This window comes from Schistocerca cancellata, chromosome 3 (genome assembly GCF_023864275.1).
Source record: "Schistocerca cancellata isolate TAMUIC-IGC-003103 chromosome 3, iqSchCanc2.1, whole genome shotgun sequence".
In the NCBI taxonomy this organism is placed as follows: Eukaryota; Metazoa; Arthropoda; class Insecta; order Orthoptera; family Acrididae; genus Schistocerca; species Schistocerca cancellata.
The window spans coordinates 754,010,909-754,082,997 of NC_064628.1; positions in this window are offsets into that span (position 1 = coordinate 754,010,909).

The following is a 72,089-nucleotide window of genomic DNA, read 5'->3' on the forward strand; positions in this document are numbered from 1 at the left end:
ATCCACGTACAGCTTCCCGCGGAGTGCGTCCTTCTCTGGGTCAAACAGGTGAAAGTCGGAAAGTGCGAGATCAGGGCCTTAAGGTGGACGAGAAACAATAGATCAATGAAGTTTTGTGATCTTCTCTTGGGATGCGCTGACTTGTCCGAGGCCTTGTGTTGTCTAGGAGCGGGAGAAGTTCGTTTGCATTTTTGTGGCCGCGTTCGAAAATTGCAGGAGTCACAACTGTGTGCGTCCGGCCGGCATGCTGGAGATCTGACAGGTTTGAGCGACCGTGCTGCGATGATGACAGGCGTTTCGCCCAACGACTCACCGTGCTTTTGTTCATAGCCACGTTTCCGTATTCTGCAAGTGCCTATAAACAAATACGATGCTCTGGTTTCCCGCCAAAAGAAACTCAACGACAACTGATCGGAACACCCCACTGTTACATGCGCCATTTTCAATGCTACATGTAATGCTGCCACCTGCCGGAACCTCATGAAACTATAGGGAATGAAGTGGTAATATTCTCCGATGTACAACAATAAATTCTACATTTTTAACGGAAGGTGGTCGAGAGAAAAAGTACTGCATTAGTTATACAGGCACTCGTATTTTCCGTAGCTTAATACAGTACGTTGCTAAAAGTAGAGTCGTGTTTCATTGTTTCTTGGGAGCTCCCGAAGGGCAGCTTCATCTGCCCAACTGAAAAGGTTTTTCTCTCCTTCGCCCACAATGACACCTTCCCTCTGAGAAGTGTGAGAGTTGTGTGAGTAGTATGGTGTCGTTTGCGGTGGGTGATGATGAGGGAAGGGAGAGAGCGAAATCTGGTGGCGGCACATAAATTAATAGTCTAGAATAGCACCAAGGATAAGAGAATGCACTGAATCTCTGTCCCCTCCCCCGCCCTATTCGACAAGGCCGTTGGCAAAATGAGGGTGATTTGCCGGAAGTCTTCGACAGCCAACGTTGATCATTAATAAAAATTGAAGCAGTGGCAGGTTCCTAACCCGGGGCCAAGGAAGTTTTGATTACTAACCAAAGATACTACCCCTACACCACGGGTTCAGCTTCGTTTATTTGTTTGTAAATTTAGAAATGCGAGCCTTTTTCATTCAGATGCCATTTTATACAACGAACCTCACTCTTGATCATTGGTTTTGCCACACACTTTAAAATCACACAAATAAACAGTAAACGACTGTACACACTCACTGTAAATGTCATAAGGCGCAAATGGTCAGAGAGTTCTATGATACAGCGACAGGGATGGAGGGTATGTGGTGTCACCGCCAGACACCACACTTGCTAGGTTGTAGCCTTTAAATCGGCCGCGGTCCGTTAGTATACGTCGGACCCGCGTGTCGCCACTATCAGTGATTGCAGACCCAGCGCCGCCACACGGCAGGTCTAGAGAGACTTCCTAGCACTCGCCCCAGTGGTACAACCGACTTTGCTAGCGATGGTTCACTGACAAAATACGCTCTCATTTGCCGAGACGATAGTTAGCATAGCCCCAGCTACGTCATTTGCTACGACCTAGCAAGGCGCCATTGCCAGTTACTATTGATACTGAGTCATGTACAGTCAAGAGCGACGCTCATAATTAATGGATTAAAGTTAAGTATTCCACCAGCTACGTCCGTTTTTCTAAAGTCTAAATTCCTTGTCCTGTTCCAGACCTCACGCCAGCCTGCTTGAGCTAAAACGCGTGCCTTTCGGCTTCCTCTAGTACCCGGTGTTGGCTGTCCTGCCAACCCACAACAGGGTAAGTTGTGCGACTCGTTAAATCGAAAGACTCCTTTGGGATACCCCTGAAATGAGCTATACATCTGTCGATTTATCGCACGCGCTCGTCCCAGTTTTCTTCCTCGTTTTCTGGCAGGTAACAGTGACACCTTGCCTTTTCCGAGGCAGCATCGTTTAGCAGATTTAGAATATCGCTCTTTCACTGTAATCATGTAATAAGTGCCTACCTGTCAGCCCTTGCTATATTTTCATGTAGGGAACGTCCCCTGCAGGACATGATGTCATGTGCTGAATCCACCACAGTCGGAGTCGGTCGTTGCCCTCCTACTAATTTTGTTAATGCTGAGCTGTGCGAGTGTTACAGTCGATTTCTGCTGCTAATGCAACTTCCCTGCTGATCTTTCCCAAGTGACGGGTGGTTCTGCATCTCGAGAGATGACGCTGAGTATCTCGCAGAGTTCACTTAATCGCATGCACACTCCTCCCTACAGTGGAATGTTTGTCTGTTGTTTGTGGTACTGGCTGGGGTCGCACGCCGATGACTGAGGTTGGATTCGTCGTATTATCGGTGGCTGTGGAAACGATGTGCATACGATAATTGAAGAGTTATTACTAGCTTCTGCCTTCGTGGTTGCGGATCCGCCAAGTTTCTCGTTTTTGGGTGTCTTAGCTGTGGATGCCATGGTTGCAGTAGTTACTTGCAACCAAGGATTTGTGCACAGTGGAAAGTGTGTGCATACGAGGGTTGAAGAATTATTGATTGCCTCTGTCTCCATGGTCGCGAGTTTGCTTCTTGGAAATCGGCACGTTTCTGCTGCCTTGGCTGAACGCTGTGGTGTCGGTATTTACTTACAGAGAAACACAGGCGTACCAAGGAAACGGTGAACACCGTAAGTCAGGAGTAACTAAAGGGCTGATAGGACTATTGGCATTTGCGAAATCCCTGTTCGTTGAGCGATATTCGGTTTGGGTTCTATCATATAACGCTGCGAAATTTAGGGCCGTGACAATTATAATTGTCCTAGACTAACATCAGACCAGATCAGCATAGTGTTAACAGTCTATCCACAAGTTATTTTAAGTCACCTGTTTAAAGCAAACAGAATTTGTAATTTAATGTTGATTGCTCTTTGGAAGTCTCATTTCTGCAGTTATTCGTTTACAAGAAATTATTAACTGATGAGGAGGTATTGAATAGAATAGGGGAGAAGAGTTTGTGGCACAACTTGACAAGAAGAAGGGACCGGATGGTAGGGCATATCCTGAGGCATCAAGGGATCACAAATTTACCTTTGGAGAGCAGCGTGGAGGGTAAAAATCGTATAGGGAGACCAAGAGACGAATACATTAAGCAGATTCAGAAGGATGTAGGTTGCAGTAAGTACTGGGAGATGAAGCAGCTTGCACAGGATAGAGTAGCATGGAGAGCTGCGTCAAACCAGTCTCAGGACTGAAGACCACAACAAGAAATTACTTTTTAATCAAATGAAACTATATCGTTCCAGAGAGGACTGCAAGTCTAAAAACACTATGATGTAGTATATGTAGACTGAAGCGACGAATGAAAATTTTTAGGAAGATCAGGAATCGAACCCAGGTCTCGAGAACATTAGACAGATGAGCTAACCATTACCTTGTTCTGCCACAGTAGCTTGGCACAACTGCACGGAATCCCCTTGCACACCTCCCACCTCAGTCCGAATTACCATTCATTCATCAACCCGCTTGGAACCCCCCCCCCCCCCCTAAATTCTAAAAGCATAGCAGAGGCTCTCCAGCTGTATTGGAACAGACCTCAACATAGAATGAAATAGGGGATTCTGCCTGAAACGGAAGCAGAGGTGTTTGAATCAAACTCCAAAACAATTGAATAGCCTCTGTAATTCTGTTCGAGTTTAGGGGGAGTAGCAAGTGGGTTGATGAATGAATGGGAATTTGGATTCAGGCTGGAGGCATGCCACGGTAGTCGGTGCAGTTGTGCAAAGCCACTGTATCTGGGTGGCGCAATAGTTAGCACATCTACTACTATGCAAGAGACCCCAGTTCAGCCGTGCTGCGGTTAGCGTTGGTGCTGTTTGTAGGTTTCCGCACTCTGTTGGAGGCCAGACGGTATCGTTTAGTTGGCATGGTTGCGGTTGTTTGTCTTCTTCTCGTGTTGACTAGCGCCACCCGGTTTCGCAAGCGTTGCCTGTCCGCTAGTGGCAGCAGCGGCGGTTATCGATATGTAGTAACTGTTGCCCTATCTTTGGGGCGACGTCGTTGTTTTTCCGGGTCATGTGAGTGGGCCATTTCGGTTGGGGACTCAGGAAGAGCCAGGTCCGTGCAGTGCCAGGACACGCCGGGACCGCTGGCGGTCACGAGGGTGCACGACCTCGTCGTAAACCGGATCCAGCAAGCCTTAAGATGAGTGCATTTCAATCCAAGTCGAGAAACCTCCACGACTGTGATATCAGGCGATTCTCCAATGACTTGGGTTCATGTTGCTGCTCCTCGTGTTGCCGAGGCGAAGAGCAGCGAGTGGAGTGCTTTCTATTCTTGTGGTAGTGGTTCCTTTCTCGTTCCGGGCGCTCTAAACACAGTATTCTGGGGACGTAGTGCAGACCGCCGATTCCAGCTTTGGCGTATTGTTCCATCGTTGCATACGGTTTATCGAACGTCAGGTAGCTTCTGCAAGATTATCATTAGTCATTCGTTAGACTGACACTAGTCTGAGTTACCATTTTGTGAAGTGAATGCAACTCTTGGTTGCCTATCTCCTCGCTCGCGAATGTATTTGTTTACGGACCTTCTTAGAGGTCGATTCCTGGAGCACCGTCTGTGGCCCCTTGTGTTACAAATTTTACCATCATCTTATTTCTCCCATTTGGTGATCAGTTGCTGGTTTTTTAATTAACCTTTGCTACTGTATTTTCTGTTTTACAGCAGGTTTCTGAATTTTTTTTTATATTACTGCCATTCCTGGCGTGTAAGGCCGTCTGCCCAGACCACAGTGGCCTGTTTTTAAAGCATTATCTGTTGTATCTGGATTTAATAGTAATTTGCTAAATTGTAGCTCACTGAAAACACTATTATTTATACAGTTGTTTATTCCTTCATTAATAACGTGGGGTATTTTAATTATTGTTGAGTCTGGAATCACTAGTTTATAATAAATTGTGTGTAACTGTAAAAGGCAACCAATATTAACTGATTATGGCCCCGTCCACAATCGTAACCCAATCCTACCTTCCCTTGACTATCAGATCTCAATGTCCATATCACAATTTTTAAGTTATGTGCTTTTGTTTGAGGGCCCTTGTGTTATAACAGGCAATCATTTTGCATTGTTAGTTTTCCTTAAAATTGCTGTGCCGAAGAACGCAAGCTTGTACTGTTTTTCTGAAGTCTGTAAAAGCTCTGTATAATGTTCTCGTGTGCGTGTGTATTATGTCATTTTAATGTTTACTCAGTGTGTATGTTTTAGATCTGAAGAGACAGACCCATGTCTGAGCCAGCTGGTAGCCTTGTGTTTTCAGCTCTTTTATCAGTTATTGTTCGGAGACTTATAAACTACTTAACATTGATTCTCATACGGTTTATCGCATCTGAAAGTCATGTGTATAAGCTTTAAAGTTTTTGATAAATATAGTCATTTTCTTTATTGGAATTACCTACGATTCTATAGTGGCTGTTACAGGAAGGTAACGAAACTCATGGGACTGCGATATGCACATACACAGATGACGTCAGCGTCGCCTACACAGAGTATAAAAGGGCAGTGCATTGAAAATGGCTCTGAGCACTATGGGACTTAACATCTTAGGTCATCAGTCCCCTGAAACTCAGAACTGCTTAAACCTAACTAACATAAGGACATCATACTCATCCATGCCCGAGGCAGGATTCGAACCTGCGACCGTCGCGGTCGCGCGGTTCCAGACTGAAGCGCCTAGAACCGCTCGGCCACAGAGGCCGGCGGGAATGCATTGGGGGAGGTGTTATTTGTACTTAAGTGATTCTTGTGGAAATATTTCCGACCTGATTAAGGCTGCACCACGGGAATTAACAGACTCTGAATGAGGAATGGTAGAGCTAGACGCATGGGACAACCCAATTCGGAAATATTTAGGGAATTCAATACTGTGCGATCCACAGTGTCAAGAGTGTGCGGAGAGTAGATATTTTCGGCATTACCTCCCATCTTGCGCAATGTAGTGGAGACGGCCTTCATTTAACTACCGAGAGCAACGGCATTCGCGTACAGCTGTCATTGCCAACGGTCAAGGAACTTCAGAAATCACTGTCTGACGTACGACGAACGTATCCGTTAGGACAGTGCGGTGAAATGTGGCGTTAATGGGCTGTGGTAGCAGACGACCGGCGCAAGTGCCTTTGCTAACAGTACGACGTTGCCTGCAGCTCCTCTCCTTCGCTCGTGACCACATCTATTGTACGCAAGACGACTGGAAGAGCTTGGCTTGGTCAGAATAGTCCATATTTCAGTTGATGAGAGCTGATGGTAGGGTTCGAGTGCAGTCCAGGCACCAAGAACCCATGAATTCAACAAAGCACTGTCCAAGCTGTTGGTGGATCCAGATTGGTGTGGGCTGTCCTCGGGCCCATCTGAACTGACCGTTGACTAGTAATGGTTATGTTCGGCTACTTGGAGACCATCTGCAGCCATTCGTGGCCTTTATGTTCCCAAACAATGGTGGAGTGTTTATAGAGACAGTACACCATGTCACCATGCCACAGTTGTTCGCGACTGAAGAACATTCTGGACATTTTGAGCGAATGATTTGGTCTCCCGGATCGCTCGACGTTAATCGCATCGAACATTTATGGTAAGTAACCGGGGGGTCAGTTCGTGCACAGCATATTATAATTTAGGTGACACTCACTAAGAGACCTGACGACCAACCTATTTGCCTGAAAAGAATCAAAATATTTCTCAATAAACCGAATACGTGACCAATTGTTGACTAAAAAATGGATCAGTATAATCAATGCTATTCGTTCGGTCAGCCCATCTACGCAACCGAATATTGAATGACAAAGACGAGTCATTACAATTGGAAACCTTTCGGTCCACGGAGGTGCGCAAAAAGCAATTATATCTTTATGGTGATACAAATATCGGCAAGTCTGCATTAGTTGAAAAAATTCTTTCGCGCAAGCAACATGTGTATCTACCGTTTTGTTCAGAATTTGGCTTTGGTGTATACGATGCACGTGTGCATAATGTAATTGTTTTTGAGGAATTCGAATGGTCGAGGTGGAGGCAATATGCGTCGACCTTGAAGCGTATAGTTGAAGGACGCCCTGTCACTGTTAATGTAAAGAATAAACCAGGGATGGTTATTAAACATCGTGGCCTAGTGATATTTGTATCAAATGAATTTTCAATGGTGTTTTCGATGTTCAGAACTGTAGGAGTCGAAAATCTGCACTAATTTACATTACTAAATATGACTCTCTTCCAATTTCCAATTGTAATGACTCGTCTTTGTCATTCAATGTTCGGTTGCGTAGATGGGCTGACCGAACGAATGCCATTGATTATACTGATCCATTTTTAGTCAACAATTGGTCACGTATTCGGTTTATTGAGAAATATTTTGATTCTGGCAACAAATTCGCAATTATGGACGGCTATGAAGGCAGCGTGGCTCAGTGTTCCTGCAGGAGACTTCCAGTGACTTGCTGAGTCCACGCCACGTCGAATTGCTACGCGACACCGGATAAAAGGGAGTCCGACACAATATTACGAGGTGTCTCATGACTTCCGCCACTTCAGTGCATATCGCTTCTTGCAAATTGCTTTTTGTCAATGTCAAAATGCCACTGAGGCAAAAAAATATTTTACCACTCCCAAGATCCAAGCTGCCAACCATTTCATGTACATGTAGGGTTTGGTAAAGCTAGATAATACTGTGTTTTAACACCACAACGCTTTAGTAGGCGTGATCCTTCAAAATGGTTCAAACGGCTCTGAGCACTATGCGACTTAATATCTGAGGTCACCGAGCGAGGTGGCGCAGTGGTTAGCACACTGGACTCTCATTTGGCAGGACGACGGTTCAATTCCACGTCCGGCCATCCTGATTTAGGTTTTCCGCGATTTTCCTGAATCGCTCTAGGCAAATGCCGAGTTGGTTCCTTTGAAAGTGCACGGCCGACTTCCTTCCCTAATCCGATGAGACCGATGACCTCGCTGTTTGGTCTCTTCCCCCAAACAACCCAACCCAACCCATCCGAGGTTATCAGTCCCCTAGAACTTAGAATTACTTAAACCTAACTAACCTAAGGACAGCACACACTTCCATGTCCGAGGCAGGATTCTAACCTGCGACCGTAGCGGTCGCGCGGTTCCAGACTGAAGTGCCTACAACCGCTCGGTCACAGCGGCCGGCTGGATCTCCGTCGCACAAAGTGACATCTGGCATCTGTACAAAACAATGCATACATTAACCCGTGATCTTGCAATGTTAGTCATTGAATATGCTACCTAGACCAATGTATCCCCGAAATTTCATTACTCTACATTAATTATTTTTTGTTGTTGCCTTTTCTTCAGGCTACGTGTTTCTGGGTCGTGTTATGTAGTACCACTAATGGAACGGGGACGTAAATAAGACAAAAGAAATAGTGAAATAGTGAAATAAGATTCGTGAGAGATAAGTAATATTTTGCAGTGAACACATAGTGCGTAGTGGGGCAATCACTCTATTGTAGAAATAATTCAAAAGCCAAGATAGCTTAAATACTGTTTACAGGATAACCGGTTTCAACACACTAAATGTACCGTCATCGGATCTGAATGTAGCTTAACATTTATAAACCATTTGGATATAACGATACTAAGCCGTGCTAAAAATTAATGTTTTGAAGAGCGCGGTGCAGCGCGTAGTGTGGAGCAGTCGCCCTCCGTTTCTGGCGGTGGCGCCGCTGTGGCAATCGCAGCCTTGATGTCTCCCTCTGGTGGGAAAGGGGAAAGGTTGCCTGTTCACGTGCATTTAAGGGGAGCTATGAGCTCGCCAGTTTGTCAGTCTGGGTCAGTCTCTCGTCCCCAGCTTGCTAGCCTGTCTCTCGTTCGCATATGTCTGTCGTTCGGATCAACCTTTAAAGCTGGCAAAATGAGAGTCTTTCCACTCCGTCAGTAAGAGAACTCAGCGAGTGGTCGCCCGGTCGGGGCTTAGTTCCTGCATCTGAGTCTGCACGTTAGGCCGCCAGTCTGCTCGAGTTTGCTCAGGCAATGGTCATCGATCGGTTGGTCCGTCGTGCACTGAGACTGATGACTTGTCCGCCTTGAGCGTCGGCGCATGTGAGGTCGCCACTTCAGTCCAGTGGGCCGTGGCGTATAGCGAGGGGTAGTGACTTCGCGGTCGACACGAGAGCAACAGGAGTCAACCCACGACATCTGTCTGGCCGGTGCGAGCTGCGACGCAGTGAGACGGGAGATCGGCGCGCCTTCCTGCGTCCGTTGAAGCGGCTGGCAGCGGATGGTTCGGGAGAGCAATTTGGGGCTGCTGCGCCAGGTCTTCTCGAGAAATCGCAGTTTATTAGAAATTAAGTGATTGGTGATATCCTGTTTGATTTACTCTTGTTAAATTCTGCTTGTTTTCTTGGTGAGGTCACCAGCCGTTTTGATTTGGGGTCGTCCCACCATACTTCTCCGCGGGAAGGCGGTTGTTTATAAATTGGCTGGTCTGTTTTTCCCTTGTGGAGTAGGGGCGGGTTAGAGCAACCTGCGGTTCTGCGGTTCGGCTTATTCGGTAATCTCCCTATCAATCTACCGTACGTTAGTAGCTGCCTCTGTCATGTTTGTCGGATTTTGTGTGTTAACGAATTTATTGCTTGGAGTGTAACGGCCTAGTACCTGAAATATGTTTTGATCTCTGGAAATTTTGATATTATTGCCTATGATCTTGAGAGGTGGTATCTGCGTACTGTAGAGCATCTTAACTATTGTTTGGCCAACCTTGTAGAAATTTATATAAGATTTCATTTCATGGGCTTTTATTTAGATGATTATTTTAGTATATAAAGTTGCCATCCTTTCACCGTAAGAGTTTTCTTAGAAGTTAAAATCATGTTGCACCGTCGGTGGCAAGGTTAATATTTTAATTGTTACTGTTCTGTGCCATTTCCATCCCTCCCGCGGGGGGTGCATAGTTTGTGTGCTTGTGTAAATTGTTAAAACTCTTAGTTTAAAGTTATCTGGTGTGTTGCAGATTTGCACAAGTGTAGTCTTTCAGAGGCTGTTGTAAGCGGTCGTAACTAAGGCCGTGTGAAAAGGGAGCTCATACAGTCAAAACATGTTTCTTTCTGCCTCTGAATAAATTGTAACTTTGATATTTAAAGGGTGCTTTCTGATTATAATTTTACATCGGTTTTTTAATGCTTTTAGGCAGTATTAACGTGAATAAAATTCCCGTTTGTTAAAAGGAGTTTGATTATGATTTCATCAGTTACTCCCTGGCAACTACTTCCATGCTTACATGTTGTTCTTGTTGTGTTGTGGTCTTCAGTCCTGAGACTGGTTTGATGCAGCTCTCCATGCTACTCTATCCTGTTCAAGCTTCTTCATCTGCCAGTAGTTACTGCAACCTCCATCCTCCTGAATCTGCTTAGTATATTTATCTCTTGGTCTCCCTCTACGATTTTTACCCTCCACGCTGCCCTCCAATGCTAAATTTGTGACCCCTTGATGCCTCAGAACATGTCCTACCAACCGATCCCTTCTTCTTGACAAGTTGTGCCACGAAAACCTCTTCTTCCCAATTCTATTCAATACCTCCTCATTACTTATGTGATCTACCCTTCTAATCTTCAGCATTCTTCTGTAGCACCACATTTCGAAAGCTTCTATTCTCTTCTTGTCCAAACTATTTATCGTCCATGTTTCATTTCCATACATGGCTACACTCCATACAAATACTTTCAGAAACGACTTCCTGACACTTAAGTCTCTATTCGATGTTAACAAATTTCTCTTCTTCAGAAACGCTTTCCTTGCCATTGCCAGTCTACATTTTATATCTTCTCTACTTCGATCATCATCAGTTATTTTGCTCCCCAAATAGCAAAACTCCTTTACTATCATGTTTATATAGTGTGATTAAATGTGTTAATGTTCTTGATGAATAGCTAGTAAATAAAATAAATTCTTAAGAATATTCTTTGAAAATAAATCACGGTTCAGATACACGAGGCAGACCAGCTGCTATAAAATCATTGTCAAAAAAAAAAAAACTGCTCTCATAGTCATTCTTTCCTGGGCACGGTATCGCCTTGCCCTCATCTGACCTTTGAACCGATTTAGTCGAGCAGTTACACGGGACCTACAGCTGAACGTGGATTCCGAACGACGGTGTATCTCGATATCTTTCACAGTAACATCTATTACTTGAAGTGAAAAACGTGATAAGGGAGACATAAAAAATCCTTGGACGGGCCGCGGGGAGACGTATGACCGGAAAGGTAGTGCACCAGTCCAAAACGTGATTCAGAATTTGCTGGCTGGCGCCTTTGGTTTACATCATTTTCCGCTGTCGGAAAAGTCACGACCGAGGCAGCGAGAAGGGCGGGAAGCCGTGAGGCTCATTATTAAAACAGTGATGCTGGTGAGACGGCGCGCTCGGCCGACACCTGCGCCCTTCGCCGGCCGGGAAGAAAAACGAGCAAGCGGCCAGCACGCGTCCCGGCCAGCATCCCCCGCGGCTGCCCACTTAGCGTAATTACTTTCATTGTCGCCAATCAGGACGCGGCCGGAGCCTCGCCGCGGCATAGCCAGCGCCGCGGGCCGCGCCGGCCGTCCTCACACAATTACGGTATTTAAAAAGATGGCCGGCCGCGATAGCGGGCCGTCGCCGTCCGCGTCGCCGCGGCTCTCGTTGCGAGTATATTTATAATTTATTCACGCCATTGTTCGATTCGTTCCCGCCCAAATAATCTTCGGGGAAAAACGACGACGGAGACGCAGGTGGACTTACAGGTGAGTCTGAAATTTCATATTATTTTATACGGGAAAAAATGGTAATAAAGTGGCGGCCGCCCGGCCATCTGTTTGGCGGCCGGTTTTCCTGGCCCTGTAGGTGGGTGGGTGGGAGGGAGGGAAAGAGGGAGGGAGGTGAGGACGGAGCGTTATGCCAGCGCAACGAGATTTCAAGCGCGCTCGTTATGTTCACGGCGCTACACACATACCAATACCGCAGCAAGGCCACTTACCACTTCTATAAATACGTCGTTCAGAGAACGCACGTGGCAGCAACCGAACTCCAATGCAACCTTTGTTCATCGTAATAACTACCTCCTATTAAATTAGTTACGGTTCACGTCCCCACAAGTATTCACTGAGGTGACAAACGTCATGCGACACCTCTTCTTATCGTCTTGGACCTCCTTTTGCACGCCGTAGCACAGCAAGTGAGCAAGATGTATAAGACAGGCGAAATATCCTGAGACTTCAAGGAGAATATAAAAAATGTTCAAATGTGTGTAAAATCTTACGGAACTTAACTGCGAAGGTCATCAGTCCCTAAGCTTACACACTACAAAATCTAAATTATCCTAAGGACAAACACACACACCAATGCCCGAGGGAGGACTCGAACCTCCGCCGGGACCAGCCGCACAGCCCATGACTGCAGCGCCTGAGACCGCCCGACTAATCCCGCGCGGCGGAGAATATAATAATTCCAATCCCAAAGAAAGTAGGTGTTGACAGATAAATCACCGAACTATTAGTTTAATAAGCTACGGCTGCAAAATACTGACACGAATTCTTTGCAGACGAATGGAAAAACTGGTAGAAGCCGACCTCGGGGAAGATCAGTTTGGATTGCGTAGAACTATTGGAACACGTGTGGCAATACTGACCTTACGACTTATCATAGAAAATAGATTAAGGAAAGGTAAACCTACGTTTCTAGCATTTGTAGACTTAGAGAAAGCTTCTGACAATGTTGACTGGAATACTCTCTTTCAAATTCTGAAGGTGGCAGGGGTAAAATACAGGGAACGAAAGCTATTTACGATTTGTACAGAAACCAGATAGCAGTTATAAGAGGCGAGGGGCATGAAAGGGAAGCAGTGATTGGGAAAGGAGTGAGACAGGGTTGTAGCCTATCCCCGATGTTATTCAATCTGTATATTGAGCAAGCAGTAAAGGAAACAAAAGAAAAATTCGGAGTAGGTACTAAAATTCATGTAGAAGAAATAAAAGCTTTGAGGTTCGCCGATGACATTGTAATTCTGTCAGAGACAGCTAAGGACCTGGAAGAGCAGCTGAACGTAATGGACAGTGTCTTGAAAGGAGGATATAAGATGAACATAAACAAAAGCAAAACGAGGATAACGGAATGTAGTCGAATTGCATCAAATGAGATCGGAAAGAGGAAGCGCAAGGCGAACATTCTTCGGGCGGCTTTATCCTGTTCATTTAGTTCCTATACGCCTTGCGTTTTGCGTGGATAGAAGTGTAGGTCATGACGGACGATTCGGCGAAGGGAATGCTCTGTCACTGTTAGCGCCAACGCATCTCTGGCAGCAGCATTTCATATACAGTTAGGATAAGTGCGTGGCGGTCCTCCTTCACTCTCTTCGTTGTCTGTGTCCTTCTCCACCTTGGACTTTTCTTCTTTGCATAAGATACAGTAGGCCTGAATTGTTCCACCCAACGCACAATCGTCGGATGGTTCAGGACCTTATCACGTCGTTTTATTTCGAAATAGCGATGAAAGAGTCGGCGAATGCTGTATGCTCTGAACTAAAAATGCCATAATTGTGGATGGTAGTCCTTCCTCAATGTAGCTCGCGCATCCATATTTCGCGCAAGTGCAACAGCAATGCCGTACCACGTGAGTCAAATCCTGCCAGTCATTCTGTCGTACCCCTATTTACAGTTTTGTATTGTAAATAATCTTTCCGAATTAGAAATAAGTTTTACCATTGATAATGGTGCCCGTCACGTTGGAGGGCAAGGTAGATCTGAAGCCTTCTGCGCCATCTTCATCAACCGCGGGAGCAAATGAGATTTAATTTTCTTGCAGAAGCGTCGCCTTGACTAACGTTTGACCGCAATAGATGCTTTCCTGTAGACTGCATAAGGATCCAGAAATGGGTTCTGGAGGGCCGCAGTTTCTTATTTTTTCCTGCTACCCCTTCCCTGCTCACCACCCCAATAAAATTGCTGTAACTGCCATTTTGAACGTACCACAGATGAATACGATTCTACTAACAACAACAATAAAATAAACAAAAATGTGTTAACTCTGTACTGCATGGTGTTGCTAATTGACAACAAATCGTAAATTTACGCATGATATTAAGAAAACCACTCATATAGGCAAGATGTTGCCATGTGACAACACACACAGTCTGGCTGCATCGAGATAGGCGGTCTTTAGCGGGCATTATGTTGGCGAAAACAGTTGAAAATCGATAATCCTTGCTGAAGGTCGGGTGTACGTAAACATATGCGGAAGCAGCTGAAAGACTGAATTATTTCTCCCACTTAGATTTTTAAGGTATGTAAAATGATGCTTAACGACAACACAGATTTTGTTTCCATGTCTCTGTAACTGTACGATTAATAATTAATTAAGCAATATTTTCGATCTGATGCAGTATGCATTTTGTGTGTCAGTCCCTAAACCCAGATATCTTTTTCACCGACATTTATTTCCTAAAACAGTTATGCAATAAAGGGTTAAGACACTAGTAATTATAATAATTCGTTTACACTGGTGCATAGTGTATCACTGTAGCATAAATCGCAAGAAATTGCAGTTCAGAATAAGACACAATTTTAAATTATTCGCACGAAAATTTGAGAATTTCACGTGTCAAGCAACTGAGTAAAGAACTGTGATAGCAACGAAACTCCTACAACACTGCACGTGTCTTTACCAGTAGTTCGCTTAGCACTACCACTATGATCACAGTCTGCAGATTGAGGCTAAGCGATTGTGTAGACGGGAGCAACTTTGTTTCTCTGTTGTTTTCGTTTCCGTTCGCGAACGTCAGCCTTTCTCTTACTCATTTCTTAAAGGGACCACACCGTGGTTCAGGTCGAAAAAATTCGATTTTCGGTTTTCATCATATTTCGATAGATTAAGATTTTATTTAAGTACTCTGCAAGGATTTAACTGAAAAAAATTTCGAGCATTTAAAGAGCATTTTCGTACCACGTGTGTTTATGTGCCATGCCCACTTTTCTTCACCCACTGTCAACCCACCCACTGTCAACTCTAAGCCGTATGGAGATGCCATTACTAGCAAAATAGAATGTGTAGGCCATGTTCAAAAAACGTTTGGGAACAAGTCTGAGAAAATTAACTGTTGATACGAGAGGAAAAAAATTGGAAAATTGTTGACCGGACAGGTTCTGTCAACTAAATCTGAAATAGAAAACTTGCAGGTATACTATGGGCAGGCAATTGGGAAAAATAAAGAAAATCTGGAGGCAATGAAGAGATACGTTTGGGCCATATTCTTCCATAAGTCCTCTACTGATAATAAGCGACGTCATGGATTGTTTCCATCAGGAGAAAATTCGTGATGCAAATACAGTAGGGCTCAGGAAACTAGAGAAACTTATTCTCACCAGCATTCTCTTCCTGCTGCTGTTATTACGGCATTTATACCTATTTTCAGAGACTTGGCGCATCCTGACCTTCTAAGGAAATGTCTGCATGGGCAGACACAGAACCCAAATGAATGTTTCAACAGCATAATTTGGAACCGCCTTCTTAAAAGTGTATGTGTAGGTATGCATACAATGAAACTAGGACTTCATGATGCTGTTATTACATTCAGTTGTGGTTATATTGGAAAGTGTTGGGTACTGAAAAAGCTGGAAATTAATTCTGGTGAAAATATGATCACTGGGCTGTAGTATTGCGATAAAATGAGGATAGCCGATGCAGACAGGTCGGCAACTAATATGGCCAAGGAAGCAAGACAAACATGCAGGAAGGTGAAAAAGAAGCTGGAAGACCTGCTAAAGGCCAAAGAAGGGCCGTAATATGCAGCAGGACAGTTTTAATTAACCGTAAGTAAGAAACTTCAAAAGTTTTTTCTTTAAAGTCAATTTCCCACAAACTAAAATTTTCAGTACCCTTTATATCAGAAACTATCATAGATAAATGAATGAAATTTTCAGAGACTATGCGTAACATAAAAATCCACCTCTGGTACTACATTCATTAATATTTCCCCATTAGGTAGTTCACAAAAAATATTTTCTGCAGAAAAAACTTAAAATTTTTATTTGTAAATTTAAAAAAGTATTCTTAAAAACTGTAAAATGGATAAAGTAGATTTTAGTACAGTTGACTCTGTTATCATCATGTAACATACAGTAAAAATATTAAGGTCCTGCATCAAATAGTTTTTCAGAAATGGGTCAAATACTTGCCTAAATTTACATGGGTTAGATAGGCAGGGTACGGTCCCCTTAATGGAGGGTCTTTACCTGTCTTTACTTCCTACGGTTTCCCGGTTCCACCTGTGCAATCACGAACCGTTTCGAGTTTGTTATTGGCAGCTCCTACGGTCTGCCTGTGAGTGGGAGGCCCTCACGCAAGCAACTCTAAAGTATCTCGTGTTAAACATACCTTGCAACCTTCTTCACGGTCCAATCACAATAATGTGATCACCGCCTATGTTCGACGTTAACTTACAATACCCAGTCACAGAGGGCAGATGATAGCAATAGCGGTTGAGTATACATGAGATACATGAAGCGTGTCCGGTGGGGCGGGGGGACGGGGAGGGGGGGGGGGACCACCCAACGGTTTATCTGAGGTCCAGAAGGGTACGAACATTTGGTTTTGGGGCAAGGGTGGAAGCATATCCGAACCGGCTAAGTTTATAAACGGTCCACGTGCCACTGTGTTTAGGGTGCGCCGTGCGCGAAAAAATATCGCTGTCCAAAACCGGCGCCAAGGCAACTGTGGCTCACCACAGTCCACAGATGACGGCTGTGAACGACAGCTGCAGAGATGTGTACCGACGAATAGAAGTGCTACTATTGAGCATCTGACCACCAAGATCAATCAAGGTACTACCAACAGTGCTCCTCAACGATCGTTCAGCGAACGGTTCTGCGAATGGGCCTCCGCAGCATGCACCAGATTCATGAATCCACGCTGACTGTTGTTCATCATCGACGACGGCTGCGATTTGCACGCCAGTACCGCACCTGGACGTACCCTACGTGGTAACAGGCGACCTTTTCAGATGAATCACATTTTATGCTTCGTCGGCTTCAAAAGTCTGAAAGCAAACGCAAAGTTTATCGAGATGATCAAGCAAGGGAAATAACATTTAGCTCTACCGTCAATGGTTTGTTTAAAGGATTATGTTAAGTGTTTAGCCACTGCACTGTGCCATTGGTGTTAATCTCAATCCTGTTATATGAAGGTAGTATCTGTTCCCGAAAGAATAGATACCATTGATGACCCTCTGTGGCTCAGATGGCTGCCGGCACGGTAGATCAGCGTGTTTGGTCAGAGGGTTAGCTGCCCTCTGTAATAAAAAAAAACTGAGTTAATCGATCAACAACGAACTTAAACGGATGTCTTATACGTCTGCCCCGAGCAGATGCAACGAACAAAAGCGAACAAAATGAGATTAAAAAAAAGGGTTAGCTGCCCTCTGTAATAAAAAAAAACTGAATTTGTGGATCTTACGACGTCCGCCCCGAGCAGATGCTACGAAGGAAAACGAACAAAATGAGATAAAAAAAAATAGATGGCTAGAGCGTCTGCCATGTAAGCAGCAGATCCCGGGTTCGAGTCCCGGTCGGAGCATACATTTTCAACATGTCCTCAATGATGTATATCAACACCTGTTTGCAGCTAGGGTGTCAATTTAATTATCATTTCAATGCTGTCATGCTGTTACTCCACATCGTCTTCGTCGTTCTTCCTTTCACTCCCAGAGCACGCTCTGTGCTCAGTTGACTATCATTACGTTCAACAGGTCTGTCATTCTACCTTACTTTCAAAGAGAGTAGTAATATCATTAGCGAATCCTATTATTGATATCCGTTCACCCTGAATTTTAGTCCCAATCTTAAACTTCTTTTTTTATTTCTATTCTTGCTTGCTTGATGTGGATATTTAATATCAGGGCGAAAAAGTGGAAAGATGAAAAGAAGAAATGGAAATATAACATTCTGTTTGCAGAATCAGCCCTGTGATCAGCTTGGTATACTTATTAATATTCCACGTTCGCTATCATGACAAAGTACGACACGGCGCTTGCGTTTAAGTACGATTTTTTCATATGTTTTTGTAGTTTTATCTTGTAAACGTAACAGTTTTTCTAGCGACATTTTTGTAGAGTACGGTGGTGATGAACACTGTGTTGTTGAAAACGACGCTCAGTAACTGAATTAAAGAAGAGAAATATAGTCAACAACAAAAGCGGTCGACAGTTCTTTTTCCATCTAGATATATACTCCGTGAGCCACATTATGATGTGTGGCGGAGGTTACTTTCGTACCACTGTCAATTCCCCCTATTCCTGTTGCAGTCGCCTAAGGTTTGCGGGAAGAACGGCTGCTAGTAAGGCTCTCCGCATGGGCTCGAATCTTTTTAATTTTATCTTCATCGTCTTTTCGCGAGACATACGCAGGAGGAAGCAACACACTGACTCTTCTAGGAACAAACGCTCTCGGTACATTAACAGTAGACCATATCGTAATGCAGAACGTCTCTCCTGCAGCGTCTGCCAATGGAGTTAGATGAGCATCCCCATGACGCTTGCGCACTTACTAAATGAACCAGTAACGAAACGTGCTGCTCTTCTTTGGATCTTCTCCACAACCTCTATCAGTCCTATCTGGTGCGGATCCCATACTGACGAGCAGTATTCAAGTCTTGGTCGAACGAGAGCTTTGTAAGCTATTTACTTCGCTGACGGACCGCTTTTGCTTGAGGATTCTTCCAATGAAACTCATTCAAGATTATTTTTGTGTCGTGGTTCCACCCCAAATCGCTCCGAACGCCTACTCCTAGTTATTTTATTGAAGTAACTGCTTCCAGTGATTCTTCTGCAATTTTCAATCGTACGATCTTCATGCATGTTGCATTTCTTTATGTTGAGGGTGAATCGCCACTCCCTGCACCTAGCGTAGATCCTTTGCGGGTCTTCCTTTACTTCACAACTATTTTCTAGTGTAGCTACTTCTCTGTACACAACAGGATCATCCACGAAAAGTCTCATGGAACTTCTGGCCCCTATTAGATCCTTTATAGATATCGTGAAAATTAATGGTCCTATAATAATTTCTTGGGCATACTCGACATTTCTTTTACGTCTGTGGACACCTCTGCGTTCAGAATGACATGCTGTGTTCCGTTTTCTACATACTCTTCAGTCGAATCACGCAGATGGTCTGATATTCCATTTTATCGCTTAGGAGACAGTGCGAAGCTGCATCGAATGAGAACCGACAGTCAAGGAATACGGCATCAACCTACGCGTTTGTATCTACTGCTCTCTAGGTGTCGTGGACGAACAGAGTAGAATGCTGTTCACACGACTGTTGTTTGTGGAACCCATGCTGATTCCTGCAGAGGCGATTTTTGGTCCCCAGGAATGTCATAATACGCTAGCATAAGACGTGTTAATTCTCCAACAGACCGACGTCAGATATAGAGCTGTATAGTTTTCTACATCTAGTCGACGACCCATCTCGAAAATAGCACTAACGTACTTTCATCCCATCATTAGGAACGCTTCACTCCTTCAGAGACGTACTGGACACCGCTGCTAGAAGAAGGGCAATTTCTTTCGTATACTCACCGTGCAGAATAGAACTGGCATCTCGTCAGGTCCACCGGTCTTTACGCTGTTGAGCGATCTCATTCGATTTTTTATCCCTTTGTCACTTATTTCGATGTCTGTCAAGTTGACGTCTGTGCAGCGGTTTAAAAGCGGAGCGACGTGCGCTCTTCCTCTGTGAAACAATTTTGGTAAAAGATGTTTATTAATTTGGCCTTTTCCGCATCACTCTACGTTTTAAAGCCATTGTGGTCACAATGGGTAGACAGATGGCTTCGATCCGCTTACTGGTTTAGCAAAAGACCAAAAATTCTTAGGATTTCCTGACGAATTGTTACTTAGAGTTTCACTTCCATATTCGCTGAATGCTTCACTCTTAGCCGTCGTTGTGTTAATTTAGGCTTTTTTATATTTTTGATTGTGTTCGCGGCTTACGCTACGTTTAAATTTGCAGTGAATCTCTTTTTGATTTCGCAGCAGCTTCCCGGCAACGTTTTCCTGATACACAAAGTCCTTTTGCTTCTAGGTTTGTGCATTTCACAATTTCATCCACGGCGGCTAGAGGAAGAAATGAATCTCAGGCATCATTTGGGGTGTAAGCGATTACTCCTCTTCCTGATCCTGATAGGAATTTCATCAAATTGTGCACAGTCGTTTTATTTTGCCCTGGGGGGAGGGGGACACTTTTACTCCATGACATACCACTTGGAGCAATACATGTGTTAGCAGTTTCCCTGCTTATTCGTGCAGAGGAATTATTACCTACATCATCATCCTCGTCTTTGTAATCATCATCATCATCATCATCACCATCACCACTACTTTGTTCCAAATGAGTATCCAATATCAAATGCAACACTGCTGTAAAGCAGAATCCTGCAACATTTCTACACTACTTAACACACTCGTAACCATCTACCGCAGTATTTCGCTCTTTTACATAACACGGGAATACGCTGTCTGACAGTTGAGCAGAGTTACAAGATATAACATTGTATTTATTGCAATCACAAGAATGCGCATGTGTGACAATAATGTATTCTTTGAATTCCCCCCCCCCCCAAAAAAAAACAGTGATTACAACCCAGTCTGGTTTAATAACGCTACAACATAAATCATAGGGTCCAGTGACCCATGTTACGTACATGTATGGCACGAAGAAGGAAATCTAATAGATACTTAAAACTAATGACACACGTTTCTAACAGTACCTTTAATGTGTTATTGAATATTGCAGGAGAGAATTCGTGACTAGTCGGGGCTCAATGTTATACCTTTCATAAAGCAATTAAAAGTTAAAACTCTTTACGGACCCACTGGACCCACGGTATGCTTACTAGGATTAACATAGTAGGAAAGACCGAAACTAACTGCGAAGTACGAACATTCGCGACGTGCACGAGGAAGACAGGGTGTATGAGTAACTGCAAGTCATTGTACCAAGTAACACTGTCCCAATTATTTTTTAATCTTATTTGGTCTCAAATGAATCCGCTGAGGACATCGTGTTGCCCTCCAATGCCACACCAAAGTAGTTTTGTTAGCACGCAGAGGAAACTCGCCTGGACGGAAATAGCCGAGAGAGAAAGATGTTGTGGCGGGAGTGTGATACGAGCGGCGGCATAAAGAGCGCAAGCGGACAGGCGGGTTCCCGGTGGGGAATGCACGTGTTTGGGGATGCTTTACGGGGCGGGCAGCACGTGACGCGCGCCCAGTCACGAAGCCGATACTTAGTGGCCCGCGCGACCGTAAGGCACGCCGCAGGCGCCCGCGAGGACGGACGGCGTCTGCAGCGGCGGCCTTCAGCGCTGGCTGGGAAAGAAGCGAGGAGCAGCTGGCGGCACCACCCCAGCGGCGGCGCTCTGCCTCACCACGTCGTGCCGCGCCGTGCCTCAACACGTCACGAGGGCGATCGTGCGAAGCATCAGGGCGGGGCAAATGTTTACAGGCCTGGCAGTGAAGGACAGTATTTCATCGATAAAAAATACGCTATAGCTATAGCTTTAAAACTGCCATAGGCTATCGTAGAGGACCATAAGCAAGCGCAGACTACGGTACTCCTCGTAGTACCTTTGGTCAGTTAAGGTAGTACACGCATTACTTGAACGTAAGGTGTGTTGCATACCTGTCAGGCGTGCCTCACAACGATCACTTTCCGGTAGGCATTCTTTTCACGAGTAATCGTTAATGCTTCCACAGATTTGGTTTACAAACGAAGAAACTTTTATCCGCTTATGGTCTGCTGGTTTAGTAATTGTAGGAAATCGCATTACCGTCAGCATCGCCATCTTGTTGTGCATAGATTTCTCCGACGAGAATAGATCATATGGACAGATCATAGCGGTTTTCGCGTATGAATGCTATATTGCCTCTGTGTGAGGCATATTCGACACGAACTGCCGCTGGACATCTTTCGCATTTCCACAAATCTCTTTCTCAGGAATGGGAACTATTACAAATATCGATACTTAATTTGCTCAGAGGGAGCACGTAACGTATAAGTCAAGAAGGTTGCGATTTTTTCAGATTGTATTTCTGTTTTCTAAGAGAAAAATACTGTATTTGGTATCATAAATTTCTTAATTCCATATATTTTTTTAATTTATTGGTCTTTGGCCTTAACAATTTAGACAGAAAAGTGAGTATCTGTAGATTTAGTATACAATATCGTACACAGGGTGAGTTAGGAGGAAAGGTATATGCTTTAAGGGGTGATAGTATTAGTGATTCTGAACAAAAGATTTCATATTGACGTATGCCCTATTCCTATGGTTTCGGAGATACAACCCATTTAATACCACTTTTGTACGTTTTTCTTGAATAAATGGAAAACCGCACCCTCCAGCTAAAACGTGTCGTAGTACAAAATTAAACAATATTAAATTTCCTACAAAAAAAAAGGCACCTTTCATTTTGGCTCTAGAACTAATGCTTTGTTGAAAAACTCGCTCGGCGCGCATTTGAGGCACCAAACTGAGGTAGCAAGTTGAGACGAACAGTTTGATAAGGGACACTTGTGGTCTATCAAGTCGGGAAACTGCCTCAAATTGGCCTACAAAGACTACGTAAGCTACTGCATGCCCGTCGAGCGAGTTTTTCAACTCTCTCGCACCCTCTTCGCACAAGCCATTAGTTCTAGAGAAAAAAATGAATAGGAACTTTTTTGTACGAAATTTAATATAGTTTAATTCTGTACTACGACACGTTTTCGCTGGAGGGTGCGGTTTTTGAGTTATTCAAGGAAAACGTACAAAAGTGATATTAAATGTGTTCTATCTCGGAAACCATTCCGAATAGGGCAGACGTCAATATGAAGTTTTTTGTTCGAATCACTAACACTCGTACTATCACCCCTCAAAGCATGTACCTTCCCTCCTCACTCACCCTATATATAACATAGGGATTAGAAATTACTTTAATTCCAGTTAAAGTTCATGGTACTCTTTGGTGTACCATATATGCAGTCCACATATCACATCTTCTCACTCACTATTCTTCCTGTCTGACTGAATATCCTAATTGTATATTTGGTGGCTTTTGTGTCCCGAATGACTCTTGACAAATCTTTACCTTATACAACACTCTTGCTGACCTGTTGGTGAAATATAATCTCATTTCTTGCTCATTAATAACTTTTGCGTACTAGACCAGTATTTTATGAATTTAACGCATCTTTTATCGCACTTTCCTACAGAACAATCCATGTTTTGAAAAAAAAAGTCATCAGTCTTTCGAGGTATTTTGTGATACCCTACATTTCTGCACTACTACAACACGCAACATCTTCTATAATATATTTTGCACATTTTGTTTTTTGTATGTATCACCTACTTTTCATCTCCATTGCTCCTTTCAGCACCATGTTAACTATTCTTGGACGCCATAGGAAATGTGCCAATAACGTGTCCCTTCTTGTGATAAGCATTTTTCATAAACTATTTTTCTCACCTATTCTTTTTAGTACTTTTACAATTCGTATTTAATAAATCTCCTTGAGTTTAAACATGCTTGGATAGCACTAGTGAACAGCCACAGCTTCGCACTGTTAACACTTAGGTGTCTACGGCTGGACGACTAATGTGGGATAGCGATAAAACAAATATGTACACAGGCCTGCGTTATGAATTGTTCTATTTGCACTTAATGTCACAAAAAGAACTGCACCCAAAAGGACCGAACTGATGCAGTGAAAAATAATAGGATATGTTGCACACCACCTGTTGTGTTAATGACTACCCTTGCACAGTCGGCTGTGTATCCAGGGAATGCAGGTGGGCAATGATGTCACCCGCGTCAGTTGATGAAAGAGGGCCCCGAACAACCACGCCGGCAAATGGCTCTGAGCACTATGGGACTTAACATCTGTGGTCATAAGTCCCCTAGAACTTAGAACTACTTAAACATAACTAACCTCAGGACATCACACACATCCATGCCCGAGGCAGGATTCGAACCTGCGAGCGTAGCGGTCGCGCGGTTCCAGACTGAAGCGCCTAGAACCGCTCGGCCACATCGGCCGGCGTCGGCAAATGTGACGGCGGATAGTGACACTGGAGCATCACCTGAACACGCATTATGCCCAGGTGACACGTCTAACAGTAGATTGCCCAACTGGACGAATTCGAGAGGTGCTGCACCTTGGGGCTGCGACAGGCTGGATGATGCTGTCATCGTACTGTGCACCACACGGATCGTTCGAACACTTCCACTACCCGTAGCTGGCGGCAATGGATACAGAAATGTTCGTATGCACATGTAGGAACTGGACGTCCGAAACGCACCACAGGGAGGGAGCACCGAAGGAGTATCCACCACGCGCGAGCAGGTCCGACGCACTTGTAGGCGGCTGCATAACGCAGGGATCGCTCCAAGCCAACCGTTGGTTGGTTGGTTCATATGCGGGAGGGATCAAGAAGCGAGGTCATCGGTCCCCTCATATTGGGAAAGGATGGGGAAGGAAATCAGTTTAAAACCTAAATCGGTATGGCCGAATGCGAGTCCAGTGTGTAACCAGTGCGCCACTCACTCGGTGCAAGCCAACCGTTGTGACCCCTGCCACTCACACCCCGAAAGTGTCGCGCTCGAATCGCATGGTGTAATGACGGACACTGGGTGCTGCAGATCATCTTTAGTAACGAGTCCCGCTTTCATCTTGGAGGCGACAACCACCGAGTCTGATTCTCGAGGCGCAGTGGAGAGCGCCACGAAGAACGGTTTGTGGTCTCCCAACACACATCGTCCCTCAGCCTGTTGTCATAGTGTGGAGGGCGATTCCTGCAGTGATCGCTCACCGTTAGTGCTCACAACTGGTTCCTTGACAGACGCATGTTACGTGCAAGATGTCCTGCAAACGGTAATCTATTAAACTTCCTGGCAGATTAAAACTGTGTGCCCGACCGAGACTCGAACTCGGGACCTTTACCTTTCGCGGGCAAGTGCTCTACCAACTGAGCTACCGAAGCACGACTCACGCCCGGTACTCACAGCTTTACGTCTGCCAGTACCTCGTCTCCTACCTTCCAAACTTTACAGAAGCTCTCCTGCGAACCTTGCAGAACTAGCACTCCTGAAAGAAAGGATATTGCGGAGACATGGCTTAGCCACAGCCTGGGGAATGTTTCCAGAATGAGATTTTCACTCTGCAGCGGAGTGTGCGCTGATATGAAACTTCCTGGCAGATTAAAACTGTGTGCCCGACCGAGACTCGAACTCGGGACCTTTGCCTTTCGCGGGCAAGTGCTCTGCCAGGAAGTTTCATATCAGCGCACACTCCGCTGCAGAGTGAAAATCTCATTCTGGAAACATCCCCCAGGCTGTGGCTAAGCCATGTCTCCGCAATATCCTTTCTTTCAGGAGTGCTAGTTCCGCAAGGTTCGCAGGAGAGCTTCTGTAAAGTTTGGAAGGTAGGAGACGAGGTACTGGCGGAAGTAAAGCTGTGAGTACCGGGCGTGAGTCGTGCTTCGGTAGCTCAGTTGGTAGAGCACTTGCCCGCGAAAGGCAAAGGTCCCGAGTTCGAGTCTCGGTCGGGCACACAGTTCTAATCTGCCAGGAAGTTTCATATCAGGGCACACTCCGCTGCAGAGTGAAAATCTCATTCTGGTAATCTATTAGTCGTGACAGCTCTCGTCCTCATTCCGCTACCACCTCCCTAGCATCCCTTGCAGCTGTGGATACTCCGCCATGGCCAGCCACAAGGTTCACCTCTCCACGATAGAGAATTTGTGGGATGTCATGCAGCTTGGGATGGGGTATCACATGGCTTGTGCAACTCCGTGTCGCACGTCTTGATGCTTGTATTCACAACCATGGGGCCCCGATGCCTGTCGCGTACGTTTTGTAGCCGTGTAGCTCAATACATGTTGATCCTTCCAAGTTGAACGTTTAATCATTTCGTATGTGTGGTACTGTCTACCTGTCTGCCAACAATGCCTGTGCGCCAGTGAAATCCATATCAAAATCCCTAGAGTAGTTCTTGAGATTAGTTCTCAGATATAGAGAGAGAGACGCGGCGGGGGACTTTAATTAATAATATGACGAGAGATATTCAGAATCTAGTAAAGCTTTGCTTCTCTCTTGGATTGTGGTGTCTCTTTGCTATTTTATTTATTTATTGCAAGTTTAAAGAGCTCTATCCGATGTTCTAAAACAGGTCGTACATCTTACAGCTTTCGTTTGTCATCTTGCTAGTACGGGGTGACAATTATTAACTTACATGAAATAAAATCGGCCATAGCTTCTGAACGGTTTGTATTAGGATGTTCAAATTGCACGGTTCGCCGCGGGGCACGATGGGAATTACTATGCGCACCCTGAGAATCCGCATTTCGCAATCGAGAAATGATTCAAATGGCTCTGAGCACTATGGGACTTAACATCTATGGTCATCAGTCCCCTAGAACTTAGAACTACTTAAACCTAACTAACCTAAGGACAGCACACAACACCCAGTCATCACGAGGCAGAGAAAATCCCTGACCCCGCCGGGAATCGAACACGGGAACCCGAGCGTGGAAAGCGAGAACGCTACCGTACGACCACGAGCTGCGGACGCAATCGAGAGGTCTCTTCACCCTCAGCGGGTGACTGTGTGATGTGCAATGTCCAGTCACGCAGTAATCGGTGCGATATTCCTTGATTGCACGGTGACTACCGTTAGGTACGGGAAGGTTTTGGAAGATGATTTCATCCCCAATATCAAAGTGACCCTGATTTTGACAAGATGTGGTTCATGCAAGACGGAGCTCGACACCAACGAAACAGCATTGTGTTTGATGTCCTGCAGGAGCATTTTGGGAACCGCATTCTGGTTCTGGGGTACCCAGTGGCCGCTGGCACGGGCCATATTTTCCGGATCTGAACAGCTGCGACTGCTTTTTGTCTGGCTATGTTAAAGACAAGGTGTACAGCAATAACCCAAAAACCATTGCTGAGCTGAAAACAGCCTTTCAGGAGGTCATCTACAACATCGATGTCCGGACACTTCAGCAGGTCATGCAGAATTTCGCTATTTGTCTGCGCCGCATCATCGAACTTGTCATAACCTAAATCTGAATATCTGTAGTGACGTTTACATGTTGAATAAAGTGTGTGCACGTCGTAGTTTGTAACTAGTTTACGTATTTTTCATATAATCCAATAACCGTCACCCTACAGTTCTTTTTCTTTAACTGCAGCATCTGACAAAGAATAATACTTTTATTAAAATAAAAATAGTTTGAGGTTGAAACGCAATTTTTTTAAGACGAATGTAGAAAGGTCATAAGATAGAGAGATCTGTTAGTCTCATCACCGATTGTGACTGGCGGTGAATTCCTCGGAATGGTTTCTTCGAGCTGTTGACAGCCAGTCACAGCAAAAAAACATTTGGTTATGAGTAGAGAAACAGTACTGCTAACAGTATGCTTTAACATTAGGAACTCATCCGTGTAAGACATTGGGTGCTTTCTTGGTTAGATCGCCAGCGTGTTACACATTTACTCTAGTATTCACTGTCCATAACTAACATTTTACTGACATGTTTTCCATTGCTTTTTGGCATATTATATCTGATTAACAATGCTAGGTACGTTATTTACTGTTACATCTTGTCTTGCTCCTCCTCTGTTCTTCAGAGTCACTGTTTTCGCTATCACTATGGGTATCGTTGATCACCCTCTGGAGATTGTTGTGACGTTGCATATGGGCATGTCCGTTACGTCGTGCCCACAAGTATTCTTCATGTGTCGTTTTTGAAATACTGTTTGTCAATACATTTAGTTGTGTTCATTGCTCTTTGTCACTTATTGCTGTGTGTAAATGCACGTCTGAATCTGTGTACTCTAAGTGTATGTAGAGTATGTCTGTTGTTATATTAGCTACACTGCTTTTTCCACCAGACACCGCCTCCTCTATAGGTGACCTACTCGCAACTCCCACCATTGCCAGGAGAAGTCACTTCAAACGCCAAATAAATATGGAACAGATAACTATACATACATACCAGACGTGGTTATAACATAACGGGACTGGTGCTGTCACCGAGTAAGTACGCTAGCGCCGAAGATGAACAGCCAGTATCTGTGAAGCGTTAAGGCTTCTCAGTCGAATGCAGTATTTCTGGTGTCGCTAGATAAGTCAGTGTGACCATGCTCTTTGTTTGTGTAAGAGAGAGAAATGAATTGTGGCGCAGTTTCACATGACACTTGGAAAACTACTACTGTAGTCTAACTTTCGCTAAAAAAAAGTTTATGGCAAAGACTGTTTATCATATACGTGAGTTTCTGAATGGTTTAAGCGTTTCCTAGAGGGCCGAGAGAAGCTGAACATGACTCTCTCCCTGGACGTCATGAAACACCAAAAGCGGATAGAAACGTCGAAAAAGTAGGTTATCTGTTTCGATCTGACTGCTGGTTCAGTATTCGGTCTATTGCTGAAACTGTAGGAATTGAGAAAGAATGCGTATGGCAAATTTTACAGAACCAATTTAACATGAGACAAGTGGTTGCGAAACTGGTACCGAGAAACCTCACTATCGAATGAAAAGAAGCTCTTGAATATATTTTTACTGACACTTTGATCACCCTGAAAACGATCCTAATTTCGGTTTTGATGTTGTAGGGCGTTCCGGGTGAGAGTCATCTTCAACTTCTCTCGGTCGTCTTGGAAACGCTTGAACCACTCAAAAACTCACGTATGTGATAAACACCGCGCCGGATTAGCCGGGCGGTCTCAGGCGCTGCAGTCATGGGCTGTGCGGCTGGTCCCGCCGGGGTGGCCGAGCGGTTCAAGGCGCTGCAGTCTGGAACCGCGCGACTTCTACGGTCGCAGGTTCAAATCCTGCCTCGCGCATGGGTGTGTGTGTTTGTCCTTAGGATAATTTAGGTTCAGTAGTGTGTAAGCTTAGGGACTGATGACCTTAGCAGTTTAGTCCCATAAGATTTCACACACACTTGAACATTTATGATGAACAGTGTTTGCCATAGCATGTGACGAATCTACGGTTTCTACTTACGATGCGGAAACTAAGCGTCAATTCATACAATGGAGGTGCCTAACTTCACCGGGAGGAAAAAAGCTCGAATGAGCGAATCAAGATCAAAGCGATGATGATTTTCTTCGATATTCACGGAGTTGTATATCTTCACTACGTTATGAACGTAAAACTATTAATCGACATCTCTACTTTAAGGTTCCCACTCCACTAATTGTGGCACTGTCCCCAGTGGTCACAGGCTCCTTCCTCTGTTGTTCCTTTTTTGAACAAAGATGGTGTCTGGAAAGTTTAGCATCTAGTAGTTTGCAGACACCATCTTTGTTTACAAAATGTAACAATTCGTGTGTGATGTATTACGACAGGCAAAGGAGCCTGTCACCAATGAAGAGTGCCACAGGCTACACCAAAGTAGTAACACCGTGCACACATAACGTATTAACACATATAAATCGACTTGTTGATGGAAGTTTAAACTTTTTAAACGCGTAGTAGACATTATTAAACAGCGACTGTTTAATAGTTCAATTGTTGATTACTATTTGTTAAATTATTTTAGTCTTTGTATTGTACTTTCCATGTATGTACAACGTATAACACTTTTTTTGTGATGAGAGATTTGGTGGAAGGAGTTGGTATAGCGCAGTAGTTTTTCATTAGCCAGATTCGTGCACAGTTCGAGAGTGATAAGCAATGAGAGCAATTTTTCATCGGATTGCATGGAAGACAGGCGTAGGACGGCTGTCAGTGTGTAAAGATGTGGTTGCGCAAAACATTTCTGTAGTTCTGAGATACTAGAGATGTATTGCAGATTTTGTTCAGTCTGCCTTCCACTGCCAAACTCAATGTCGCAAGTGCTTCTCCAGTACTCTTTCCCTGGCCGTGATCTCCTCCCAGTAGGTCACCACTTTTTCTTTCTAATCTTTGCTCATCAGTTTACATCTATGTCTACATGGATACTCTGCAAATCACATTCAAGTACCTGGCAGAGGGTTCATCGAACCACATTCACAATTCTCTATTATTCCGATCTCGTATAGAGCGCGGAAAAGAATGAACACCTATATCTTTCCGTGCGAGCTCTGATTTCCCTTATTCTATTGTGGTGATCATTCCTTCCTATGTAGGTCGGGGTCAACAAAATATTTTCGCATTCGGAGGAGAAAGCTGGTGAGAAGATTCCGTCGCTACGAAAAACGCTTTTCTTTTAATGATTTCCAGCCCAAATCCTGTATCATTTCTGTGACACTCTCTCCCATATTCGCTATAATACAAAACGTGCTGACTTTCTTTGAACTTTTCCGATGTACTCCGACAGACCTATCTGGTAAGGATCCCACTCCGCGCAGCAGTATTCTAAAAGAGGACGGACAAGCGTAGTGTAGGCAGTCTCCTTAGTAGGTCTGCTACATTTTCTAAGTGTCCTGCCAATATAACGCAGTCTGTGGTTAGCCTTCCCCATAACACTTTCTATGTGTTCCTTCCAATTTAAGTTGCTCGTAATTGTAATACTTACGTATCTAGTTGAATTTACGGCTTTTAGATTAGACTGATTTATCGTGAAACCGAAGTTTAACGAGTTCGTTTTAGCACTCGTCTGGATGACCTTACACTTTTCGCCATTTACGGCCAGCTGCCACTTTTCGCACCATTCGGATATTTTTTTATAAATCGTCTCGCAGTTTGTTTTGATCTTCTGGTGACTTCGTTAGTCGATAAACGACAGCGTCATCTGCAAACAACCGAAGACGGCTGTTCAGATTGTCTCCAAAATCGTTTATATAGATAAGGAACAGCAAAGCGCCTATAAAACTACTTTGGGGAACGCCAGAAATCACTTCTGTTTTGCTCGATGACTTTCCGTCAGTTACTACGAACTGTGACCAGGAAATCACAAATCCAGTCACATAACTGAGAGGATATTCCATAAGCACGTAATTTCACTAAAAGCCGCTTGTGTGGTACAGTGTCAAAAGTCAATCGTGACTTATCAGACTAAACGTCTGATAGCATATTTGTCTGCAAGTATTTTATTTGACAACTGACTATATTATCATCTATTAAGGTCCCCTTTCTTTGTTCCAGTACCCTGTATCCGAGACATGTAACTCGTGAGACCCAGTGCCGACATGCCACTGATGAGGCCCTAGCTTTCAGAGTGCGAGATGAGGCACCTGTTCTGTGTTTGCAGTGGTCTAAACGGCGGACGATAGCTGAGCTGCGGGATTACCCTGTTACATTTCTGTCCCGCCAGCGCGACTGGCGCCACATGAGGGGCTGGCGGGCCAGTAATACTGGCTAAGCCAGTGGCGGCGACATTCCGCGCACGCCCTGCTGGAACGGCGCCGTAATCCCGCGCTGATGACTGCAGATTACGGCTATTAGCGGCCGCGCTGTCTTCGGCCTGATAATTTGTCAGCCGCACCCGCCTACCGGTTTGCCGGCACCTCTGCTCTGTTTACCGGACCTGCGCGCCGGATTGCTGCAGCCGGATCCACAGCCGGACGCGCCGGCTATTAGGCAACGAGCAGCCGGGACCATTACCTACATTAATTTCAGCGGGTCTCGCTTCTACCCGAGAACCTTGTATGCAGATGGTGGCAACGTTTATAAGTAGCTTCTATACGAGGTCTCGGTGCTGGAGGGGGCATCATTTGTAACACATCCAACAGTGCTACAGACTAGAATTTTCTTTGTAGGTATGCGATGACTCACAAGTGAACAGAAACTCAGATCGTGCTTGTATTTTCATTAGCTGGCTTCGCACTTACTTGAGTCTCAACCCAAATACAAGTAAATTACTTCTCTTTCTCCCATAGCTCCTGAAACTGACAGTGTGTTGTCGTTCTTGTGATCTTCAGTTCGAAGATGGGTTTGATACAGCTGTCCATGCTACTCTTCCTGCGCAAGCCTTTTCATCTCCGAATAAGTACTGCAACTTACATCCCTATGAATCTGCTTGCTGTAATCACCTCTTGCTCTCTCTCTCAAATTTTACCATCTCCAGCCCCCCCCCCCCTCCACCCCCTCCCCCCTCACACACCTCCGTCCAGTACTAAGCTTTTGATACCTTCATGTCTCAGAAGGTCTCTTACCAACCGGTCTAGTCAGATTGTGCAACAAATTTCTTTTTTCCCCGTTTCTATTCGATACCTCCTCTTTAAAAGCTTCTCTTCTCGTCTTGTCTAAACCGTTTATCATCCATGTTTCACTTCCATACATGGCTACATTTCAAACAAATACTTTCAGAAAAGACTGAAATCTACATTCGATCTTCACCAATTTCTATTCTTCAGAAGCGCTTTTCCTGCCATTGCCAGTCTACATTTTATATCCTCTCTACTTCGGCCATCATCAGTTACTCTGCTGCCCAGATAACTGTATCGTCTCCTAATTTAATTCCCTCAGCATCGCCTGATGCAATTCAACTACATTCCATTAGCCTTGTTTTGCTTTTGTTGACGTTCATTCTATATCCTCCTTTCAAGAATCTGTCCATTCCGTTCAATTGCCCTTCCAAGTCGTTTGCTGTCTCTGACAGAACTGCAGTGTTATCGGTAGACCTCAAAGTTTTTATTTCATGTCCCTGAACTTTAATTCCTACTGCAAATTTTTCTTTGGCTTCCTTTACTGCGTGCTCATTGCACAGACTCAATAACATTGGCCCTAGGCTGCAATCCTGTCTCATTCCTTCTCAGCCACTGCTTTCCTTTAATGCCCGTCGACTCTCATAAATGACGTCTGGTTACTGTACACGTTGTAAATGCCCCTTCGCTCCCTGGTTTTGACACCTTATATCTACAGAATTTCAAGGAGAGTACTCCAGTTAACACTGTCAAAAGCTTTCTCTAAGTTCAAAAATGGCTCTGAGCACTATGGGACTCAACATCTTAGGTCATAAGTCCCCTAGAACTTAGAACTACTTAAACCTAACTAACCTAAGGACATCACACACGCCCATGCCCGAGGCAGGATTCGAACCTGCGACCGTAGCAGTCCCGCGGTTCCGGACTGCAGTGCCAGAACCGCTAGACCACCGCGGCCGGCTTTCTCTAAGTTTACAAATGTTATAAACGTAGGTTTATCTTCTCTTAAACTATGTTCTAAGATAAGTCGTTGGGTCAGAATTTCTCCCGTGTTCCTGCATTTCTCCGGAATCCAAACCGATCTTCCCCGAAGTCAGCTTTTACCAAATTTTTCATTCTTCGACAAAGAATTCGTGTTAATATTTTGCTGCCACGACTTATTAATCTGATGCTTTGGTAATATTTACACCTGTCAGCACCTGATTTCTTTGGAGTTGGACTTATTATAAGGTTCACAATTCCTGCTTACCTACGGGAGGAAGGGGGAAGTGTGTAGAACTACTCCTCGTGTAGTCCTCATCATGCACGTGAATAAGTGCATTTGTAGCGTGTGCTGGCTGAACTTCTGCATTTACACCATTCTGCTGCACGTATACTTACCTGAAAATGCTGAAATATTGCACAATATACAGATTGTCCCAAGAGGATTGTTCTGTATTCAAGGATATGACTGGAACGATCATTCGAAGCAAAAAAGTGCAGTAAACACTGGCTCTAAAATGCATACAAGAAAACAATGTTCAGTGAACATGGACTCCAAAGTGCATTTCACAAGTGCTTTAAACACTTGTTCGTCTTCGCTGCTGTGAAACACATCTCTTCTACTGAACAAGCGCTTATAGCTCTTGAGGTATACATTTTAGAGCCTATGTCTAGTAAACTTTGCTTGGAATGATCGTTCCTGTAACATCCCTGAATTTTGATCATCCCTCTTCGGACACCCTGTATAATACGGGGTGTTCAAAAAGTCCTTCCGCAGTGCCGTATGATTGTTAGCCGCGCGTGCCGTATGCCGCAGTGAATAAACCGAAATGAAACTCAATGAAATATAAGTTATTAATTTATTGAATGTTCATTTTTACTTACAAATTTTCACATTAAATGTTGAAAGTGTCCCCCCTGTTGTTGAATACACGATTGAATTCGTCTAATCATGGTTCAAATGGCTCTCTACACTATGCGACTTAACATCTGTGGTCATCAGTCCCCTAGAACTTAGAACTGCTTAAACCTAACTAACCTAAGGACGTCACACACATCCATGCCCAAGGCAGGATTCGAACCTGCGACCGAGCAGTCGCGCGGTTCCGGACTGAGCGCCTAGAACCGCTCGGTCACCGCGGCCGGCGTCTAATCATGTTTCCAAACACAAGCTGTAACATTTCTTCTGTAACAGAAGCAGTGAAAGTGGATATTGGAGTTTTCAATTCATCGATGGTTTCTGTACGGTTTTTATAGACAGTTGTTTTCGCTGCACCCCAGAAGAAAACGTCAGGTGGTGTTAGGTCAGGTGATCGTGGAGGCCAAAGTCCCTGTAAAATTATGCGATCACCAAAAACATCAGCAAGCAGTGATATTGAAACGCGAGCTGTATGCGCGGTTGCACAATCTTGTTGAAAATAATCGTTCAGTATTTCACGTGACACAAGTTCTCCTATGAATGGGTACAGAATATCACAACAGTATCGTAGTGCGTTTATTGTTTCGTTGAAAAACCCAGGCAGGCGAACAATCATATGGCACCCGCGGCTAACAATCATACGGCACTGCGGAGAGACTTTTTGAACACTATACTGGTGCCGTAGTGAAATGTAATAGCAGTGGAGTTAAACAGGCCAAGGATTCATTGTGTGGTCTGTTGCTGACCGTGATCTCACATAAGCGCGTACTTACAGGAAAAAATGAAGAAATATTCGAGAAAACAGACACATGTGCACCAAATTTGTTAATACCTTCCTCTACTAAGAAGCCACTACCTATAACAAAAAAGTAGACGTAACTTGAACCTCATTACCAAACATGGAAATTCAAACTATGAACTAAAGGAGTATTTACAGGATATAAAAAATATTGTTGCCAAACAGTCTAACTGAACTTCTTATAAAATGAGAGGGTGTTGAGTTCCTAGAATGATCAGGGATGGCAAATCGTAAGCTTGGATACTTCCTCTGTTTATTTGAGTCTGAAAATGACTCTTAACTTATTCATGTTGCAAGCCCGTCACCAGCCATTTATTTAAAATAGTAGCTTCATTCATGTCAGTGGTGATTAAGCGAAGTCTTGGCTTAATTATGCCTGCTGGCTGGTAATGAACGCTACATCGTTGTTTGAATGGAAGCTACCAGACAGGTTCCCAGTTCACCAGGACCAGAGAGCAGAGGGCAGACAATACTGGCGTTATCCGACCACAGCGAGCACCAGTTTTGCACAAGTTCTCTGGTGGACGGCGCTAGCCGGGTGGCCGACCGGTTCTAGGTGCTACAGTCTGGAACCGCGCAACCGCTACGGTCGCAGGTTCGAATCCTGCCTCGGGCATGGATGTGTGTGATGTCCTTAGGTTAGTTAGGTTTAAGTAGTTCTAAGTTCTAGGGGACTGATGAGTCCCATAGTGCTCAGAGCCATTTGAACCATTTGAAAACCCACAAATACGGATGTGATTATAAATGATGAATCACGTAATCCAATGTGATATAAAACGGATTACCTCTAGGACCGTCGCTAGGTATTTTGTCGCCCAGCTGAGAACTGAAAAACGATGAACCCTCTTTCTTACTACCATTGGTCTGCTTGATAGCCCACCTCCCCTTCAGCACAACCAACATCCAACGGCACGACAATGCAATTCTATTGTACTTTTAATCACTAAACTAAGGTGACCAGACGTCTTCATTTCCTGGGGACAGTCCTCAGTTTTCATACTTCGTCCTTGTTTCCTACAAACCCGATTGAGAGCAACAAATGCCCTCAATTTTTTAGTTTTTGTTCTCAGGTTTTGAAATTTCCCAAAATAATTGAAATAGTAAGAATTTGCTGAACATTTTAAATTAGGACTCAAATGAATATGCCATTCCAACCAAATTTGACGTAAATTACTTATTTTATTTTCTTGCAAAAATGAAATAATAAAGGTGTGGAACTATTTTCTGGTGCGAATGAATTTTTCCTTGAGATCAGAAATTGTGCTGTTCTGATGGGAGACATGCCAAAGCATCAGACCATGTCATGTCATCTGTATAAGCGTGCTGCTATTTCATTTCTGTTTTAATTAAAATATTTTTAGAACTGGAATAAATCTCATCTTTTTCAGCATCCTTTTTCTTGCTATTACATAAATAAATCACGTCTTGTTTGTATTTCCTATAGAGAGCTCTAAAACTTTTATTAGCTGCCCTGGTGGCGTAGTGCTCTAAGCTATTGGCTTCTGATCATTTGTCCTAGATGGGTCCGGGTCCGAAATCCAGTGAGGCATGGATATTTTGTTTGTCTAAAGATGATTTACAGAGACAAAACAAAACGAGGGACTGAGAGAGGTGTGGTACCAAGTGGCACACGATCGCAAGCCAACTCACGGGCCCCGCTCCAGTGCTCGACAGAGATAAATCAAGGTCATGTTTGTTTCCGTTTCGTACACTGTAGCGGCTCCTTTAGTTTTTTTAGGTAGGTAGAGGTAACGCGTTTTTCTTTCACAAAAGTTAGTAAAGACTTATTTAGTAACTGTATCGTATGCTTTTGAAAACAATTCGGTGTATTGATTCTTCCGCTGTTTCATTTTTGCTCCTCATTTGCTTAATTTTTTCGCTGTTTGATATGAAACTATTTTTTTCCACCCTTCACCGCCCCTGAAATTTTGCCACCCTGGGCGGCCGCCTCGTCTCGCCTAATTGTAGAAACTTCCCGACTTCATTTCAAAACCATGTTGTATAGGCTCGTAAGATTTCTGTTAAATACTGAAAGTATTGAGATTGTTAATGACAAACACATTACAGGTGTCAGTTTCTACCCTGATTGTGTAGTGGATGATCTTTACAGAAAACTAAGTAGAAAATTTAGTAAAAGGAATGTATATAATGTTGCTGCGAAATAATACAATAAAAAATTAAAACTTAAAGTAAAATATGTTCCAATAACGTACAGAGGGAAGGTGTCAGAGTGGAAATTTCGAAAAGAAGACGTTATTCGTGCATTTAACGTTTATGACAGATTAAAATCAAAACCAAGCGACTATATTAAGAGAAATGAAATATAGTAAGGCTAACGGCGTCAACGTCAATTCCTGTCAGATCACCGAAGTTGAGCGATGTCGGACTGGGCTATCACTTGGATGGGTGACCATCCGGTCTGCAGAGCGCTGTTGGCAAGCGGGGTGCACTCAGCCCTTGTGAGGCGAACTGAGGAGCTACTTGATCGAGATGTAGTGGATCCGGTTTAGAAAACTGACACACGGCCAGAAGAGCGGTTTGCTGACCGCATGCCCCTCCATATCCGCATCCAGTGACGCCTGTGCGCTGAGGATGACACGGCGGCCGGTCGGTACCGTTAGGCATTCATCGCCTCTTGGAGAGGAGTTTAGTTTTAGTTCTAGAAATATAGTAAGACTAAAGTACATAGATTAAATAGTGGTGAATGTGATGGTTTTTACATTAGACAGACAGGTAGATATTTTTTACAAGGTTTAAAGAACATAACAATACTCATAACAGGACTACCTTAGAGACCGCCTTCATTACATGAAACATAATATTTCAGATATAAGACGTAACATGAAAGTTTTACATAAAGCCCCCAAACGAAAAAGACTAGATGTCTTAGAGAGCTTACAGATATATAGCAAAAGCAAGAGACGCTCAGAATACTTATAAAATAATCAGCTGGAAGCTAATCAAAAAATCCTTTTTAGAGGTTTTATGAGCTGCTGAAATAATAAATAGATCTCTTTCAACTGATGTTAATTATAACGATGCGAGTCGGCCGCTTGTTTGGTTTTCATAATGATGATTACATGTTTATGTTACGATTTGTATAGTAGTAGCCTACAAAATATCAAGAGGGGTGCAGAGAATGACCTTGACATCGGGCACCTCTATCGCATGACGGCACATCTGCACATCTGTATTGCGTTTCTTTTTTTTTTTTAATGGATAGCAATATACTAAGAAAAAAGAAGTTATAACTTGCACAGATGTGGAAAAATTGTTGTGCGTTGGCTTACATCAAACAATGTAAGACGTATCGTAGTGTCATATGGGTACTTATGTAGAATACAACATTTGCCAGTGTTTTCTGTGCATTGAAAAGCGGAATTAAGCGTCTACGGTTTAGCTTTTGAAGTCGAACATCATTACACGTTTAATCTTCGTACACTGTATAAGTAAGCAACATTCCTTAAAAAAGATATCAAATAATAATACCAGGATGTGATCCATCAAGGCGCCAAGCATCTTATATAACAAAGTTCTGTATAAGTGAGAAAGCGATACTATGACATGGTCTTTACTGGAATAACTTCTACACTTTAATTGCGTTTACGTCTAAAATGTATGCTGCTGCACTAGACGTTGTCTTTCTTTATATGTACGCATGTGACAGCCGCCATTACTAATGTGGTCTCCGTGGTAACGTTATGTACATGTGGTACAGTTACCGACGTTGGCTGCCGAGGACTTCCTACTTTCTATAGTTTATTCAGCTAGAAATCTGGTAACAAATGTCGGATGTAATAAGGCTAAGTGTACAGCATAGTATTTTTTGCTTATACGATGTCATTCATTCACTAGATGCATTGCTCTTGGTTGAGGGATTCTTTCTTTTTACTGCATTTCACCTAGACATATGAGCACGAGTCAGAGGTATCGGGTATTACAGTATTTAATAAGGAAGTAAGTACCTTAGCTCTAGAATTATTGGCCTTTGGCACACATGTTTCACGAACATGGTAAAAATCGACGGCCGTCCTTTCTGTTGATTTATTGTGCTCACCTAATAATTGCATAGATATCTCGCGAGGTGTTCAGAAGGAAATATGTGTACAGGTCTTGATTTAATGTTCTTTGCTAGATATTATGAACTGTGCTGTGTACTAAAATTAAGTTGGCTGACATTTCCATCGAACCATAGATTTCACCTAAAAATCGTACAGACATCAGATGATGTTTTCAGGTGTATTAATGTATCATCTTTTTGCTTGATAGTGATATGACATAAGATACTGTAGTAAGCGTAATTTCTTCCCTTTGGCTGTGAGAAAATAAAGTTAGATTTAATGTACTTTAAGTCTATCACAACATAGCAATGGGGACACTTAGGTGTCGAAGCTATTCTTGGACAGTAATAGGTTCAGCTACATTCTGTTCCATATTATTTAATTCGAGAATAAGCAGCCTAAACCACATTCATTTGGTTTTAGAAGTGTAAAGAATTTAAAACAATTTTACTACTACATTTCACCTAGACATCGACTGTTGAGTCGAATGTGTCTAAACATTATATTACTTTCATAATAACATAATTATATCGTATAGATTCTGATTAATGGTCTCCATCATAGGTTATGAATTTAAGATGGGTATGTGATGGAAATTAAGACGGTTGTCCTACGTATTGGTGTATAGTTTGTACTTAAAATCACACAGACATTGGGTGCCACGTTGTGATAAAAAAAATTGCCAAAACGTTATTCTTTATCGATGATAAAATTACACAAGACACCAAAATATGTGAAAGCTCCCACCATTTGATGTGACAAAATAAATTAGATGTATTCTGTGTTAATTTTAATCATGGCATAGATAACTTTACGTTTAGAGATCGATGTAGTTGTGGATTAACAGACTTTAAGCTTCATGTCTGTTACCATTATGTATACACAGAAAACCAAAACCAAATGTCTTCTACTTTTTGAAAGTGTAATTTTTTTTAATTGTAAAAAAATTCTAAAAGTTTTAGAAATGTGTTATTTTATAAAAAAGGTTTTTAAAGATTTTCTCAAAGTTATTATGTTCTCTGGTTTTATTAAAATAACAGTCGAGATCGCAATAACATTCGTTTATTATTACCGGTTTCGGCTTTTGTTGAAGCCATCCTCAGTCTTTTAGGCGCTGCAAGGGTAGGAACACCGAAGTTACAAACAGTACTATTACGTATGTCGTTAAAAGGAAATAGAGGAATGCTGTAGCGTTTATCCGTATTGCTGGTGCCGGCAGCTCCTCGGTTCTTCACGTGATGCCACGATGGTACACTGTGACTAATGGCCGTGGAGCCACGGGTTAAAAGTGTGCAGTTCGAGCGCCGATTGTGAATTCCGTCAGCAACAGCCAATGCCAAACGCTTCACAAGAACTGAAATGTCATTGCTGTTTGAAATTTACAAATTAAGGCCACGTAAATCAAGTACGAGTACATAAGAAGTTAAAATATTATAAACCATCAGGCAAGAAGTCATATATGTTAAAATAAAATACACATACTTCAAATGCCTCTGAGCACTATGGGACTTAACAGCTGTGGTCATCAGTCCCCTAGAACTTAGAACTACTTAAACCTAACTAACCTAAGGACATCACACACATCCATGCCCGAGGCAGGATTCGAACCTGCGACCGTAGCAGTCGCGCAGTTCCGGACTGCGCGCCTAGAACCGCGAGACCACCGCGGCCGGCAAATACACATACTTACGGAACGGGAGAAGAAGCAGTGTCCTCTAGTGACAAACACATCATTTTTGTTAATGTTTTGTTGGTAAACGAATAAACTAGAGCAGTAATTATATGCACGTACGGATACAGACATAATAGCATATAAAATTACATTAAAAGATACATCTATTAAAATACACTCCTGGAAATTGAAATAAGAACACCGTGAATTCATTGTCCCAGGAAGGGGAAACTTTATTGACACATTCCTGGGGTCAGATACATCACATGATCACACTGACAGAACCACAGGCACATAGACACAGGCAACAGAGCATGCACAATGTCGGCACTAGTACAGTGTATATCCACCTTTCGCAGCAATGCAGGCTGCTATTCTCCCATGGAGACGATCGTAGAGATGCTGGATGCAGTCCTGTGGAACGGCTTGCCATGCCATTTCCACCTGGCGCCTCAGTTGGACCAGCGTTCGTGCTGGACGTGCAGACCGCGTGAGACGACGCTTCATCCAGTCCCAAACATGCTCAATGGGGGACAGATCCGGAGATCTTGCTGGCCAGGGTAGTTGACTTACACCTTCTAGAGCACGTTGGGTGGCACGGGATACATGCGGACGTGCATTGTCCTGTTGGAACAGCAAGTTCCCTTGCCGGTCTAGGAATGGTAGAACGATGGGTTCGATGACGGTTTGGATGTACCGTGCACTATTCAGTGTCCCCTCGACGATCACCAGTGGTGTACGGCCAGTGTAGGAGATCGCTCCCCACACCGTGATGCCGGGTGTTGGCCCTGTGTGCCTCGGTCGTATGCAGTCCTGGTTGTGGCGCTCACCTGCACGGCGCCAAACACGCATACGACCATCATTGGCACCAAGGCAGAAGCGACTCTCATCGCTGAAGACGACACGTCTCCATTCGTCCCTCCATTCACGCCTGTCGCGACACCACTGGAGGCGGGCTGCACGATGTTGGGGCGTGAGCGGAAGACGGCCTAACGGTGTGCGGAACCGTAGCCCAGCTTCATGGAGACGGTTGCGAATGGTCCTCGCCGATACCCCAGGAGCAACAGTGTCCCTAATTTGCTGGGAAGTGGCGGTGGGGTCCCCTACGGCACTGCGTAGGATCCTACGGTCTTGGCATGCATCCGTGCGTCGCTGCGGTCCGGTCCCAGGTCGACGGGCACGTGCACCTTCCGCCGACCACTGGCGACAACATCGATGTACTGTGGAGACCTCACGCCCCACGTGTTGAGCAATTCGGCGGTACGTCCACCCGGCCTCCCGCAGGCCCACTATATGCCCTCGCTCAAAGTCCGTCAACTGCACATACGGTTCACGTCCACGCTGTCGCGGCATGCTACCAGTGTTAAAGACTGCGATGGAGCTCCGTATGCCACGGCAAACTGGCTGACACTGACGGTGGCGGTGCACAAATGCTGCGCAGCTAGCGCCATTCGACGGCCAACACCGCGGTTCCTGGTGTGTCCGCTGTGCCGTGCGTGTGATCATTGCTTGTACAGCCCTCTCGCAGTGTCCGGAGTAAGTATGGTGGGTCTGACACACCGGTGTCAATGTGTTCTTTTTTCCATTTCCAGGAGTGTATATACATGTCGTTGCACATTTTCTAGGCAGTGCTCTCTGGTAAGAATTCAAAACGACACCGTTGTCTAGGCGACGTAAGGACCAACATGGCCGCCTTGAAATCACAGAAGTGTGTACTGGAAGTTAAGCCGTTGTCATGGTGACGTAGCTGCCGAAGTGGCAACTAAGAGACCAAAGAAGCACATGTGAGGATGCCAACTGCGATTATGGTGTCGATCCAGGTCGATATCTTTGAAGACGTTTGTGCTGACGACTCACAATCTGCTGGAAAAACTGGAAAATATCGCTAGCTTATGACAGGGTGTGCCACATAATTGGCGTAATATCACGATTTTTTTTTTTTAATGAGAGGCTAGAGACTGAAACGGAAGCGACAATATTACAAACTTTGTAGAAAAGTTACTTAGTATCATTCAGCTCCATTAGTGAGAGCAAGTGTGGTGCGACATCAACCAATAGAGCAGCTGCTCTGGTCAAGGTGACAAATTGGCACCTCTGTATGGACTTCTAGAAACTAGAATGCATATACGGCATTGAGTCGTTAGTAATCGGATGGTAAAAGGCTTAATAAACTCCTGGAAATTGAAATAAGAACACCGTGAATTCATTGTCCCAGGAAGGGGAAACTTTATTGACACATTCCTGGGGTCAGATACATCACATGATCACACTGACAGAACCACAGGCACATAGACACAGGCAACAGAGCATGCTCAATGTCGGCACTAGTACAGTGTATATCCACCTTTCGCAGCAATGCAGGCTGCTATTCTCCCATGGAGACGATCGTAGAGATGCTGGATGTAGTCCTGTGGAACGGCTTGCCATGCCATTTCCACCTGGCGCCTCAGTTGGACCAGCGTTCGTGCTGGACGTGCAGACCGCATGAGACGACGCTTCATCCAGTCCCAAACATGCTCAATTGGGGACAGATCCGGAGATCTTGCTGGCCAGGGTAGTTGACTTACACCTTCTAGAGCACGTTGGGTGGCACGGGATACATGCGGACGTGCATTGTCCTGTTGGAACAGCAAGTTCCCTTGCCGGTCTAGGAATGGTAGAACGATGGGTTCCATGACGGTTTGGATGTACCGTGCACTATTCAGTGTCCTCTCGACGATCACCAGTGGTGTACGGCCAGTGTAGGAGATCGCTCCCCACACCATGATGCCGGGTGTTGGCCCTGTGTGCCTCGGTCGTATGCAGTCCTGATTGTGGCGCTCACCTGCACGGCGCCAAACACGCAGACGACCATCATTGGCACCAAGGCAGAAGCGACTCTCATCGCTGAAGACGACACGTCTCCATTCGTCCCTCCATTCACGCCTGTCGCGACACCACTGGAGGCAGGCTGCACGATGTTGGGGCGTGAGCGGAAGACGGCCTAACGGTGTGCGGGACCGTAGCCCAGCTTCATGGAGACGGTTGCGAATGGTCCTCGCCGATACCCCAGGAGCAACAGTGTCCCTAATTTGCTGGGAAGTGGCGGTGCGGTCCCCTACGGCACTGCGTAGGATCCTACGGTCTTGGCGTGCATCCGTGCGTCGCTGCGGTCCGGTCCCAGGTCGACGGGCACGTGCACCTTCCGCCGACCACTGGCGACAACATCGATGTACTGTGGAGACCTCACGCCCCACGTGTTGAGCAATTCGGCGGTACGTCCACCCGGCCTCCCGAATGCCCACTATACGCCCTCGCTCAAAGTCCGTCAACTGCACATACGGTTCACGTCCACGCTGTCGCGGCATGCTACCAGTGTTAGAGACTGCGATGGAGCTCCGTATGCCACGGCAAACTGGCTGACACTGACGGCGGCGGTGCACAAATGCTGCGCAGCTAGCGCCATTCGACGGCCAACACCGCGGTTCCTGGTGTGTCCGCTGTGCCGTGCGTGTGATCATTGCTTGTACAGCCCTCTCGCAGTGTCCGGAGCAAGTATGGTGGGTCTGACACATCGGTGTTAATGTGTTCTTTTTTCCATTTCCAGGAGTGTAGTATTAAGATACATTAATCTTATTCTGTTAATTTACAGATATGGAAAGATAAAGCATTAAAACGAGAGATATGCACCAGTACACATTAACCTAGCTGTTTCCAAAATACTCTATAAAATAAAAACAGGGAGCCTTTTGGACAGTATATAGGATTTGCATATCGTGTTCTCTCCTATCAGTCTGTCCAATATATATCTTTGGCAATCATTACACTAATTTATACACCCCAAATCCTGAGAAGCGATATTTTGAATTTCCAGTAGTATCTTTTACTTTATTTGCAAATATGTTTGTGGTAGAGAAAGCTAATGTTATGTCAGTATTCTTAAACAACCTGTTTGTTCTATCAGAAGCAGTTCCCATGTAGACCATTTGCGAGAAATACTATTTTGTAGTTGTCTGTGGTTGTTGCAATTGTATCTTCTGAAAAAGAATGTCAGCCATTGTACTGTCGTAACCATCACCTGCAGCAATTTCTTTGAGAATAGAAGTTTCTCTTTATTTTTGATCTTGTGAGAGTGGTAGCTCATTCATTCTATTCAACATTCAAAAGAAAAAAAGCCATTTATGTTTGTTTGGATGACATGGCTTAGCATGTATAATTGCGTCAGTCGGTGCAGGTTTCCTATATGTAGCAAAAGTATGTTGTCCTTCACTATTGGAAATTGTTGAATCCAGAAAAAATATGGCTTTTTTTTGTTCATGTTCAATAGCAAAAACAAGGTTTGGATGCGTATTATTCAACATATCAATGAGATCATTAAGTTCTTCCTTAGAGTCATCAAATAAACGAAGAGTGTAATCTACATAACGTTTACAGTAGATGATTTTTTTTCAGAAGTATGTCGATTATTTCTAAAAAATAAAATTTCATTGTGATTTCGAAAGATGACGGCGACGGGCCCAGCCAGGAAGTTCCCTATAGCTAGGCCATCTCTTTGTAAAAATGCTAAGTTATTAAAAGAAAAGTAATAAAAATCAAAGGATGTCTCCAGAAGCTCAATGATCTCAGAGATTTCATCAGGATTAAGCAGATAAATCAGTACTAAGTAGCTGAAACTACTAACATAATGAGAGACAATTTTGTAAATCATAAGCTGTTTAATTCTGATTCGAAAATGACATGTCACAGATAGTTCAACATGTACTTGAAAATGACTATAATCCCGAAATCATGATTGCGTAAAATAAATAAACAATTAACACTGAAATGGTGGAAATTTCTTTCAAAAAATGCCATATGACTGTGGTCTGCCAGGAAAGAGAGTGCTGTATTATCGGTCGTTCCAGACACTGTGGTCGCCAAACTTAAATCCGTTTGATTCCTGGATGTAAGGTTACCTGAAGAACAGGGTTTGTCATCGGGACAATAACACTCGTTGGGGGTCGAAGTTGAGCACTGCGAAGAAGGTTGCCAGCATACCACCTGAGAACCTGAGATATTTCGGACGGCAGTAGAGCAATCTCTAGTGCAGTTCAAGGATATCCTGGATGCAGATGGTCGTCGTATTTGAGCCGTGGGGGAATCGCTGGCGCCAATGATTCTCTTTCTAGTCGGGGCATCAATCCAGATTGTTCCGGCATGCGTGTTTTTTCTTTGGTTTTCCTCTTCTGGCCGCTATTTAAGCGTGGCGCTTCCGGCGATATGAGTCTTGGTTTTCCGCTGCGGGGCGCTAAGAGGTAGGCGCTATGGGCGTAGGTTGTGTTGTGGAGTCTCACAGTGACCCTTACGCGGAGCGTTGGATGCTCACGGCACCGAGTTATGATTTGAGAAGCGTGTCGGCTCCGAACTGGTGGCGATGGCCTCTAATGTACTAGCAAGAGTATATATAGAGCGACTTGAAGTTGGATGCCTATGTACGCTTGCTGCTACCAATGGTGGCTACCCCCTATTTTCTTTGAAGTGGCATTGGTGATCAGTCTGATAGTAATTTGCTTTCGGAGTCGGGAACAGTGTTTGACTGTGATTGTCCCCGCTGAGGCGGAAATAAGGAATTCACTCCTGGTTCCAGAAGATATACAGGGTGTCTCACTCAAACCTCCCTGATTTAAAAGACCCAGGAAAAAGAAACACACAGTAGATACGACAAAGAAAAATGCACCACACTGTAGAGCTTCTCAAAGGATTTATTTATTTATCATCAATACACCTCTACTTGTGAACCATTTGTAGCACGAAGAATATCCAGTCTATATTCAGTTTCTTGCCAAGTTCTTTGTAACATTTTCTCTGTTATTGTTGCAATCGAATTAATGGTACAATGTCGCAATGTACGAATATCGTCCACTTTCGTTGCATACACGCTGTCCTTCACGAATCCCCATATGAAGCTGGCATCCATATCAATACGCTGCAATATATCTGCAACAAATTGTTGTCGGCGCGGTTTGTCGTTCAGCGTCAGATGTTGCAGAATTTGCACTTTGTAAGCACACATACGAAGACGCTGGTGAACTGCACGATGCAATGTTGATCGAGGTACATCAAGTTGCCTAGATGCTTGACGAACTGACTTACGTGGGCTTCTGAGAAATGTTTGTCTGATGTCCTCCACTCTCTCTTCTGAAATTCCGTAACGTGCGCCGCCAGAATGTTTCAGAACACTTCATTTTGCCAGAAACTTCCTACACCATTCCTTAATTGCTTTCACATCACTTGGATCACATTCATGCACACGACGATAATTTCTTTGCACAGTAATCGGCGATTTTGTTTCTGCAAACCACACTACTGCTTGCGCGGGCTGCTGTGGAGTCGCCATTTTCACTTCATGCGACCATGCTGAACTCTGGCGACGATACTTGGCTCTTTTGACGCGTAAATATAAATTCTTTGAGATGCTCTACAATGTGATGCAATTTTCTGTCGTATCTATTGTGGTTTTTCTCTCCTAGGTCCTTGAAATCTGTGAGGTTTGAATGGGACCCTCTGTATATTGAATACTGGTGTTCAGCGTATAAAATACTGCCCAGTGAAGAGAGAACTAAGCGTGAGCAGTGCGAAACCCGCGTGAGTCATTCTAGCACAGTAGACAGGCTATGTTTTGTATTAAGACTGTGGGTTTCTAATGTACTTAAGTATCTTGTGATTTATACTGTGGTCTCCATTTGAAGGGGCAGTGACGTTCGTGTCTTCTATTATAGTTTTAATATTCCTGGTTTGGCAGCCTGTTAACTTCCCCTGACTTTATGATCGTTAATGGGGGGTGGGAGCTGCCTGTAAAAATTTTGAATTATGAACTTTAAGAAGTGAATAATTTTCCGTGTCATTTATCTGAGATTTTCTTGCTGTTAAGGGCGTTAAAATACACTCCTGGAAATTGAAATAAGAGCACCGTGAATTCATTGTCCCAGGAAGGGGAAACTTTATTGACACATTCCTGGGGTCAGATACATCACATGATCACACTGACAGAACCACAGGCACATAGACACAGGCAACAGAGCATGCTCAATGTCGGCACTAGTACAGTGTATATCCATCTTTCGCAGCAATGCAGGCTGCTATTCTCCCATGGAGACGATCGTAGAGATGCTGGATGTAGTCCTGTGGAACGGCTTGCCATGCCATTTCCACCTGGCGCCTCAGTTGGACCAGCGTTCGTGCTGGACGTGCAGACCGCGTGAGACGACGCTTCATCCAGTCCCAAACATGCTCAATGGGGGACAGATCCGGAGATCTTGCTGGCCAGGGTAGTTGACTTACAGCTTCTAGAGCACGTTGGGTGGCACGGGATACATGCGGACGTGCATTGTCCTGTTGGAACAGCAAGTTCCCTTGCCGGTCTAGGAATGGTAGAACGATGGGTTCCATGACGGTTTGGATGTACCGTGCACTATTCAGTGTCCCCTCGACGATCACCAGTGGTGTACGGCCTGTGTAGGAGATCGCTCCCCACACCATGATGCCGGGTGTTGGCCCTGTGTGCCTCGGTCGTATGCAGTCCTGATTGTGGCGCTCACCTGCACGGCGCCAAACACGCATACGACCATCATTGGCACCAAGGCAGAAGCGACTCTCATCGCTGAAGACGACACGTCTCCATTCGTCCCTCCATTCACGCCTGTCGCGACACCACTGGAGGCGGGCTGCACGATGTTGGGGCGTGAGCGGAAGACGGCCTAACGGTGTGCGGGACCGTAGCCCAGCTTCATGGAGACGGTTGCGAATGGTCCTCGCCGATACCCCAGGAGCAACAGTGTCCCTAATTTGCTGGGAAGTGGCGGTGGGGTCCCCTACGGCACTGCGTAGGATCCTACGGTCTTGGCGTGCATCCGTGCGTCGCTGCGGTCCGGTCCCAGGTCGACGGGCACGTGCACCTTCCGCCGACCACTGGCGACAACATCGATGTACTGTGGAGACCTCACGCCCCACGTGTTGAGCAATTCGGCGGTACGTCCACCCGGCCTCCCGCATGCCCACTATACGCCCTCGCTCAAAGTCCGTCAACTGCACATACGGTTCACGTCCACGCTGTCGCGGCATGCTACCAGTGTTAAAGACTGCGATGGAGCTCCGTATGCCACGGCAAACTGGCTGACACTGACGGCGGCGGTGCACAAATGCTGCGCAGCTAGCGCCATTCGCCGGCCAACACCGCGGTTCCTGGTGTGTCCGCTGTGCCGTGCGTGTGATCATTGCTTGTACAGCCCTCTCGCAGTGTCCGGAGCAAGTATGGTGGGTCTGACACACCGGTGTCAATGTGTTCTTTTTTCCATTTCCAGGAGTGTATAAAAGGGGCATAATCTTGAAATTAGAGTGTTTTGTGTTTCCTCTTTTGGTTTTCTGTCATTCTTTCGTTTTGAAAATGATCCAGTGTACTACGAGCGGCGGGCACAATCAATACCGGATTGACTGATAGAGGGGACGGTGCCTTGGGCGAAATGTGTTCGGACACCGTTAGCTCGGCCAGCTACGTTCTGGTGACGCTCCACGCCACTTGGGTGTATCCTGTAAACGTCGACGCTCGCCTCGGTAGTTAACAGACGTTGAGTATTTTTCTCTCGCTATTATTTGTGGATTTCTCGCGTTAGGGTGTTCGAGTTGCACCAAGGTGCATCCCCTGTTCCTAGTTACTGGTTTCTCTTCCATTTGTGGGCGTCATCAGTCGGGGTGTGCCTGCTGTAGCATGGAATTTAAAGTGTCTGTTAAAATAACTGTTTTGCACATAGTTGGTGATATACGAGCTGCATTCAAGTTCTAAGGCCTCCGGTTTCTTTTGTAATTAACTACGCACCCGAAATCGATGAAACTGGCGTTACTTCTCGACGTAATCGCCCTGCAGACGTACACATTTTTCACAACGCTGACGCCATAATTCCATGGTAGCGGCGAAGGCTTCCTTAGGAGTCTGTTTTGACCACTGGAAAATCGCTGAGGCAATAGCAGCACGGCTGGTGAATGTGCGGCCACGGAGAGTGTCTTTCACTGTTGGAAAAAGCCAAAAGTCACTAGTAGCTAGGTCAGGTGAGTAGGGAGCATGAGGAATCACTTCAAAGCTGTTATCACGAAGAAACTGTTGCGTAACGTTAGCTCGATGTGCATGTGCGTTGTCTTGGTGAAACAGCACACGCGGAGACCTTCCCGGACGTTTTTGTTGCAGTGCAGGAAGGAATTTGTTATTCAAAACATTTTCGTAGGATGCACCTGTTACCGTAGTGCCCTTTGGAACGCAATGGGTAAGGATTACGCCCTCGCTGTCCCAGAACATGGACACCATCATTTTGTCAGCACTGGTGGCTACCCGAAATTTTTTTGGTGGCGGTGAATCTGTGTGCTTCCATTGAGCTGACTGGCGCTTTGTTTCTGGATTGAAAAATGGCATCCACGTCTCATCCATTGTCACAACCGACGAAAAGAAAGTCCCATTCATGTTGTCGTTGCACGTCAACATTGCTTGGCAACATGCCACACGGGCAGCCATGTGGTCGTCCATCAGCATTCGTGGCACCCACCTGGATGACACTTTTCGCATTTTCAGGTCGTCATGCAGGATTGTGTGCACAGAACCCACAGAAATGCCAACTCTGGAGGCGATCTGTTCAACAGTCATTCGGCGATCCCCCAAAACAATTCTCTCCACTTTCTCGATCATGTCGTCAGACCGGCTTGTGTGAGCCCGAGGTTGTTTCGGTTTGTTGTCACACGATGTTCTGCCTCCATTAAACTGTCGCACCCACGAACGCAATTTCGACACATTCATAACTCCATCACCACATGTCTCCTTCAACTGTCGATGAATTTCAATTGGTTTCACACGACGCAAATTCAGAAAACGAATGATTGCACGCTGTTCAAGTAAGGAACACGTCGCCATTTTAAGTATTTAAAACAGTTCTCATTCTCGCCGCTGTCGGTAAAATTCCATCTGCCGTACGGTGCTGCCATCTCTGGGACGTATTGACAATGAACGCGGCCTCATTTTAAAACAATGCGCATGTTTCTATCTCTTTCTACTCCGGAGAAAAAAAATCAGAGGCCTTAGAACTTGAATGCACCTCGTACTTGGAAGGAATTCCACTAGTGAGTTCTGTGGGCTAGTCATTAAATTAGTAGTGGTGTTCCGTTGATCTGTTTAATAGACTAAACTTCCCATTGCTGAAATTGCTCTTTAACAAGTTGTTATTAAATTTTCTATACTGTTGCTTAATGCAATTGTGAGGATTATGTCCCGGTAAATTCCTGTTACCTTTGTGGGGAATTACGATTGTCATTCATATTCATTGGGGTCCGTTTATTTGTTTAATTAAAAGGAAAGATCTTTACTGAAGTCATTTCATTCTATGTAGTCATGTAAAGATTGTATAAGGGCTTTGATTATCCTTGTGGCTATTGGAGATGCGGTTTTGTAAATAATTTTGTGAAACTGATTTGGGGATACTGTAACTTCTTTATTTAAATGAATGTGTCTCTACTTAAACTGCAGAATGACTGAGAAGATGAAACTTCTACGTTATTTGACTCTGAAACAGCTGAGTAAAACTGAACGTACTGAGCCTACTTTCTCTTTACTTTTTCTTATCATATCAGCACTGACCCACAATATTCTAGCGCAACCTGACTTCAATAATTAATTCAAAAGAATGGCCCTGACTAAAAAGGTACCTTAACAATAACCTATAAATTTCATTAATCTCCAACCACACAAAAATCTTCATTACGCGAAGTAGGCTACTGCAATACATCAAGCGTCAATACCGCCAGCTAAATAAAAGATTCTAACTACTAAAGCCACTAACTACTAATAGGCATGTGGTTGGCAAGGAAAAGATTTTGTTGCAAACCAAATAATGTATTTTTTTTACCTTAATAATGTGACATCCAGTTCAGTCACGAATATAAATAGTCATTGACATCTAGTACAAACGTATATAATCATGAATAACATTCAATCTCCAAACCGAACAAGCACAGATCGTTAGCCTACGCTAACACTTCAGACCTCTAACCTCCATCAGTGCCAACTTCTCACATCTAAAATCCATCACCGCTGGCTGTTCACCTCCAACTGCCCAACAGTACTTCCATCACTGCTGGCGACTAACTTCCAAATGCCCAACACTCCTGGCGCTTGGCTTCCAACAACGAGTCCAACCAGCCACAGAGTCTTTTACAAAGAAAGCGCAGTCAGAGATCCAATGCAAAGCGCTACACAGCGCTGCCAACACATCAACAGCCCACATACAATATGTGTAATAAATATTTGTCAAATGAAAGTCGAATGTCTGTGTTTGCGTTTTCTTGTGGTTGCTCTTGGTGACTGTTGAAGAATTGTAAATTTCACATCCCAGTAGTAAGCAGCGTTTGTAACCTGGAAGACAGGATACGCAGTTAACAAATTTTATTCTCTCGTGTGGAAATTAGAATGCGTTTCTTTCAACTGTTTATTCGTTGTTTCTCTTCCGCACGTCGTTACCGATGTTTTCTCAAAGTTTCATTGTCGTACGACCACTCGTTTTTCATGGGGGCCCTCTCAAGCACGGAAAGTGTAATTATAATGGCCCTGTATAATAAATAAAAGAGCATGCTTAATCAATCAGCCAATCTCTGTCGAAATTTTCCCCCAAAGATTTTACCTAACACATTACTGGCCATTAAAATTGCTACTCCACGAAGATGACATGCTACAGACATGAATAAGATGCTGTGATATCCAAATGATTAGCTTTTCAGAGCATTCACACAAGGTTGACGCCGGTGGTGACACCTACAACGTGCTGACATGAGGAAAGTTTCCAACCGATTTCTCATACACAAACAGCAGTTGACCGGCGTTGCCTGGTGAAACGTTGTAGTGATGCCTCGTGTAAGAAGGAGAAATGCGTACGATCACGTTTCCGACTTTGATAAAGGTCGGATTGTAGCCTATCGCGATTGCGGTTTATCGTATTGCGGCATTGCTGCTCGCGTAGGTCGAGATCCAATGAGTGTTAGCAGAATATGTAATCGGTGGGTTCAGGAGGGTAATACGGAACGCCGTGCTGGATCCCAACGGCCTCGTATCACTAGCAGTCGAGATGACAGGCATCTTATGCGCATGGCTGTAACAGATCGTGCAGCCACGTCTCGATATCTGAGTCAACAGATGGGAAGTTTGCTAGACAACTACCATCTGCACGAACAGTTCGACGACGTTTACAGCAGCATGGACTATCAGCTCGGAGACCGTGGCTGCGGTTACCCTTGACGCTGCACCATAGACCGGAGCGCCTGCGATGGTGTACTCAACGACGAACCTGGGTGCACGAATCGAAAAATGTCAATTTTCCGGATGAATCCAGGTTCTGTTTACAGCATCATCATGATCGCATCCGTGCTTGTCGTCATCGCGGTTAACGCACATTGGAAGCATGTATTCGTCATCGCAGTACTGGCGTACCACCGGGCGTGATGGTATGGGGTGCCATTGGTTACACGTCTCGGTCACCTCTTGTTCGCACTGACGGCACTTTGAACAATGGACGCTACATTTCAGATGTTTTACGACCCGTGGCTCTACCCTTCACTGGATCCCTGCGAAACCCTACATTTCAGCAGGATAATGCACGAACGCATGTTACAGGTCCTGTACGGACCTTTCTGGATACAAAAAATATTCGACTGCTGCCCTGGCCAGCACATTCTCCATTCGTCACAATACGCCAGTCACTACTCTTGATGAATTGTGATATCGTATTGAAGCTGCATGGGCAGCTGTACCTGTACATGCTATCCAAGCTCTGATTCAATGCCCAGGCGTACCAAGGCCGTTATTACGGCCGGAGGTGGTTGTTCTGGGTACTGATTTATCAGTCTACTGACTAGTTTGATCCGGCCCGCCACGAATTCCTTTCCTGTGCTAACCTCTTCATCTCAGAATAGCACTTGCAACCTACGTCCTCAATTATTTGCTTGACGTATTCCAATCTCTGTCTTCCTCTACGGTTTTTGCCCTCTACAGCTCCCTCTAGTACCATGGAAGTCATTCCCTCATGTCTTAGCAGATGTCCTATCATCCTGTCCCTTCTCCTTATCAGTGTTTTCCACATGTTCCTTTCCTCTCCGATTCTGCGTAGAACCTCCTCATTCCTTACCTTATCAGTCCACCTAATTTTCAACATTCGTCTATAGCACCACATCTCAAATGCTTCGATTCTCTTCTGTTCCGGTTTTCCCACAGTCCACGTTTCACTACCATACAATGCTGTACTCCAGACGTACATCCTCAGAAATATCTTCCTCAAATTAAGGCCGGTATTTGATATTAGTAGACTTCTCTTGGCCAGAATTGCCTTTTTTGCCATAGCGAGTCTGCTTTTGATGTCCTCCTTCCTCCGTCCGTCATTGGTTTTTTTACTGCCTAGGTAGCAGAATTCCTTAACTTCATTGATTTCGTGACCATCAATCCTGATGTTAAGTTTCTCGCTGTTCTCATTTCTACTACTTCTCATTACCTTCGTCTTTCTCCGATTTACTCTCAAACCGTACTGTGTACTCATTAGACTGTTCATTCCGTTCAGCAGAATATTTAATTCTTCTTCACTTTCACTCAGGATAGCAATGTCATCAGCGAATCGTATCATTGATATCCTTTCACCTTGTATTTTAATTCCACTCCTGAACCTTTCTTTTATTTCCATCATTGCTTCCTCGATGTACAGATTGAAGAGTAGGGGCGAAAGGCTACAGCCTTGTCTTACACCTTTCTTAATAAGAGCACTTCGTTCTTGATCTTCCACTCTTATTATTCCCTCTTGGTTGTTGTACATATTGTATATGACCCGCCTCTCCCTATAGCTTACACCTACTTTTTTTAGAATCTCGAACAGCTTGCACCATTTTATATTGTCGAACGCTTTTTCCAGGTCGACAAATCCTATGAAAGTGTCTTGATTTTTCTTTAGCCTTGCTTCCATTATTAGCCGTAACGTCAGAATTGCCTCTCTCGTCCCTTTACTTTTCCTAAAGCCAAACTGGTTGTCACCTAGCGCATTCTCAATTTTCTTTCCCATTCTTCTGTATATTACTCTTGTAAGCAGCTTCGATGCATGAGCTGTTAAGCTGATTGTGCGATATTTCACGCACTTGTCAGCTCTTGCCGTCTTCGGAATTGTGTGGATGATGCTTTTCCGAAAGTCAGATGGTATATCGCCAGACTCATATATTCTACACACCAACGTGAATAGTCGTTTTGTTGCCACTTCCCCCAATGATTTTAGAGATTCTGATGGAATGTTATCTATCCCTTCTGCCTTACTTGACCGTAAGTCCTCCAAAGCTCTTTTAAATTCCGATTCTAGTACTGGATCCCCTATCTCTTCTAAATCGACTCTACATCTACATCTACATCTATACTCCGCAAGCCACCTGACGGTGTGTGGCGGAGGGTACATTCAGTACCTCTATCGGTTCTCCCTTCTATTCCAGTCTCGTATTGTTCGTGGAAAGAAGGATTGTCGGTATGCCTCTGTGTGGGCTCTAATCTCTCTGATTTTATCCTCATGGTCTCTTCGCGAGATATACGTAGGAGAGAGCAATATACTGCTTGACTCTTCGGTGAAGGTATGTTCTCGAAACTTTGACAAAAGCCCGTACCGAGCTACTGAGCGTCTCTCCTGCAGAGTCTTCCACTGGAGTTTATCTATCATCTCCGTAACGCTTTCGCGATTACTAAATGATCCTGTAACGAAGCGCGCTGCTCTCCGTTGGATCTTCTCTATGTCTTGTATCAACCCCATCTGGTACGGATCCCACACTGCTGAGCAGTATTCAAGCAGTGGGCGAATAAGCGTACTGTAACCTACTTCCTTTGTTTTCGGATTGCATTTCCTTAGGATTCTTCCAATGAATCTCAGTCTGGCATCTGCTTTACCGACAATCAACATTATATGATCATTCCATTTTAAATCACTCCTAATGCGTACTCCCAGATAATTCATGGTATTAACTGCTTCCAGTTGCTGACCTGCTATTTTGTAGCTAAATGATAAAGGATCTGTCTTTCTGTGTATTCGCAGCACATTACACTTGTCTACATTGAGACTCAGTTGCCATTCCCTGCACCATGCGTCAATTCGCTGCAGATCCTCCTGCATTTCAGTACAATTTTCCATTGTTACAACCTCTCGATACACCACAGCATCCTGTTTCTTCTTCTATCACATCAGACAAATCTTCACCCTCATAGAGGCTTTCAATGTATTCTTTCCACCTATGTGCTCTCTCCTCTGCATTTAACAGTGGAATTCCCGTTGCACTCTTAATGTTACCACCGTTGCTTTTAATGTCACCAAAGGTTGTTTCGACTTTCCTGTATGCTGAGTCTGTCCTTCCGACAATCATATCTTTTTTGATGTCTTCACATTTTTCCTGCAGCCATTTCGTCTTAGCTTCCCTGCACTTCCTATTTATTTCATTCCTCAGCGACTTGTATTTCTGTATTCCTGATGTTCCCGGAACATGTTTGTACTTCCTCCTTTCATCAATCAACTGAAGTATTTCTTCTGTTACCCATGGTTTCTTCGCAGCCACCTTCTTTGTACCTATGTTTTCCTTCCCAACTTCTGTGATGGCCCTTTTTAGAGATGTCCATTCCTCTTCAACTGTACTGCCTACTGCGCTATTCCTTATTGCTTTATCTATAGCGTTAGAGAACTTCAAACGTATCTCGTCATTCCTTAATACTTCCGTATCCCACTTCGTTTCGTATTGATTCTTCCTGACTAATGTCTTGAACTTCAGCCTACTCTTCATCACTACTATATTGTGATCTGAGTCTGTATCTGCTCCTGGGTACGCCTTACAATCCAGTATCTGATTTCGGAATCTGTGTCTGACCATGATGTAATCTAATTGAAATCTTCCCGTATCTCCCGGTCTTTTCCAAGTATACCTCCTCCTCTTGTGATTCTTGAACAGGGTATTCGCTATTACTAGCTGAAACTTGTTACAGATCTCAGTTAGTCTTTCTCCTCTTTCATTCCTTGTCCCAAGCCCATATTCTCCTGTAACCTTTTCTTCTACTCCTTCCCCTACAACTGCATTCCAGTAGCCCATGACAGATTTTGGTCCCCCTTTACATACTGCATTACCCTTTCAATATCCTCATACACTTTCTCTATCTGCTCATCTTCAGCTTGCGACGTCGGCATGTATACCTGAACTATCGTTGTCGGTGTTGGTTTGCTGTCGATTCTGATTCGGTCACTGAACTGTTCACAGTAACACACCCTCTGCCCTACCTTCCTATTCATAACGAATCCTACACCTGTTATACCATTTTCTGCTGCTGTTGATATTAGCCGATACTCATCTGACCAGAAATCCTTGTCTTCCTTCCACTTCACTTCACTGACCCCTACTATATCTAGATTGAGCCTTTGCATTTCCCTTTTCAGATTTTCTTGTTTCCCTGCCACGTTCAAGCTTCTGACATTCCACGCCCCGACTCGTAGAACGTTATCCTTTCGTTGATTATTCAATCTTTTTCTCATGGTAACCTCCCCCTTGGCAGTCCCCTCTCGGAGATCCGAATGGGGGACTATTCCGGAATCTTTTGCCAATGGAGAGATCATCATGACACTTCTTCAATTACCGGCCACATGTCCTGTGGATACACGTTACGTGGCTTTAATGCAGTGGTTTCCATTGCCTTCTGCATCCTCGTGTCGTTGATCATTGCTGATTCTTCCGCCTTTAGGGGCAATTTCCCACCCCTAGGACAAAAGAGTGCCCTGAACCTCTATCCGCTCCTCCGCCCTCTTTGACAATTCCGTTGGCAGAATGAGGCTGACTTCTTATGCCGGAAGTCTTCGGCCGCCAATGTTGATTATTTATCAAAATTTAGGCAGTGGCGGGGATCGAACCCGGGACCGAAGATGTTTTGATGAATCAATGACGCTACCCCTTTTTTTTTTCTAAATCTCATTTTGTTCGATTTTGTTCGTTGCATCTGCTCGGGGCGGATGTCGTAAGACTTCTGTTTAAGTTCGTTGTTGATCGATTAACTCAGTTTTTTGATTACAGAGGGAGCTAACCCTCTGACCGAACACGCTGAGCTACCGACCCCTAGACCACGGGTACTGCTCAGGATCTATGCACCCAAAATGCGTGAAAATGTAATCACATGTCAGTTCTAGTATTTGTCCAATGAATACCCGTTTATCATCTGCATTTCTTTTTGGTGTGGCAATTTAGTGGCCGGTAGTGTAGGTGGCACACGGTCGAGGAGCGCGTGGTGCAGAGGAGGACAACGTGGTCGGGACAGACAGAGGACTGGGCTGGCGGCTATAGGAGAGGCCGTACCGCCTGCCGAGAGCAGCGTGCGCTGTTCGCGGCCGGCCCGTCGCGTTAATCTCTCGCCGCTCTCGTGGAGCACGGAGCACCGAGCAGGTGTAGGCGGATGCGGGGGTGGGGGTGGGGGGGCGAGGCGCGGAGCGGCGGTGGCAGGCTGCAGGCCGGCCAGCGCCGGGGTGCGAATAATCGCCGCGGCCGGACATCGATAAACGAGAGGCGTGTGCGCCGGACGCCTTACAGCTCACTCGCGGGCCGCTAATATATGCAGCACCGCGCGCCGTATCAGTCGGCGGGTGATTGTTTAAGGCGGGCCCCGGTGTAAATTGGTTCCGAGGCGCGGCGCGGCGAGGCGGAGTGCGCCGTGTCTCGTCCCGGCCCAGCCCGCTCCCTCGTCGTCGTTTTGCTCCCCCGCCGCGCCGCGCCGTGTGTTTTACTTTTTCTCGCGTTTGACAGGGCGAGAAGCATCTTTTAAACGTTATGCATACGAGCGCCGGATCCGCGCTCACGCCGAGCCGGGAGGTGTGGGGTACAGTCCCGACCTACACCTGGCTCCCTATCTGTCTCCTGCTCTCCCCAGTCTCCACATAGGCGTCTCCACGATCGACGTGCAGTGCGCTCCCAGACCGCTGCCCTGCTGGCTTAGCCACATGCAACAGCTTTAAAACCACCGTAGGCTACCGTACACTATCATAAGTGTGCGTGGACTACAGTAATTTTCCCAGCAGTTAGGGTCGTAACCGCTTTACCTGTGCGTTAGAAGTGTGGCATACCTATGAGGCATTACTCAGTTCCATCGATTTGTTTGTGTATGCGAATCAGAGTCTTTCTAGATTTCCATAGAAACTGGAAGAAGTGAACTGTATAGAAACTGAGTACGGATATACGAGGGTTATTCGGAAATTAATGAATGATCGGTCGCGAAACGGAAACCACAGTGAAAATCCGATGAAGTTTTGCGCAAGTGTTGGGCAGTGTCTTTAGTATGCCCGTCGATCGCGTTGCGTCGCTCTTTTTAGTTCTGAGCACATAGGGGACGCATAAAGATATCTGGAACAGTAGTGTATCCCCGTCAAGTATGAGGGCCTGGTGAGAAATTTCGCCTGAAGGTATGCAACCAACATCATATAAGTGTCGTACATTTTCTTCTTCGAGACAATTCTCAGCCGCATTCTGCAGGGGCAATGCATCGTTTTCAGTTGGAAATGTTTGATTACCCACAATAAATCTCGTAATTGTCTCCCTCTGATTTTCATCCCTGCTCACATGAACGCTGGCTATGAAGACAACATTTTGGCACAGACAACGAGCTGTAGGCCAGCGTAAAGAATTGGTGGAAAGCACTGGCGGCTGCCTTCTATAACGAGGGTATTGGAAAGTTGGCACAACTCTACGATAAACATCTAATTCGGATCGGAGACTGTGGCGATAAGTAGCTGGAAGTTGTAGCTATCTGCTGGAAAAAAAAAGTTTTGATTTTCACTGTGGTTTCCATTTCGCGACCTATCGTTCCTTACTTTCCGAATAGCCCTTGTATAAAGGACGACATAACCTATGGAACATCTTTGTTCTATGTAGTTATCCTCCTGCCTCTTACTTAAAAGTGAACACTACATATAGCAAAATTGAAATTGTCATTGTTTAATTCTGGTTTTATTAGAGAATCGTCGATTTGTAACTTAAAACAATGGGATGTTGTAGTAAAAACGCCAGAAAATACTGTTTTCTCAAAACAAAAAAAACTTGAAAAATACAAATCAAAGACATCTCAAATATCGAGCTAATACAAAACATAGTTTTGTTATTGCTAACCAACTTTCACATTTATCAGTTATAGCCGGAAACTATTGCCTCAGATCACCAGAAGGAACGTTCTATCTAGTACGAAATAACAATAACAATTGTATAGATTTTTTGTGTTAATGCACGTGAATTGCGTCAAAAGTAATTGTTTTGTTACATAAAAGCGCTGAAGTTAAGCGAGAAGATAATCTTTTTAAATTTGTGACATGCAATTTATATTTTGTAAGCATATAAAATATGCAATGAACGCACACTGAACGATGAACGTTTCACGATGTACGTCAAACAGTTCCTCACTTACATATTCATTTATGTTTATTTTACTGCCGGTAATCCTACCATTTACTACGTCATTTAGCCCGCATCTCGTGGTCGTGCGGTAGCGTTCTCGCTTCCCACGCCCGGGTTCCCGGGTTTGATTCCCGGCGGGGTCAGGGATTTTCTCTGCCTCGTGATGGCTGGGTGTTGTGTGCTGTCCTTAGGTTAGTTAGGTTTAAGTAGTTCTAAGTTCTAGGGGACTGATGACCATAGATGTTAAGTCCCATAGTGCTCAGAGCCATTTGAACCACGTCATTTAAGTACTACACCCAAAATACCGGACCGTAGCTTTGGTGGAGTGTAACTCTACAGCACGCAAAATATATAGTTAGTTTTGGTATTGAGTAATTGCGTCGCGATACCAATACTTTGCAATCGATACTTCTCAGCTGATAATTTTACTCGTATCAGTAAATAATCTTGGTCATTTGGAGCTCCATAGCTGACTGATACCATTGTTAATAAGTAATGAGCACAACCACAATTGTACTGATATATACATAGTGGGATCAATAGTATCCAGAGACCTATTACTAGACATTGGTATGGGGTGTATCCATCCTTCACTTTTATCACGGCTTGAACACATTCTATGAGGCGTGGGAATGTCTGTGGATTATTACTCAAGACCCGAAACCAGTCGTCCACAGACTACCATCTCACAGGTGCTGCTTTATAACAGGGTGCAATGTCGTGCCGATGCGAGCAGTCAAAGTCTGAACTGTTTCTCCGTTTCCTTAAATATCCACAGTGCACAGTGTCGAAAAAGTGTTCATATCCTTTCGAATTTTCGTTTTCTTGAGTGCAGATGGGGAGGCCACAGTCGACACGTAGAGTTCCAAATGGTGCCATCTTTCAACAATCCATACATGTTTTAATTTTTTCATTTAAACTTAAGACAAAAATTTAAATCTCAATAGTGTATGTATCATTTTCCCCAATGAATGTGGTGTTCAAAATACCATGTTCAGGACATTGCTTACACATCAGTATCTCTTTAAAAAGTGTGTTGAGAATAAAAGACAACCACAGTTCACGGAATTTGCATTTTTTAAATTTTTTGTGGTGTCCATAAAGACGATAGTACAAGTTATTGAAAGTGAGTTGGCATTGCTAAATGTGTGCTAAAATGTATTTTGAGTTTCTGGACCCCTCTAGCACATCAGTACCTCTTTAAAAAGTATTTTGTTAATATAATTCAACAAAAATCAAACAACTTTTTTATGTCCTGTGTGGGTGACGTAGTCCTCCCAATTGACTCCAAAGATGTACCGTGCGCTACTGTTCCGTTTTCCTCGAGGTGTCTGCGAGCAGAATTTACAGGTAAGCTGATATCGCCTGGTGCCGTTGAAATTGGGCGGCCACTGCGAGGCAGATCCTCAAAGATTTGTGTCTCACGATTGTTGCCGTTTTAGCATGAAATGACTCTTCTAGGTTGACATACTGACCGCCGTAGACAAGCCGCATTGTACCGTACACATTTTGTACACTAGGCGTGCCACTATAATGCAATGAAAATACAGTTTTACTCACATTTTTGTTACACATGAGGCTGTACATAACGATCCCTGTATTATAAACATTTTTCAACCGTTTGTTACAGCGCAAATGTTCTTTTCGTTCCCATCAAAGTATTTTAAAGTGTAACGTATAGTACGAGAGTAAGTTAGCTATATCAAATGCCTCAAAACTTTCGTGAAACGAATGTCACGAAAAGCAGCTCTGTAAGAATGGGAGAAGCACTAGCGACAGACCAGAAAAGGAATCGTAACAGAAGAATATTTTCCAACGGGGCACAAAGACTGGCGATCAAATTACCACTCTGTCCTAATTTCACAGCAATGTAAACGGACACGGAAAACCGAAGTCTTGCTACCATCCATTCAGAATACGCATAATGTCTTGAGTCCATGTACTGGAAGTAACCACACTGCAGACAACGTGTTGCTGGAGTGTAGCATCTAGGACAGGCAGAGAAATATGCAACTGAAAAGTTTTGTAATCATAGGCGTAAACCAGCCATCTAGCAAGAATGAACTGGTACAGCTCTTTTTAAAAGACTTCTTTAAATTCTGTGATTTTGAATTTCCATATTTATGAATTTCAGTCACCAACTGCAAAACAAACTCTGTACTAATTTAAGGCAGTAGTGACTGAAGGGAAATTATGCAACACTTAAAATATCTTTTTTGTGTCTACATCGGAAGGCATCATTCAGTAAGCGAACATATGTAGTTCTACACTGTGTAATGGAGTATTTTGACAAAAGAAATAATAAAACAATAAAATAATAAAACGCGTTCTACTATTAAGGTAAATATAAGATTGAAAAAAAATCAAAAATCAAGAACCTGAACTCCGTCAGTCGGTGACAACTAGATTAAATTTCTCTTGGACAATCAGCCCCATTATACAGAATAAATGAAACAATAACAGCTGACCCTAGGAGCATCAATCAGAAGGCTTCCCGAGAGGTTGAAACTGCTTATATGGTGCGCTCCTTCGAAGAAACTGGTCACATGGTATGACAGGGTATGCAAATCCTCCAGGACACTGGACAACATGTGGTTGTGTCACAGTTGGCTTCGTCGGACCAGTAGATGTTTTAGTTCGAACGTCACATAGACAGTTGGATTCCTGCAGTTGTGGAAAAACGTGGACGGTTGAGACTAGCAGTGACTTCGTTGATGAATTGAACGAGCAGCGAATTAGAATCGTGGATGTTGATTTGGAAGCCTGTCTTTCACCTTGGCTGTAAAAGTGTAGGTTGTTATCGGTCTTGTTGCACCGCTGAATTGAGTTCTGTCTCGGGACTTGGGTTGTGTAGGCCATTCTCGCTCAGGTGCAGGAATCATGCGTGTTCGAATAATTTTGTGGAGGTCCTGGTGAGGAGGTTTGTGCATGAGAAGTGTCTCATTCATTGGTTAATTGCCGGCCGCTGTGGTCTAGCGGTTCTAGGCGCTCAGTCCGGAACCGCGCGACTGCTACGGTCGCAGGTTCGAATCCTGCCTCGGGCATGGATGTGTGTGATGTCCTTAGGTTAGTTAGGTTTAAGTAGTTCTAAGTTCTAGGGGACTGATGACCACAGATGTTAAGTCCCATAGTGCTCAGAGCCATTTGAACATTTTGAACCATTGGTTAATTAAGTTGTTCGCTGTATGTGTCGGTACCTCTCCGTTACAAGCTGGCATATTCATAGTGTAAATGATGGGAGAGGGAGGGGGGGGGGGAATAAGCAAATTCCCCGCGTTTCGCAACTGTTTTGCTAATATGGCTTCGAAGCAGTCCCTGTACACTGTGCTAGCAGCTTTAGTTTCGCTCGCTCTAGTGAGCCATTGATAGGACTCGCTGTGTGGTGAACGATGATCGTTGTAATCTATTGCGTCCATGTTGGTGATTGTCGTTAGGACTGCTGATCTGTGGTTAAAATTGTAAGATACCTCTAAGCAGAACATTGTGCTGGCCGTTATTGTGGAGAGGCTGCCATGCTGGTGTGCCCAACGTTCGTTTATGTTTTCAGTGCTTGCTATTGCGAACGAAATTAGTAGCCGCAGGTACGGTTGGTGACTTGGTTACACTTGATAAAGCGCCAGCTGATGGAACTTAGTTTAAGCTACAAGTGGCGATGCAACAGGCAAATATGTGGAGTGAGCTCGGTAGTTCTAAGCTAAGGTCTGAACGGTGACTAAAACTAGTCCCCGATTACTAATTAAGCATTACACATTGCAGTTTTATTCTCCTCAGGCTAGACAGGCTACTATCTGCTTATTATTAATCCTGAAACTAGTGCCAAAGACCTAGACCCGCCTAGTAATAAATAATTCGTAAGGTGAGCTACTAAGTGCAAGTACTGCTTTTACGTTCTGGCTAAGTATACTAGCGCACCAGATTGGTAAACGTAATACCTAGATGTTGGGTGTCGTTTTTGTTGTTGGTACAACTGTTCTGTTTTTAGTATGTAGTCATTTGCTTGTTGCGTCTTGTGTCCTGTGTGTGTCTTCGTGCCCATCGCTGATTAGCCTGAGAAAGTACGTAATTAATATCGTTTAGCGATGTTGTAATTATTTATATTCAGGCCGTAGAGGTTTTTTTTCTAATCGCCTAAGCCTTTTAAAGAACTGGAATTCATTTTAAAGTAACTAATTTGTGCAGAATATTGGAATTCAGAATTAAATATCTTAAGCAGGTTGGAATATTGCAGGTTCGTTATTATCACAGTGAGTTGTAGCCTCAAGGAAAGTTTGGCCACTTACACAGACCTCTGTTTCAAAATACATTGCTGGCCCTTCCCGCGAGAGTCTGTTGCAGTTGACTGCACGTGGGGCAGAAGAAGAAGATAAGTCAGAAGCTCCTCTACATTTCTACATTTAAATAAAGTAAATTCATCTCAGCCGTGACAGTCAATCAAACCCAGCACTTCACTCCGTCACAAAGATATGGCACATTATCCGAAACCGTCTGTTTTATTTTATCAAGTAACTTGCCAAGTCTTCAGAATGTTGTTGTTCGTTAAGACAAAATGTTATTTACCACGATATAAGTGCAACAGTCATTGATTACTTCGACATACCACCCACTCTGTTGTACAACTCTGACACACTGTCTGTGTCGCAAGACTTATCCTGAATTTTTCCCTCCATTCTTAACTGCAGGGAATGATTTTTGTTCCTTTGCATAACATGACCAAAACTTTCGATTCCCTTTTCTTGATTATATAGAAAACTTTAGAGTTTCTTAAACATGTTTTGAGTTTTGGCGATCATTTTCCTTTGAACCCAAGGGTTTTAATCAACACAACCAAAGTTATGTGTCCTTAAACAGGAATAAATGACAGTTACCTTGTAATGGTATGCCAACTGGGATTGGTACACTCCATTTGGCTGACTCCTTGTGCTATACTATCAGCAATCTCACTCGTCTCAGAGAATTTTACTTCGTGATCTCCCTCTTGGTAAAGATGTTTCGCTAAGGCAGATTTATCCCTATAACCTAGGTGGCAGTTCCTCTTGTGTTCAACCAGATTGGTGTTAACTTCTTTTTGTGGTACCAATATAAACCATTTTACCTCTGAAGATGTCGGAGAGGAAACGTGGAGAGGAAGTTTCATTGGACTGTTCTTCCTCATCCACCCTACAGCACCTTCCGACTACCATCTGTTTGCCCAACGAAGCATACGCTTCGAGGGAAGCAGCACGTGAATGATGAGAAGGTTACTGATGCGGCAAGACGACGGCTCCGACAACGACCAGTAGACTTGCAGTATGTGAGCATAGAGGCCTTCCCTGGAGGGGGCGTAAGGCAATCACATGCAACGGAGATTATGTTAAAAATAGGGCTTTTGTATCCTAAAGAGTAGGGATTACATGATTTATTGGAATCCTGAATAAGACCAACTATCTTTCATGAAAAAATTACGTGTTGCATTACTGGGGGCGATCAGAAATCAAGTCGACTAACTCCAATTTCTTTTCTTTAAACTGTGGGTTGTTATGGTTGGGTTGCATCACTAAATATTTATTACCGGTCAAAAGACTAACTCCCCAGTTAAATGTTTTGCCGCTAGAATGCGCTGTCAGCTACGGCAACGAAATATTCTACCGGTGGTTTCAGTGGCCAAAGAGATTAACTCCATGGCTCCACAACAGCCGACGTTGAACTGAGTTTAGGTCACAATTTTGCAACTTTTTTGAGTCTTCAGGCTCTGCAGTGTTTGTGTGTATGGTATTTCTTTATGTTTCTTTTTTATTTTGATGAAGAAGTAGCCTACCAGTGAGTGAACACAGCTGTGAAAGTGACATTTTTGGTGACAACTTGGACTCAGATCGTAACGTATTACAAACGAAACTAGTTTATCTATGATTTCGGTGTTCACGTGTTTAATAACAAAAAAAGGTTACATATACGTATGGCCCGAAACTGAGGGTTCGGGAGATTCAAATACTCAAATGTATGTAAATTCCTATGGGACCAAACTGCTGAGGTCATCGGTCTCTAGACTTACACACTACGTAAACTAACTTACGCTAAAGACAACACACACACCCACACCCGAGGGAGGACTCGAAACTCCGGCGGGAGAGGCCACCCGATTCGTGGCATAGCGCCTCTAACCTCGAGAGATTCGCGGGAAATAAGTTCTTACCTAATGAAAAAAAAAAAAAAACCTGACTGTTCATGGCAATAGTGCGACATGTATTTTCATGTAATCTAACTCAGGCGGTGGTCAAAACCGTAGCATCAAAGTCGTTCTCTCTCTCTTGTGATGTACCTGCAAAACCCGAGCGGTAACACTGAAACTATTGATTTAAAAGTTCCTTGTACCAGCAAACGATGACTTTCCGAATGATACAGATTTTTCTTTTATTGAAAAAAGTGCGAAAGCTAATAGCCACATCTTTTCTCCAAAGGTCTGGTATGACAGCGTTCTGAGCTGCAGGAAAAGAAACAAGTATTTAGCCATAGAATTGAAACAATCAAAGTAAAACTTAGAAAAATGTATCACCAACAGTAAAAAAGCGTCAGAAGTTAACGAAGCATCTGGCTGACAATGTGATGGATCAGGACTGAGAAGGCTGAACCGTTTGCTGTCGAATACAAAATTATTTTCCGACCAGAAAAGCCATTCGGAAAAATTAATGTCCGCAGAAGAAATGGAAACGGAAGTCCCTTACAAAGCCTAGCTAATGTTCCACGGAATCTTCTTTATAGCACATCACGACCGATTTCCATGGCAAAAAGGAAGCATATAATGGAACTCTTGAAGTTTCTACCTCCTATTCGTTTGCTACTATTATAAAAACTTCCAGATCGCAAGAGGTATCCTGCAAGACGAACCTGTCAGTGATGACGGTTGCTTCACTTACTAAGAGTAGAGGTAACACATAAAGCTGTAATTTGTATTTTAGTTTTTTTTTCTTTATTGTGATTTTAAACACCTTATACAAAGGCGGGCTGGCAGCAGCACAATACGCCGCTCTTCAGCCTCGAGTGTGACAACAAGTAGTACATAAAGGTGGCACAGAGAAGACAGCAAAACGGTGGGCAAAAAATGTAGACACTAAAAATCGAAAAAACATGGAGCCGTTCACGCTGGACGAGAAGCAGCACTAACACTAGGCGACACGGTGCACAGAACATGGATGATGGCGACGGCATGTGAACGGTGGTGGCGTGACGGTGAATTTTGTATTTTAGGCTATTCTTCATTTGTATTTCAGGCATTCTGTATTTATATTTTAAGTAGTTTTATTATTTACAATAATAGTAGTGAGCTTCTTCATGTAAAAGAATTCAATTTTGTGTATTTGGTTCATAAAATTATTTGTATACAAGATGGTCCATTGATTGTGACCGGGCCAAATATCTTACGAAATAAGCGTCAAACCAAAAAACTACAAAGAGCGAAACTTGTCTAGTTTCAAGGGGGAAACCAGATGACGCTACAGCTGACCCGCTAGATGGCGCTGCTATAGGTCAAACGGATATCAGCAGCGTTGTTTTAAATAGGAACCCCCATTTTTGTTACATATTCTTGTAGTATGTAAAGAAATATGAATGTTTTAGTTGGACCACTTTTTTCGCTTTGTGATAGATGGCGCTGTAGTAGTCAGCGGGCCAAACATAAGCGCCATCTGGTCTTCCCCTTCAAGTTAGACGAGTTTCGTTCTTTGTAGTTCTTTCGTTTGATGCTTATTTCGTGAGATATTTGGCCCGGTCACTACCAATGGACTCAATGGACCACCCTGTATAAGTCACTCAGAATGCTTTGCCAACAGCTTTCAGTTTGCAATGTGACTAATTCCATACAAAGAAGTTTTTCTTTTTTGGGGGGGGGGCGGGGGGGGGGGGAGAGGAAAACTGAATTTTTCTTATATATTTATATAACTTGTGAAAACATAACCTTTAATTGTAAGAAACTAAGCGAGTTTACGCTAAATAGGCTGTTAAGGTTAACGGAGGTTTTCTTCTTCTTCTTCTTTTTTTTTTTTTTTAATCCTTAGCTCCAATTGTTGGTACTGAAAATTTTCATTTGTTGCAGTTAGCTCAGTTTCTGAACGCCTCATTTACTGAACGATCCTCGTATGTGAATGCAGCGCCATGAAGACATCATGACTCTACGAGGTGCATTCAAGTTCTAAGGCCTCCGATTTTTTTTCTCTGGACTGGAAAGAGATAGAAACATGCGCATTGTTTTAAAATGAGGCCGTGTTCATTGTCAATACGTCCCAGAGATGGCAGCACCGTACGGCAGATGGAATTTTACCGCCAGCGGCGAGAATGAGAACTGTTTTACATACTTAAAATGGCGACGTTTTCCTTACTTGAACAGCGTGCAATCATTCGTTTTCTGAATTTGCGTGGTGTGAAACCAATTGAAATTCATCGACAGTTGAAGGAGACATGTGGTGATGGAGTTATGGATGTGTCGAAAGTGCGTTCGTGGGTGCGACAGTTTAATGAAGGCAGAACATCGTGTGACAACAAACCGAAACAACCTCGGGCTCGCACAAGCCGGTCTGACGACATGATCGAGAAAGTGGAGAGAATTGTTTTGGGGGATCGCCGAATGACTGTTGAACAGATCGCCTCCAGAGTTGGCATTTCTGTGGGTTCTGTGCACACAATCCTGCATGACGACCTGAAAATGCGAAAAGTGTCATCCAGGTGGGTGCCACAAATGCTGATGGACGACCACATGGCTGCCCGTGTGGCATGCTGCAAAGCAATGTTGACGCGCAACGACAGCATGAATGGGACTTTCTTTTCGTCGTTTGTGACAATGGATGAGACGTGGATGTCATTTTTCAATCCAGAAACAAAGCGCCAGTCAGCTCAATGGAAGCACACAGACTCACCGCCACCAAAAAAATTTCGGGTAACCGCCAGTGCTGAAAAAATGATGATGTCCATGTTCTGGGACAGCGAGGGCGTAATCCTTACCCATTGCGTTCCAAAGGGCACTACGGTAACAGGTGCATCCTACGAAAATGTTTTGAAGAACAAATTCCTTCCTGCACTGCAGCAAAAACGTCTGGGAAGGGCTGCGCGTGTGCTGTTTCACCAAGACAACGCACCCGCACATCGAGCTAACGTTACGCAACAGTTTCTTCGTGATAACAACTTTGAAGTGATTTCTCATGCTGCCTACTCACCTGACCTGGCTCCTAGTGACTTTTGGCTTTTTCCAACAATGAAAGACACTCTCCGTGCCCGCACATTCACCAGCCGTGCTGCTATTGCCTCAGCGATTTTCCAGTGGTCAAAACAGACTCCTAAGGAAGCCTTCGCCGCTGCCATGGAATCATGGCGTCAGCGTTGTGAAAAATGTGTACGTCTGCAGGGCGATTACGTCGAGAAGTAACACCAGTTTCATCGATGTCGGGTGAGTAGTTAATTAGAAAAAAAATCGGAGGCCTTAGAACTTGAATGCACCTCGTAGAAACCGCTGGAGACCCATCATCGCTGACTGAATCGCCTGTAGCTTCTAGCCGTCGTGTGTTCTGTTTACCTTGTTACTCTGAACAGTAGCTGGTAGTGACTTTGCTATGTATATGACACTAGCGACATATGTTGCCATTTACGCAGCCCTCCTATTGACAGCAAAAACCGGGAGAGGGGAGGAACGGAGAGCCGCCTTTTCTCACTTGGAGAACCCACAGTGCTCTGCCTGGGTTATCGACTGCTCTGGTTGTCGTGTTAGCGCTCATTGGCAGGCGCGGGCCGCCACGAGCACCGCCGCCGTACAATTACACGTAAATTACGGTATCGAGCCTTCGTGGGCGGCGTGATATCTTGCTATGCGCCGCGCCGCGTACAGACCCGGTGCACGCCTAACTCACCGGGCGCCCACGCACGCTCCGTCTCCTATTAGAAATCGTACCTTCTTCTTCCAGCCGCCGTGTTTGTATCGCCATAACAATCTCGACATCACGACTTCTAAAATATACCCGCATGTTCTGGTAGCTCACAGATAAATTTTCACGTAAGCCGAGCGACACCGTAAAACCCACTGCGGGCTTCGATGATGCACACCGATGATAAAGCACGCTGTTCCGCCTCTCACCTCCACTGGCTCTACGTGAACAAAAGAGCTCTGCCGGCTCTTTAGTCTTGCGGCACAGTGCCGAGAAGCAGTTTAGCGAGTCGCCATGTGGTTGTCCTACACGGCAGCCCAGTTCATACAGGGTGTCCAGAAAAGGACTCCCTGATTTCAAAATTTAATATCTCGAAAACAAAGATCGGTAGAGGAATGCAGTAAACTGTATGTTTATTGTGAAAGCTGTAAGAAGTATATACAGCAGTTTGAACTAATAGTTATAAAAGCTGCTAACAGATGGCGCTGTAATCGCCATATGTAATGCCTAGTATAAATAGTGATCCGAAGCCCATAGCGATCAGTTCTACTATTGAAACGTGAAAGGAGGTTAGCGTACCGAAGTAAGAGATTAAAACCAAGTACTCCTCTGAACAACGAGTTTTTCTGGTGCTAGAGTACCGCAGGTTAGAAGAGAGTCCTACGGCAACAAGGCGAAGTTTTCAAGCACCATTTAATGTTCCAAAAGGACCCGATGCGAAAACCATTCGTACGCTCTTCGCAAAATTTCAACGAACAGGCAGCGTAACTGATGATCTGGTGGGGCATGTCGGCCGCAAGCAAACCGCAGTTACGCCTGAAAATATCGCCATACTTTCTGGAATTATTCAGCGAAATCCAATGTCATCCGTCCGTAGAATTGCATCTGAGACTGGTTTGAAGCGTTCCAGCACGCAGTAATTACTGAGAAAGAGCCTACACATGTTTAAATGCAAAATTCAAACGCACCAGGCCATACACGTACGAGCTGTGCAACAAAGGGTTGCCTTTGCTAATCAGATGCTCACAACGATTGATAGTGAAGGATTTGATGTTGCCTGCATCTGCTTTACAGATGAAGCACACTTCCACCTGAATGGATACGTGAATAAGCATAACTGGCGATTTTAGGGTTCCGAAAAGCCATATTGGTGTGAAGCGAAACCCATGTATTCTCCTAAAGTTACTGTGTGGGCTGCAGTATGCAACAGAGGCATTATTGGCCCTTTTTTCACTCGAGAAACGGTCACTGGTACACGTTACGTTGCAATTTTGGAACAATTTGTCGCCACACAGTAAGCGTTAGGGGATCGACCCGGTACTGAATGGTTTATGTAAGATGGAGCCCGACCACATCGGACCGAACAAATGTTTCGCTTTCTTGAGGAATACTTCGAGAATCGAGTCATTGCTTTGGAATATCCCAAATTTACAGGTGCAAGCATGGATTGTCGTCCATATTCGCCGGATTTGACTCCCTGTGACGTTTTTTTGTGGGGCACAGTGAAAGACATGGTCTACCCGAAGCATCCCGCCACGCTGGACGAGCTTGAATCGGCGATCTCTGTGGCATGTGAATCCATTTCGGTTGAGACACTACGAAATGTGATGGCGAATTTCATTCTTCGTTTGCGCCACCTCTGTAGTGGCAATGGTGAACATTTTGAAAACATTGTGGTGTGATTGTTTGCAAAGATTGTTTTCATACGATTGTTTCACTGATGTATGCTGATATGAGCTGTACAGCGTACAGCGCCATCTGTTACCAGCTTTTTGTAACTATTATTTCAAACTGCTGTATAAACTTCTTACAGCTTCCCAAATAAACATGCCGTTTACTGCATTCCTCTATCGATCTTTGTTTTCGAGATATTTAATTTTGAAACCAGGGAGCCCTTTTCTGGACACCCTGTAGTTGCGGCATGTGTCAGCGACAACCGCTCATAACACTGGGCTGCTGAATCGGTTGGTAGCGAATTTCCGTAAGTTTTATAGACACAACAGATACACATAACAGAGACTTTAGTCATCAATCATGTATTCTCCTTCACTATTCACAGCAGTCCGCCAACGTTGGTGTAACTTTTCGATTCCGCGACTGTAGAAAACAGGTGGTTTTCAGGCGAATTACTCGAGCCATGTCGGAAGGCATTTTCATACGGAAAGGAAGTTCGTTGAAGGTTATTCGATAGAGGGCGGAAAAGGTGAAAATCTGAAGGAGCAATATCAGACGAATAAGATGGGTATGGAATGAC